The sequence below is a fragment of the Hyaena hyaena genome, unplaced genomic scaffold (genome assembly GCF_003009895.1).
Source record: "Hyaena hyaena isolate Hyena2069 unplaced genomic scaffold, ASM300989v1 scaffold_226, whole genome shotgun sequence".
In the NCBI taxonomy this organism is placed as follows: Eukaryota; Metazoa; Chordata; class Mammalia; order Carnivora; family Hyaenidae; genus Hyaena; species Hyaena hyaena.
The window spans coordinates 1,832,651-1,904,739 of NW_024080858.1; the positions used below are offsets into that span (position 1 = coordinate 1,832,651).

Here is a 72,089-nt window from a genome sequence, read left to right on the forward strand (position 1 = left end):
TGATTACTGTCAATATTAAAAGAAGTAGTTACTGAACCTTTTTGAAACTTACTGTGCTTCACAGTAAGATCTTATGTTGTGTACAATTATATATGCATGAGAAAACTGCTGTATTTTCTATTCATTTTCTTCTCTTTCATCATCTGCTCTCCAATGTGATACTCAGTTGTAAAAACACGGTTCTACATATATTATAAGAACCATAATAGTCTTTGCAAATTTGTCCAAGAGATTAAGATATAACTAACCCTTGTTCACTCTCTTCCTCTGTAGTGACTATCTACAGCATTTGTTAGCTCGACATGTTCACCCACCTTCTGGTCATGTTAGCAAATTGGAAATTACTCCTCTCCTTGTGCTCATCTATAGGGTTCAGGTCAGCTTCCTGCCCAGCTCTGCTGTCCCACCATCACTCTTTTTCTACCACCTCTGGGGGGAGGCATGTCATCTGGTTCTGGTCAGGTAGAACGATCATCTCTCTGCCCACAGGGGCTGTCTCAGTACTCAGTACATAACCTAAGCAAGGCCAATGAGCTCTGCTGTCAAAAACAAGTTCTTTTGCCAGACTGTAAACTGGTAAAAATCAGGCTACAGATCTTAAAGCCATCGGATGGACAGAGCTGCCTAGGAGGGACACTAACAAGAGGAATGAGTTGTGCCTGAGTGGCTCAGTTGGTTAAGTGTCTGACTCTTGATTTCCACTCACGTCATGATCTCATAGTCATGAGATCGAGCCCTGTGTCATCAAGTTCTGTGCTTGGTGTACAGCCTGCTTAAGATTCTCTCTCTCCTTCTGCCTGGCTCCCTCCTTCTCTATTTCAATAAAGATAAAAAAGGGGGCATCTGGGTGTCTCAGTCGGTTGGGCATCTGACTTCGGTTCAGGTCATAATCTCACGGTTCATGGGTCCAAGCCCCGCATCAGGCTCTGTGCTGATTTGCTTGCTCAGAGCCTGGAGCCTGCTTCAGATTCTGTATCTTCCTCTCTCTCTGCCCCTCCCTCACTCGCACTCTGTCTCACTCTCTCTTAAAAACAAGTGAACATTAACAAAAACTTTTTTAAAGGGAAAAAATAAGAGGTAAGGACTGATCCCACCATTTGTGACCCTGGAGCCAGTTACCTCTTCCCATGCACTGAGCACTAGTAAATTTGCCTCTTGAAATTCAAATATAAAAAGGAAGCTATCCTTCAAATGATATTTAGTATGCAAAATGACTTGAATTTTATTAAAAATGTACACCTTCAGACCTCTTCAATATCCCAAACTTATGAAGATAGGAGAAAAAGACAGAAATCATCACATAATCACTTGTATTTTAAGTGGCACAAGTAGCAAATTCTTTTGATATGGGAAAATTAAGTTTGTTGGACATTTCAATGCCATTATCAAGTCATTCTTTTTTCAGTGTCTACATACTTTTAGTTTTGCCCTTCTGGGAGCCCTACCCTATTTATTAAGGAAAATGTATTGGGAAAAAAAATACATATTATTTACATTAGGATTTTACTGAAAAAAATATAATTAAAGAAGCTAAGGCTTCCCCTCCCCCAAACTGAATATTTTTTCCCAATCAGTATACAGAGATATTATATAACATTATAGATTTATTTACAGCTATTAATAGCAGATACATTTTAATGTAAAATAAACTTTTAAAACATGTAACTCATTTTTTTCAGTTCTACTCAGTATTTGATTTCAAATGTCTGAAGAGTTCATTGATTTGAGAAAAAAATTCCAATTCAAAGCATAAAGTATACTGAAGGCTGCCAGTACAGAAAGTTATTCATAAATGAAAAGTTTTAGCTATAGCATTGAACATTACAGTAGGAAAAATATGTTAAGATAAGTGACACTCCACATGCCAATATTATTCACTGACTGGTAACCACCACAACATATCAACAAGTTTGTGCATTATTACAACTTTTTTCTATCAGACATTCACTGATGTTTATTTGTTGTTGTTTTTCAACTACATTATATGAACCGCTAGGTGAGTTATTCATATTCAAATTACTCCTTAAAAATGAAGGCAATAGTTCTCGATGGTAGAATTGAAACAGAACAAGATAGGACAATTCTCCAGTGTCTCTGGAAAATACTCATCAATCTCAAATGGATGGAATTTGCTCCAAGCTGGGAGCTTTGAGCTTAACAGGCAGAGTGAATCATTCATACAATAGTCTATGAAAAAAATGATTGATTTGGAAATCTTGTTCTTTCACTATTATTAACATTAATTATTGCTTGCGAATAATGTTACACAAAGCAGCTGCACTGACTGACTTTTTCTTAAACTACCTGACTGGAAAAATAGCAAAACATCATAGCTATCTTTACCACTTGTTAATATGAATTTGAACACACGAAAACATTTACAGTTGAGGCTATGACAAAATTGGCCTCTTCTCCTCAACAACTATACATAGAACACTGAGAAACTTCTGGAGAGTAGGGGGAAAAAGTTATTTTGAAAAGTAGGCACTTTTGAAATTGGTACAAATAAACAAAGAAGTTATCTGAAAAATATTACATTTGTATTTTTTTCTTAATGAGGCTATCTTAAGTAAAATATTTAAGGAGCATTAACCGTCCTTTTTGCTGTAACTGTACAAGTTTTATTCCTGAGATTTCTGGAGAAAATTAAATTTGTTTTTTGTTTTTACATTTTTTATATAATTTTTTAAAGCTTATTTATTTTGAGGGGGGAGGGACTGAGAGGCGGGGGGAGAGAGAGAATTGAAACAGGCTGACATGGGACTCAAACTCACGAACTGTGAGATCATGACCTGAGTTGAAATCAAGAGTCAGCTGCTCAACTGCCTGGAGCCACCCAGGTGCCCTCAAAATTAAATTTCTTAAAATTAGCAAACAGGAAAGAAATGGCTTTCCTATATGGGAGGCTGAACTATGGATCAACATCTCAACCAGTTACTTTCTGTCATTTTCTCATACATCAGATTTTTCATTTGGGGTATATTCACACTATAATTTATTTCTTAACTGGCCCCCAAATATGCCACAACTTTAAAGAGCTGAAATGTTCAGCTGAAAGGTGGCATATAAGTTATTGTTCCTAAAAATTTGCCATTGTAGGTAGCGTCTCTCTTGAGAACATAAAAACAAAATGAGATTTTTACATCTGGTTTGACTTAAATAACAATTCAAGTATCTCCTTTGAAATGATATTCCGAAAAACATTAATATTTATGTACCACAAATTTAAATATATTTTCTGAAAGGTAGAATATTCCTTGAATATCCTTTGTTTTAATCATGACTTAGACTATAAAGATCAAAAGTTAGCTTTGCTTCACATCATATTTTTGATAGCTCCTGATTTTTTTTAATCCAAATACTTAACTAATCATTTGGAAATAAAATGAATAGCAAATGCATGAAGGAAAGCTTCAGACAAAAACATTTCCTTTAAAAAGCTATATTCAAATGAAGATATGGTCTAATAGAAGTCATTAGTTCTTATTTTCAGGTATGGATGATACAGATGTTCACTGAGTTTTTGCGTGAAATGGAGTTGTTTCATAGTCTTGAAAATGAATTCCCTTAGAAGTTGTGATCTTCATAATAGCTCCATTTAAAGCATCATCTTCAATGAGCGTTATTAATCCATTGGCAATAACCGATGGGCTAGAAATAAAGGAAACACTGTTTTTTTAAATTTCAATATGAGGCATAATTATCACTACATTTCGAATTGTGTTTGGAGAATCTACTACCTTTAACAAGTATCAGGGAAATGTGTATCGTGAAGCTATCGCTACCTCCGTATTTTATTCAATTTGATTATTAACTAAATTATATGATAAACTTAGTCATAGATTTCCATGCCTAGCCTGTCATTTTGACAGGAAGAACTTATGAATTTATCGTTTACATTGAGAAAATGATTATTTTCTCCTCTTGATCTTATAGGTCTCAGACTTCTCAGATAAAAATGGTATTAAAGTAGAATCGTGAAAAATTAGAGAGAACGTTTATTGAAACCAGAAAAAAAAATTTCTTTTGAGAGTTGCCGAACCAACACGTCAAAGCTGGCGTTAGTTTCTCAAATTTAAAAGGTTATTTCCTCCCTCTTTATTGCTTGAGACTAGATAGTACTTGCAGCATGATATAAAGGAAGCTGCTTTACTTACTCCAAAATTCCATAGAACTTCATCATATCCTTGATGTGATCTTTGTATTCTATATATTGTCCCATGTTTTCTTCTTTCTCAATGGATTCAAGGATGGGTGTGTTAACAAAGCCTGGACAAATGGCATTCAGTCTAACGCCGCTGTTCATGAGATTAGCTGCCATCTGTCAATTAGAAGGAGAAGGTTGCAGTTTTCGAGCTCTCTAAATGTATAACATGGGGCACGCTGATAATTAAAACCAGTTCAGTTCAAAGACTCAGGAGTGAAAAATGCTACTCAGATATCCTTCCAGCTACATGACAATGACAGTGTTAAGGTTGATGGGGAGCAGAAAGCAAAAGAATACATACCTAAAATGCTGAATGAATTCCTGAAAGCCTCAGCTAACTAATTCTTGAAAAATTAGTTTTACTGGAAACTCCTGAAAATACTTGATTATTTAAGCTGCTCTTATCTACTGCACTCTGCAGGAACCGAAATGTAAAAAGCTGACCCACAGAACTAGTATCTCAGGTTTGCTCTTGGAAGACAATGATTGTATAACAGGGAATATTCCCTTAAAAAAGTACTGTTGGTGGAAAGTTTGGGACTTTGATAGATTTTTAAAAAAATTTTTAATGTTTTATTTATTTCTGAGAGAGGGAGAGACAGTGTGAGCAGGGGAGGGTCAGAGAGAGAGAGAGACACAGAATCTGAAAAAGGCTCCAGGCTCTGAGCTAGCTGTTAGCACAGAGCCCGACGTGGGGCTTGAACCCATGAACCGGGAGATCATGACCTGAAGAGGCCAAGTTGGACACTTAACTGACTGAGCCACCCAGGCACCCCGTGACTTTGGTGGATTCTAAAGATGCTCTTGATAATATGTACTATCTGGAAGGCAATTTAAGTATTTTCAGACAAGCATTCTTTGGCTTAATTTTCCACCTATTGATTTTAAAGTATCTATAGAACGAAATGCAGTCAATTCTTTTTAGATTCTATTTGCTTACTTGTGACCCCCAAAATCAACAGTCATAGAGCTTTTGGGGTCATTTATGGACAAGCACAGAGCAGTGGGAAAATTGAGTTGCTATACACAAATGTTTCAGCTAAGATAAAAAATGATGATCTTTCCTTTTCAGCTCTTATAAACAAGTGTCCTTTTTTTGATATATTTAGTCCATGTTTTTCTCATTTTTGTGCCTTTTGTTGGTGACTTGGTTATTTAAAATGATTCCCAAGCATAGCAGTGAAGTGCTATTCAGTGTTTCTAACTGTAGGAAGTCTGGCACGTGCCTTCTCTAGAGAGAAACTACATGTGTTAAATAAGCTTCACGCAGGCAGGAGGCATAAATGCGGTTGGTCATGTTAATACAATACATATTGAACATAATACATATTAAATAAGATGTGTTTAGATACAAATATATTTAATCCAGGCTATGGATGGTTGATCAAAAATGCTGGGACCAGAGGCTCAAAGGGACGTAACCCTGTATTTCTCCTACGAGCAACAACAGTTCAGTATTCTTTAATTCAGTGTTTGCGAGTAAACTGACTGTACAGGTTTCCATTCTAGTCCATTCTTGTCATTGTAAAAAGGACGTTTCCGGTATTTCAGATTTACTTTGTTTTGTAATAGCTTTGTGTGTTCATTGAAAGTTGAATTACAGATTAGGTCTTGGCAAAGTAAATAAAAGTCTCCAATCAATTTGAATTAAGAGGATGAGAGCTGCTTGTCTTCCCTTTTGACTGAACATCTACTTTTTGCGCATCTATTTTCTCTGTCCCCATCTTTTCTATGTGTATCTCTGTCTGCCTCCTCTCTTTGTCTCACCTAGTCTGACCACTGCAGAGACTTCCCCAACTGTGTGACTCTTGTCCTAATTCTCTTCTACACCTGCCCTAATACTTTCTCTAAATTGTAGCCAGAATGGTCTTCTAAAAATGGAACCCGATCTTATCACTCCTCTGCATAAAAGACCCCCGATGGCTGCACTTAGAATAGATCTGAGCTCAGGACTGTGGCCCACAAGCTGCTTTTCAGCTGGCTCCTGCTTCCCACTTTTCCCTTCCTCCTCAGGTTCCATTCAAACTGGCTTTCTTCAGTTATTATAAAAAGGCAAGCAATCTCACTTCATGCCATCAATGCATGTGGTCAGTTAGGCCTAAAATATTCTTAGCTCTGCACACCTCTCCCCCTAGGCCCCCATGGAGGTGTTACCCTTGTCTACTCTCTCTGGTAAATGCCTGTTCCCCCTGCCAGTCCCCCCCACCCCCCGCCCCGCGTGCTCTTTCTGTCATATTTCCAGTGATAAGTCATATCAGGAGCACACTACATATTCTACTCAAGGAGGACTAAAGTTAATACTTTTTAAATTTGGAGCCAATTTTAAAAATAAAGAATATCTTCCCATTTCTCGCCCTTAGGATATTTTTTCAATAACACATCTGTGTTTAGGACCAACTTCATTTCAAAAGGATCTAGTCTTCATTTGCTTCTTGATGTGACCTGAAAACCATTTTTTTTATAATAGAGATTAAAGGATAGTTTATTTTTCCATCTTTAATCCAGATGTGTTGAATTCTGATTTTATGCCCCTCAGTGTTCTAGAACTCATGTTTCATATAAGCACAGAAAGAGAAAAGGAGATACTGCAGTTGTATCCTCACCGCTGCTGAGCGTGTGAATCCAATGATGCCATGCTTTGAAGCACAATAAACAGGCTGTTGTGCAACGGGCATGAGTCCTGAAACAAACAAAAAATTTCAGCAACTGAACCAAAAAATAAGCAGACAGAAACCAATAAATAGTTGCTATGCAAACGGATAAGCTGTGCCTGTTCCGTTTTAAGCTTATTCTAAAAAATACACTAAAGTAATTATTAGACAACTTTCCTTCCATGAGCTCTACTATGCTGTCCAGAATTATTGGTATGTGAGTGACAGCCTAGGAATGAAGCCAAGAGTGATATGTAAGCCCTTCTTTCTCCCTGACCTTCTGTCATGAGAAATCAGTGTTATCTGAACCACAAACAGGGGCACCTGGGTGGCTTAGCCAGTTAAGCGTCTGACTTCGGCTCACTCAGGTCATGATCTCGTGGCTCATGAGTTAGGGCCCCATGCCAGGCTCCGTGCTGACAGCTCAGAGCCTGAAGCCTGCTTCAGATTCTGTGTCTCCCTCTCTCTCTGCCCCTCCCCTGCTCACAATCTCTCTCTCTCTCATAAATCAATCACAAACAGAACCATCTTTATTTTATTTTATTTTTTTTATTTATTTCTAGGAGAGAGAGAGAGACAGCGTGAGCAGGGGAGGGTCAGAGAGAGAGGGAGTCACAGACTGAAACAGGCTCCAGGCTCTGAGCTGGCAGTCAGCACAGAGCCCAACGCGGGGCTCGAACCCACGAACGGCGAGATCATGACCCAAGCGAAAGTCGGACGCTTAACCGACTAAGCCACCCAGGCGCCCCAAACAGAACCATCTTTAAATCCAGTAAGTTACCATCAATTTTCAGATTTTTAAGGCTGGATTTTAAAAAGTATATATTATACATTTGTAATACTTCCAAATGGCTGAGGAAGTTCAAATTTCTTAAGCGAGATTTGGAGATTATTTGTCTTTGCTATAAATTAGTATGAATGACGCCTTGAAGTGTTTAAGAAAACTCAAAATGACTTCTTTTGATTTCAATCTGTAGTAGGTGCCTAGATCTTCTTGCCCATGATTTAGGAAAAGCAAATCAGAAAAAAAGGAAAGAAAACCACAACTAAAATGGATGGTTCTATTTTATTTCATTTCATAATTATGCACTCTACCAGAATTCAAGCAATTGTAGAATTGGCTTAATTTTCCACATATGCACAACAGTTACTATTTGTAATGCAGTTGAATGCATGATTAAATTCAAAGCCTGCAGAAATAGCAGTACTGTGGCATGCACAGCATCTTTTCTCCCTTACCTCTTGGCACAACCCCCCAAAAGAAACAAAACGCAAGGGAAAACCTTTTCCTGAATGAGCAAGTTCTATTTCTAGTTCCATTACTATCCAGTTTACTTCTCAGAATTGTCAATTCCCTAATCAATAGGGATACTTCAAACTAGAGCCATCCGTATATTTCAGGTTTTAACCCATTTCTTCCATTAAACTCATTTTAATGTTTTTAAAATTTGTGCTTTCTCTGAGTCAAGGAACAGTGATCCCTGATTACTATAATGTTATTAATATCAAATATCATGCTAATAATACTAAATTATTCTGCTGAGACGTGTTCATCTCCACCCAGTTAACTAGTCCCAGAGCACCACCAATCAGTTGAGCGTGTGGTGCCAAAGTTCAGCAATAAACGCAGACCTTAACCAGACCTTAACCACTCCCTGGGTGCCTGCCAGGTCTCAATTTATAAAGTATGTTTGCTCAAGAGCAGTTTAAATCCCTGAGGATGGTAGATCACACGGAGTGCATCCACCCAGTGATCTCAAAGTATTATAACATGTGGCTCTCTTCTTGGTTGTTTTTTTTTTTTTTTTTTTAGGTTCAGTAAAATGTGTAAGTTAATTAAGTTCATTGAGGTCAGCCAGCAAGAATTTATGATGGCTTCCCAGGGTACACAGGTGTATCAGGACTCTGGGATAAAGGGAACAAATGGGTGCAGCCAGGCACTGCTGCTTCTGGCTCTTCGGAGTTATTCATGGTTTCGCCCCTCCTTAAATGTTTAAGAGATAAAGGCAGCTGGTGGTAGGATGGTGTCCACCGGGCAGCAGGAAATGCAGAGTGAGCCTTAAGCAGAGATAAGCTGGCACAGCCACAGAGACAAAAAGCACAAGGACACTGTTCATAAACGTTGTCAAAGATGAACTTAGAATGGATTTTTGTTACTTCTGCGAAGGTACTGAACTTCTGAACCCAAGCTGGTTCAAAGTGTCACAGAAGTGAAATAAATCAAGTACTGTGTGGTTGGTTCCATTTAAAGAGGCAAGCACAAAACATATACTTCCCTTTAAAGGCACAACTGTAAATGCAACCAGAATGGGAGAAATTTGCTTGTGTTTTTAAAGCGCCACTTGGTTTTATGAATCTTATAACATTATAATGACATTTTCACTGCTAGCCTGCAAGATGTTGACTTGTGCATTGCTTTTGCTTTTTGATATTAGATCAAAGGCTGTATAAATCAACAGCAGACATTCAGAAATCGTGTTCTTTTTTCCTTTATTTTTTTCATAGCTTTATTGAGGCATAACTGACACACAATAAACTACATAGACTTCAAGTGTACAGTTCAGTAGGTTCTGACATATGTAAACACGCAGGAAACCACAACCACAATCAAGATACTGAACATATCCATCAATTAAAATTCTCCTCGTGCCCTTTCGTCATCTCTTCCTTCTGCTTCCTGTCCTCACTCCCTGCTCTAGGCAACTGCTGATCTGCTTTGTGTCATTACAGTCCGCTTTTTCTAGAAGTTTATATAAATGTAATCACATATTGTAAACTCTTTCTTCGTCTGACTTCTTTCACTCAGGATAATTATGAGCTTTATCCACACCATAGTGTAAATCAATAGCTCATTTCATTTCTTTTTCTTTTCTGAATAGTACTCCACTGTAAGAATAGACCCATCAATTGCATATATATTCACCTGTTGATAGATAGCTGGATTGTTTCCAGTTTGGGGGTATTACAAACTAAGAGCATCCTTTTTTCAGTTACTTAGGCATGCCCCAGTTAATTTAATTAAATAGAGTTTTTTATTTTTAAAAATCTTCCCAGCACATATAGATCTTAACTGTTACTTCTTATGTTTCAAAAAGGTAGAGTGGGTTAGAGATCTGCATCTGCATGCTTTTCCCCCAGTTTGCTATTTGACTGTTCAAGCAGAAATTTATTATCTATACCTCAGTTTGCTGCTGTGAAAAGAAGGCTGAAAAGGGGGGGATAAAGGCTTTTTAAAAAAGTTTTCATTATTCTTTTTGACAGTGATTTTATTCTGAAAGATTTCAGAAGTCCAACATTTCCTACTGGATCTCAAGACCCACTTTTCTTTTAGCAATAATGTTATTGCTACCATGGTTAGCTTCAGTCCTGGTTAACTGTACTTGTTACTTATCTCAGACCCCCAGCACCAACATATGTTATTTCTATGTGCTTCACATAAAAATGTGCTCTGAGGCTGGCAATCAGGGTCAGCACATAGAACTGTGCAGGGCGATTATGGTAGGCCTCTGGAAATACCATGAACATGGGAGTGTGTGTAAATTGTGCCCCACGATGCCAAATTCTATAGTTTATAACCTGCACAACTATACATGCCAGCCATGTCTGGTAGAGGAGGATGACCAAGCAAAAGAGACTGAGAAGAAGGAACCCAATGGAGGCAGGAAGAGAGCAAGCCAAGCACTGTGTCCGAGAAGTTAAAGATGGTATTCTTGGAAGCCCTACCCGGTCAGCATTATCAAGTGCGGAATCAAATGATGAGATGAGAATGTGACTCTGTATCACTTGTCTAAAAATCGCACCTTGCTTGGTCTCGCATTCTCCTCCAGCTACAATTCCATTTCTCTTGACAATGAAAAGTACTGAAAAGAGTCACTCTCCTTGCCATGCAGGTGCTGCACGACTCACTCTGCTCGGGCTTTCATTGCACCCCTCCGATCAAACAAAGCTCATGGAGGCTGCCTGTGACCAACCCTTTCCTACGCTATTTACCACTCACAAATGTCCTGTTCACCAAATGTATCAGGGGGTGGGTAGCACAGTGGTTTGCCCTCTGGGTGCCAGGCTGGCTGAGTTCAAATTTTGAATCCCCCATGATGAGCCATGTTACTCCTTTAAAGAAAGGAGTAAGTGCTGGTTACTGTGATGTTTTCCTTCTGAGAACTTAGAGCAGTAATAGTAGCCGCAGAGTCTTGAATGAGCTAATTGACATCAACCACTTTAAGCAGTGCCTGGCACATAATAAGCACCACTGTTGCTGTTGTTCTACATAAACATTTTTCCTTAAGATGAAACATCCTCAAATCTCGTTTCACAGACTTATTTATCCACATTATGTCTTTTTATGAAAATGTGCATTTTGAGCCACAATGACACAAATCTGGTACCGTGTCCTAATTTGGTTGGGCTTCTGAACCCTGGTGGACCATAGGCTGCTGCTAATCCTAATTCAAGAGGATTTATAGAAGTACATTCATTTCATATCTATGTGTTTAGCTCCTTTCAAGTACAAAGTATAGGGAAGCAGTAACTAAAATACACTCTACCAAAATGTGTTAAACTAATGGGAGACCCCTTGGTGCAGGGGGGAGTGGAAATTCGCTGGTTGAATGGCCAGACCACTGCCAGGCATCCAAGTTTAAGGGAAGTATTGCCAAGTGTTGTAACTACAAGCCCAGCTGCTGGAATCAATGTGGGTTTTTAACATCTTGCAAATTAATACCAATATGTACAGGGTATTCATGTTAAAGGATTTAAGAACAAAAAGAAAACAAAGGATTGTGGCAATGAGACAGCCATCTCTAAAGAAATGACATTTTGTTTAATGTTTCGAGAGAGAAATCTTTGTGCTTAAAAATGGGTTCCTTATACCTGGGCACTTGGGTGGCTCAGTCGGTTAAATGTCCAACTTGTGATTTCAGCTCAAGTCATGATCTCACGGTTGGCAAGTTCCAGCCCTACACTGGGCTCTGCACTCACAGCGTGGAGCCTGCTTGGGATTCTCTCTCTCCCTCTCTTTGCCCCTCCCACTCTCTCTCCTCTCTCAGAATAAATAAATAAACTTTATTTTAAAAGAATATATATTTTTAAATCCTTAGTCTAGACCCAGCATGGTGCAAGCTGACTTACAGAATTGCATAAGGAGTCTCTCCAAAATATAATAGGTCTAATTAGTTACAGGTTTATGTCCACCCTGAGTATACAGTCATTTAGGAAAAAGAATCAATAGGGACGCCTGGGTGGCTTAGCGCTTAAGCATCTGACTTCGGCTCAGCTCATGATCTCACAGTTCATGACTTTGAGCCCTGCGTCGGGTTCTGTGCTGACAGCTCAGAGCCTGGAGCCTGCTTCTGATTCCGTGTCTGCCTATCTCTCTGGCCCTCCCCTGTTAATACGCTGACTCTCTCTCTTTCTCAAAAATAAACAAACATTTAAAGAAATGTAAAAAAAAAAAAAGGAAAGAAAAAATCAATAGAAGGAGAAATTCTACCCACAAAATAAATGTTTTCTATAAACACTCAGGATAATAACACCAAATAGCACTGACTGATGAGATAATTACAAAAAAAAATTTAAATACCTGAAAATTACATATGTAATTACAGAACATAGAAGGAAGTCATTTAGAAAAATATAATTTCCATTTCCACATTAGTTCTTCTATCTTTAATATTCTTTCTGCCCATATTTACAACAGAAGCTTTAACCTCTACAGCTCATGGAAGGTAAAAAGCTCAAAAAGCTTTTGTGCAAAAAAACTGAAAATCTCCTCAGACAGGGCAATAGTATTGAATCGCCAAACACATTTTCTTTTAAATGGATGGAAGTCATGTAAAATAGATTACACAGAAGTGCTGAAGAAATTCCACTTAGGAAAATAACTTGAGAATCCAAGGACACCAATGAGTTTAGGTAGCTCAGCAGCTCAGCCAGGATGCAGGAATCTGAACCCCTTGCATTTTCTTTACAGTCAAAAAAGAAACTGGCTACCCATCTTTCTGTTTTAACCATCGCTCTTCTAAGAGGAGGGAGAAGGAAGAACTGGTGAGAATCTGTTTATCTATGTGCGTGCAGAAAGCTGACCCAAGTAATCGGTGCACTTCCTCATTATGTGGTTTCCACACAACAGAACACCTTATCTGGTGCTGGATTTTTCCATCAGTATCATGTGTGCCATTAGCAAATCATGCTTTAGAGTGTGACAGGACATCAAAAGTGGTGTAAGCATTCATAAAACTACTGCATCTTCTGTAATGGAAATCTTTCCAGAAAGGTAATTTTGCTTGTTAAGAATTAACTTTGTTAGTTCTGAGGTGCCTGGATGGCCTAGTTGGCTAAGCATCCGGTTCTTGGTTTCAGCTCAGGTCATGATCTCATGGTTTGTGGGTTTGAGCCCTGTGTCAAGCTCTGCACTGGATGCACAGAGCTTGCTTGGGATTCCCTCTCTCCCTGTCTCCCTCTGCCCCTCCTCCACTTGTGCTGCTTCTGTCTCCTGCAAAATAAATAAACCAAAAAAAAAAAAAATGGTGGGGTGGGCTGCCTGGGTGACTCAGTCAGTGAAGCATCCAACTCTTGATTTTGGCTCAGTTCATGATCTCACAGCTCATGGGATCGAGCCCCATATCAGGCTCTGTGTGGACAGCATGGAGCCTGCTTGGGATTCTCTCTCTCCCTCTCTCTCCCTCTCTCTGCCCCTACCCTGTTCACTCTCTATGCATATCTGTCTCTCAAAATATAGAAGTAAGCACTTATTTAAAAAAAAGAATATTTGCAGAGGGTGGTACCGCATGATTCTTTTTACTTTTGGCTTGGAGATGAAAGAAGGTGATCAGCATTTTAACTCACCCAATATTTCTGGTCTATTGCAGCATTCCTGTCCAACTACTGCTCTTCAGGCCATGGGATTCCCAGTGCCTTGCAATTCGGTATCATGTTTCTACTTAAACACTCTATGCCATTCTATTTGCTTCTGCCATGTTGGTTAGGGATACTGATATATGGCTCTTCAGGTAGAAATTTTGTGTCGTTACTTTCATACCCCTATTTTCCTTTCTGCACATGCTCACTAATGTATGTATGATGAAGTTGAATTTGTTACTTAAAGTGATCACTTCAGCACACCCACCTTAACATAAATGGCAAGCTGATTGCATTAGCTTAGATGAAACTTTTGGCTCAGGTAAGTATGTTACTGGGCTGGTATTGAAGACATACTCAAGTATTTCCTTGAGACCCTAAATGTTTTCAGAAAATAAGTTTTCTTATTTATTGTTTTTAATCTTAGCAAAAGAAATACCCTAATGGGATCTCTCACAAAATGCTATTGAGTGACTGTCAGAGGCAGAGAAGGCCCCCATCGAAAGACCTTGGTGGCTGAGTACATGGGTGGGTGGAAGCAGGATTGGCAAGCAGAGTGCTTTTCCTGTGACAACTGCTTTGTCCTTCCCTCTGCGTGAAGCAACTAACCATGTAAGAAGCACAGTTGACACTTACAGGATGTAACCGGCTCAGAGCACAGCTGTTGAAGTACCTGCATTATACCAGACCTCACTCTGTTGTTCCTCTCACCCTTTTCTTTTTTTAAGGGAAGGATGAAGGTGGCAAAATGAGTGCAGCTTTATATGTTTATAGACAGAAACTTCTACCGAGGAGTCTACGTGTTTAACAGTGATCAGAACAACTTCTGGCATTTCCAGACGGAGCACACCCTTTCCTCAGTATTCTGAGGAGTTGCTCTCTGCTTTGCTCCTGTTTGTTACACTTATTAATTGCATTTGATACTTGGTCTGCATCAGTGGTCATTACTCATTAACTTCTCTGCCCAAACCAGTGTTTCAACTTAAGGTTTTACTGACAGTGAAGGGCTCCACCGCATCTGTGTTAAGTGACTGTGAGGAAAGACCAGTTGAGTTGCACAGGACCCAAAGCTGTTCCGTAACAGGGTGAGCAGTAAGGGGGAAAACAGGGAAAAATCTGGGAGGAATGAAAGTTTGGAAAGCACTTTTGGAAAACACAGAGGAAGCTAGCATTAGAAATACTTATTCTAAATTTTGTTAATTATACCTGGAAAAAAAAATCCTTTGACTCTGGTAACTCCTCAAAGACTCTTTTGGTCATATGGCCTCTCCCAACATGCTGTGACATCAAGGATATACAAATTTTGATTGCATTTTTGAGGAAAATGTGCCACCTTAGAGGTTCTCACTGATCTTTTCCTACCATTACGAAATCCTGAATGTTTATCAAACTAATCTTATTATGGGAAGAAGAGAAGCTCTTGGTGAGTGAATAAAATACAAGACAGTACATCTTAATACTGTTTGTCAGGTGAAAGCACCTTAACGACAAAACCCGAGTGGGAGGAGAGGTGGCTCGGCCTGTCCAGATTGGCCAATGACAATGAGGAAATAGCAGAAAGGCAACAGGTATGGTGGTCAGGCAGTATGAATGGAGGATACCTTTCTTCAGAAGGATGGAGGCACTGAGTCATACAGAATGGACACAGATAAGCTACTTCGCCATTACGAATAGAGTTGCCCTCATGACTGGGAGGAATATTAGGTGGAGATGTGGTTTGGAAGGCTAGGGAATTCATTAAATTGTAAGAGTGCCAGGAAGGCAATCTGACACCAAAATGATCTTATCACCGATTTTGTATCCAATCACTGTTTTATCTGCATGATTAGAGAAAGACCCACACAGGGTTCCAGACATTGACCCTGACATAGGGAAGGAGAGAATGAATACCCAGGGGCAGGTAGTGTGATAGACCAAGCTCTTAGCCAAGAGAGCAAAGTGGATGTCTAATTGTAATCCTTAAATTGCTCTTCACAGTGACGTGTTTTGACTTGTGACTTTGGGAAGCGCCTCGAATGTTTTCAGGGCTTTGCTACATGTGTCAAATGGGGCAAAAGCTTAAGATATCACTGGGGTGTAGTCATGTCGTCTTGAGATTAGAGCAGTGCCCAGAAGGCCTGAAGACATTTCCCTGGCTTAATCAAGGTATAGGAATTCAGCTTCTTTTACTTCGCAGTTAGGCCAAATGGTCACAGATAGAGAGACAAAGCAACAAACTCCCAGAAGAGATAGATAATCTTGTGGTTAGGAGAGAAGAGGTCTTGTAGCAGGCTGCTTGCATGTGAATTCCAGCATTCTTGCTTCCTTGCTATGGATGCTTGTGCAAGATCCTTAAATTCTCCTACCTTGATTTCCTCATATACTAAAGGGGGATTACGGACTCTACTTCACGGTTGTTGTATTCAATGAGGTAATGCCCACACAGTGGTTAAAACAGTATCGGGTACACAGCACGTGCTCAATGAATGTTAAGTGTTGTTACCACATTTAAATATCTTTATTGGATGAAAGGCAGTGCTACATTGCATTTTGCTATTCATACTTCCTTTGAGGCAAGTAAGCCTACCCTTATGGTACAGAATGTCCCCCACAGAGTCCTAGATTGATCTAACCCTGGGGCCTTGCAGGCTCCCAGGGAATGAACTAAGTACTTCTAGTGGCAGAAGGGCGAGAGGCTCTCTCTACAGTGCTTGTGGCTCAATAGGCTTTTCTAGCCTGTGAGCTTGAAGACACGATCCATGGAATTATCTCTTGAGCACCACCACAGGTGGTGGGGAAAAAAAAAATCCAAGTTTTTTCACATTTATATTTTTACGTAAAAACTTTTTTTAAATGTTTATTTAGTTTTGAGAGACAGAGAGACAGACAGACAGACAGAGGGCAAGTGGGGGAGGGGTAGAGAGAGAGAGAGAGCAGAATCCAAAGCAGGCTCCAGGCTCTGAGCTGTCAGCACGAACCATGAGATCATGACCTGAGCTGAGGTCAACATAAGAAGCTTAACCGACTGAGCTACCCAGAGGCCCCTAAATTTCTGTTTTTAATAAAATATTAAATACTTCTTATTAATCCTCCGATCCTCTGTGTATTTTTTCCTTATAATTTCATTTTAAAATAGTGCATATATGGCCTGGACAATTTGACTTTAGGGGATCGGCATCCCAGAATCTAAAAGGTGGTGCTCCCTTAGGCCAAATATCTCTGCTAAGTATTGCCCATGCTGTCACCTTCTACTGTATCCTCAGAACTGAAATGTTACTATCTATACAGAGATGTTGTATTAGGAAAAACAACTCTGAGAAAGTTACCTGAGAAGGTTACCCTGCAAAATGTATCACCTCAGTTCTCCAATAACTTCAGGGATGCCATTTTGTCCTTAGGCAACCCACAAAATGAGATGCTAGGCTGTTTTTGAGAACTTCTAGGGAAGGAGATTTATAGGTTTCCACTGGTGGCAGGACCACAGCAGCTTAAGGGCCCTTCTGACAATGATTCTCAGAGGACAGAGAAGATAAAAATGGAGAGAATCAGACTCTGGTGTGATCGAGCACCCCGAACCGGACTCCTGAAATATAACCGGAACTGGCAGATGGGGCAGAAGGGGGAGAGATGGGAAACACCTAAAATTACTGCACTCACTGAAACCAACCAGAGAACCTGACAGAGTCTCACTACATTTGGACACGAATAATTTAGACTTGCTCTCAATACCAGCCAGACTTCTCAAACTTCGTAACTTCATTTGAGCTACTGAAGAATCACTGATGATATCCCCCCTCCCCCCTAAAATTTTAAAAGTAAAGTTGTCTGGTTAAGCGGCTCGAAAACTCCTGCCAAATATCACAGCTACTGTTGAGTAATACGGTATCAGGTGGTATTAAAGCCTCCTGCCCTGAATGAAATGTAGTTTTGGATTGCACGTTGTGGCAAGGAAGATTAGCAGCCTACTGACATCCGTTCTTTCCTTAGGCATGTAGCTCAACCACATGCTCAGACTCTCTTGGCGTGAGGTGAGCCGGGAGATCAAATCCTGTACTGGGCCATGAACAGAAGTGAGGTGTGCCATTACGGGGCGGGGGGTTGTAGAAAAGCAGCTTTGCCTTCTTGGTGTTCTCTTTGTCTCTGTTGCAGAGACAGGAGTCACCCCCCACTTCAGCCCCCCACTGCCATCCTAATTGTGGACACTCCATGCCAAAGGGCTTCTGCCAGCCTCACTCTCCAAGTGACTGCATATAGAAGAAGCTCCTGGCAACAACGATCTTGCCCTGACCTGATATATAAGTGAGGAATAAGATCATACTATGTTTAAGCCATTACACGTGTGGGTCTATTTATTATAGCAGTTTAGCACTGATAGGTGGCAGAACAGGTCACTCCAAATGTGGAACTTTGGCATAAAGATTACTTTGACCTAAGGGCACTTGAAAAAACAGCAGGTACAACAAGGGTACTCTGACCTCTCGTTTTCCTCCTGAAAGCAGGTGATAAAGTCCCCATGTAAAATATGTCCTTCCTAGGCATAAGCAAGTAGGAAAGAAATACCAGAGATGAGGAGTTGAGGCCAACAGAAATCTGTACGGACCTTGTTAAAATAAGTCTTATCTTCCTTTAGGCGCTCCCCCCACCCCCACCATATGTTTTAGTCACTTTCCCACAGTTAGTCACTTTGTTCAACCTACAACCTTGTTTGTAAATGCTTAGGCCTAGCCGTTCTTGGGTCTTGGGTTTCCTATGAAGGTTCTCATGGACATATAAAAATCTACAAGCTTTTTTTCCTGTCAATCTGACTTATGTCAATTTAATTCTCAGGCCCAGCCAGAGACCCTGAGAAAGTACAGGTAAAGTCTGGCTTCCCCTACAACAGATCCCAATGACTATATATGCCATGTTTCTAAGTTCTGTACTCTTTCTAAGTCACATGGGAGTAGAGATACCTTAATGGTGTTTTAGGACTTTTTACCTTGTCAAAGACGCTTTCACGTGCATTATTGCTTAGAGCCACAGTAAAGGTACTTAAAAAGTCACAGTTTAAAATAATAGAGAGAAGGTGCCTCAGTGGCTCAGTCATTAAGCATCTGACTTTGGCTCAGGTTGTGAGCTCACAGTTTGTGAGTCTGAGTCCCACTTTGGGTGAGCAGAGCCCCTCTTCCGGTAAAACTCACCCTTGGGTTGGTTGAGTCCCACTTCTCTCTCTCTTCCCTTCTCGTGGGATTTTCTTTCCCTGTGTGTGTGTGTGTGTGTCCCTCACTCATTTGCACCCTCTAAATAAATAAATAAATAAATAATAGAAATAAATGCTGCACATACTGCAAATTTCTGATATTATGCAATAGAAAGTTCCATAGAGCCAGTAACAACAAAACAGAATAGGTAAACACATTTTCAATTCCAAACCTGAACTGATAATAAATATACTATGAAGATTTACTTTTGTGGCCCAAATTACCAGTAGGAAATTATCATTAATGAAGATTTACTTTTCGGTCCATAGGACTAATAGGAAATTATTATTAATGTAGTAACTGTCCTTACCTGCTAAAGATGACATGTTGATAATGATGCCGCCTTCACCTCCATTTTGCTTACTCATGTAATCCAAGCCAAGATAGGTTCCGCTGATAACAGAAACCTAATCCAGATGCATAAATGGGAGAAAACATTCATTGTACTTTATCATATAGTCACAGACCAAAGTTTTTATTGCTATTGCAGATTCCCAGGGAGATTTCTGCAAATACTATTCCCTGAAAGCTTTTCAAGTGACTGCTTGCCTTTTTTAAAAGCCAGTCATTGACTGCATTCTCTTTTGTTTGCCTCCTCTCACATCTCTGTAAATCTTCACTTAGTTGCCCAGCCTGAGATTTTTTGAATAATGTGTATACCCATAGTGTTTTGTCACTTGACCTCAATTCTCAGCACCGTCCATATATAGTAAATAGTATTCTTTTGTATATACAGTATCGTGTATATTACATTCTTTTTCTTTTCTAAACATTGGATTAAAAATTTATTTACCCTTCTCAGCATCTGGTTCTCGGATCCAGGTATTTTATATTCAGCTGCTGTGTTTAATTCTTTTGGGTTTTGGAAAATATAAGAGTGGAAACACTTGATTTCCTACACAGTTTTCTTTCTCTTTTTTTTCTTCTCATACAAAGTCTATTTCGCATTTGTATCTACTTCTTCCCCATGTAATGCAGAGGAAGGTGATCTCCCCAGGTTTCGTGGAGGTGCTGATTCATTCAGTCACAGAAATCCCATTCTCCATGGCAGGACCAGCTTAGTAGCCTGTATGTGACCCACTTTAAGATGAAACCAACATGAAGGAAGGCAGACTGGAGAGATGAAGAGAAACTGGGTTCTGATATCACTGCCGCGGTATCAAGCAGTCCTGAAGTCTGTGTTGTGTGAGATCACATATCTCTTTTACCCACTTTCAGTGCCCCGGCTTTTCCATTAGTTGGACATAAGAGTCTTCTGTGATGTCTGTCACTTGAGTTCGTTCCTCACTCTCCCACTGTCTTTCTGAGAGTTTACTTCAACTTGTTACCCACCTCCATGCATAGGCAACTCTTCCACTGTAAGCGTCTGACATTTAAGAATTCACCTCTACCCAGGTGTTATGCTAAGTGAAATAAGTCAGGCAGAGAAGAACAGATACCATATGTTTTCATTCATATGTGGAACAGGAGAAACTTAACAGAGGACCATAGGGAAGGGGAAGGGGAAAAATAGTTCAGAAGAGGGAGGGAGACAAACCACAAGACACTCTTACATACTGAGAACAAACTGAGGGTTGATGTGGGTGGGGGGGAGGGGAAATTGGGTGATAGGCATGGAGGAGGGCACTTGTTCGGATGAGCACTGGGTTCTATATGGAAACCAACATGACAATAAACCATATTTAAAAAAAAAGAATTCACCTCTCCCCGAAGCAACCTGTGACACAGAACTTATTTTTGAAACCTTATTTTCCCTTTTAGATTTCAGAACCACTCTCCTTTCTGGCTCAGACTTTTAGAAGGTGAACATTTTCTTTTGACATCGTTATTCCTTTTTTCATTCTTTACCAGATTGTAAAGATCATGACAAACTAGGTAACGAGCCTGGAACCGAGGGCATCTATTGGTGTTTGCCTTTTGTTTTTAAAAGTCCTTTTAGAGTTTTCTTGACAAGCTTTCAGTGCTGCCTCTCTACCTAACAGTAGTTCTGGAACAAAAGAGCAAATTGAAGATTCTATTCACTTAAGCCATGTGTCAGTTTCATATTAAGTAGGCTTAGGGAGAATGAGTAAAAATCTCCCCATGATTCCCTTTAAAAAGAAAAAAAAAACCCAAAAACACTGATGGTTTATATAAGAAGTAAAAAAATTATATGGCTGAAATTACTGAAGTCAGTTAGATTCTGGTAGTTTCTGCCTAAGTCTCTAGCATGTCTGGACAGAATTTCTGTTTATGCATATTGGCGCTATGCTTTTATTCTCAGGTATTTACAGCTTTGCTGACACCCTGCTTTTGTGTTTTCAACATCGACAAGGTGCAGCCAGTTAGACAGTTTGGGAATATTTAAGCTTTAATTTTTTTAAGAAGGAAGATTTATTCCCAGGTCTTTGGTGGAGGAGGACAGAGGATTATTTTCTCATTCATTATCAGGTCAAGTACCAAGTAACTCTTCAAATGAAAATGTTCTCAGAGTAAATCTACAAAACAGGGTCTAATATGCTCTGGCTAGGCCAGAGATGATATTTCACCTCTTTTCCTATAACAGTCTCAGCCTTATGCAGACAATATATTAAATGAAATGTTAGGAAACCACAGAATAAAATGTTTTTTTGTTAATATTCTAAATATATTTCTTGTCCGTTGGCAATGTTTATGTATCACATAGATCTCGTCATTATAATAGCAAGCATCTAGGGGAGAAAAAGAAAATGAAAATTACATGCATGCTCTATCTACAAACACAAGATAGCTGGAATTTATAGTATTATTTTATTTTGGTCCATTATATGAAGGTACTCTCAATCTTTTTAAAAATGTTTTAATTTTTTAATGTTTTATTTATTTTTGAGAGAGAGAGAGGCAGCATGAGCAGGGGAGGGTCAGAGAGAGAGGGAGACACAGAATCCAAAACAGTCTCCAGGCTCTGAACTAGCTGTCAGCACAGAGGCCGACACGGGGCTCGAACCCACAAACTGTGAAGTGATGACCTGAGCTGAAGTCAGACGCATAACTGACTAAGCCACCCAGGCGGCCCTAAAATATGTTTTTAACATTTATTCATTTCTGAGAGACAGAGCACAAGCAGGATAGGAGGCAGAGAGAGAGGGAGACATAGAATCCAAAGCAGGCTCCAGGCACTGAGTTGTCAGCACAGAGCCTGTGACGGGGCTCGAACCCACAAAATGTGAGATCATGACTTGGGCCAAGTCGGACACATAACCAACTGAGCGCATCCAGGTGCCCTAAGGTAACTCTCAATTTTTATACTTGACCTTCAAAATATTTTGTATTTGTCTCTAAAAGAGAAAGAAAGAAAGAACAAAAGAAAGAATGAAAGAAAGAACGAAAGAAAGAAAGAAAGAAAGAAAGAAAGAAAGAAAGAAAGAAAGAAAGAAAGAATATCCGATGTCAAATTTCACATAGTTTGAATAAAAATTCAATTACTGACCAAATTAACACATGCTTATTCAATAGTTTTGGTTACGAACGATTTTTATATGTAAAACCAAAATTATAATCGCACTGTATTCCAAATCTTAAATTAACTTTCTCCACAGATTAAAGCATTCTATAAGTAAAACCACTTGTAAGTTCCCCTGGAACAAAGATAAATGGATAAATGGTAGTAGCTTATTTGTTTAATTCTTCTTATCAGATATCATGTCTTCTTAGTTTATAGATACATAATGTAATATATATAATATACGCCATCTATTATACACCTATTTCTTTGACATATATATAATACATGTGGGCCTGTGTATTTGCCACTGAAATTTCCTAATCTATCATTTCCCATATCTTCCTCCGATCTAGGGTCCTTTGTGCTACATTCTACTTATAATTTTAAAAATTCTGTCATCTAAAACATGAATCATTGCCTTTCAAGTTTCTTGTCTTTCACCAGCCCAATTCTCAAGAAATACTAACACAGTTGACCATTTTTTTCCTGAAATCTTTTTTCATCATTCGTTTCTCTGTGCCCAGTCTTTTCCCATTTTTGTTCATTTAGGCAGTAAATATTGTATTTCCCCTTGTAGAACTACTTAAAATTTAGCAAATTTTGTCTAACTATTAGAGCCTAATGAGATATTTAGGTATTATTGAGTAGCAATAACAGAAAGAAGTTACTAATTTAATTTGTAATCAACATCCTTGGGAGCTAAGACAAGGGAGTACATTTGACACCATTTATATCCACCTCCTCAATTTTTCTTTAGAGGTAGAGTAGCACAGGGAAATCTACCTCATATAGAAACCAGATTGTGCCAATGAAGAGAATATAAGCTTTTACAATCTGGAGGAGAGATATGATTTATTGAATGAATATTATATTGAAGCACTGTGCTGGATACTTCATGTAAGTTCTGGTTTATTTAAGTTTAACCATTCTTAGTGGCAAAGAGATTATCCCCATCCTCTTATAACCAGGAAACTCAAGACCACAGAAATGAAATAAAAATTCATGAATTCGAAATTCAGGGCTGGATTCTAGTTTTGGCTGATTCTGAACATATACCCTTTCCAGTGCAAATCTTTAGTCAACACTTGTACTTCTGAACAAAATAATGAACAGCAATAAGCTATTTAGTTTGTTAATTTTTGTCTAAGTACATTAAGGGATTCAATATATGTTAGTTGTATGTCCAAATTAGATTATAAATCCCACCTGAATGGGAAGGAATTAGTTAGGCATATTAAAGGATAAAAAAGTAAAAGAAATACAGAATGGCCTTATCAATTTTCAAAGTTAAGTCTACCTCCATTCAATTCCCAGAGTAACCTTTGATAGTTATTCAAAGATTCCTTCCTTCCTGAACATTCTTAGTGAGCTCTGAGCAGCTAGAAATAAAGTGGAAGGACAGATGATACAGTCTGGCAACACCGATATATTAGGAAATAATCCAAATATTGTATTAAAACATAAAAGTGAATACTCATGTATGCCAAATATCATAGGATGGCATTTATTTATCCAATAAGTATTCATTGAACATCTACCCTGTTCACAAAACAAAAATTTTGTGGCTTGAAAGAGTTCAGAGTATACTGGCATATACTGCATGGGTATAAAAATAATTCTATTTAAAATTTGTAAGTCCTATAAGAATGGTATAATAATGTTGTACAAGATTCCAGAAGAGGAAGGGTATGTGGTAAGGTCCTTTAACTAAGTGGCTCCTCTCTGACAGGGACAGGAGCACAGAAAAACTATGCAAAAGCATGTACATGGTCTTGTAAAAGGAGGCAAATTATATTCAGAGTCTAAAAAATATATATGTTATTTTTTTTTATATTTGCAAATATTTGCATTATACTGACAGAGATAATCAAGTTGGAAGGATAATGACTGGTCAGAGTCTAATCTACTCTTGAAATGGGTGTTGAAGGTAGGAGGGGAAATAACTTGTTTTCAAGCTATATATAGGTAACAAAGGTTATATCTTGCTCTCTAGATGTAAAATTAAGCAAATATCATTAGTTCCTGGAGTTAAGCTAAGGAGTGGCCTATGTCAGCAGAGGCCAAAGAGAAGTAAAAGCCAGATAGTTTCAATGAGGAAGGATCCGGGAGAGTGAGTTGTAGTCAAAGGGACCAAATAAAAATCTCCTGGTTTTCCAGAAATTCCTATTTGCAGTTAATGTGAGAGCATGCGGCAAGTTGTGTATTCACCCAGGCTACATTAAAGCAAACACACCATCCCAGACAGATGAAGATACATAATTCAAATCCTATTACTTTAAGATAATCTCTTCACTATTTTCATGTTCTTTATATTGACTCTAATCACTGCACACTGCTTTCTGACAGCTGGTTTCTCAGAGAAGAGACAGCAGGTGTCCATTATGAATGCAACAAATATGGAGCTTTATACCCTAGTGAACTTTAGCTATAAAATGTCTGTAGATATCACAGATGAAACTATTAAAAATATCAGTAGTGATGCTTCAGGGAGAAAATGGCTGTGGGATTTGTGCTTTTTCACTAGCAGAACTAAGTTCAAAGAAATTCTTGCTACTTCATGTGGTTTTGGAAAGTGGCATTAAGTTTATAAAAAATATATTCTTAAATATTCCTGCAGTTCTCAACTGGTTGTACATTCATTCTTTTTTAAATCTGGCAAAGTATGTAATGACTTCATAATAGGTCAGGGGCAACGACCAAAGATTAATAAAATACTCTTAACAGCAGAAAAAAAAATTAGAGGTATCCAGTGGAATTTAAGAAAGGAATGGAAAAATCAAAAACAAAAAGAAAACTTGGTAACTTTAAAATATGAACTAAAGTGTAAGAAGTAAGTTCCAAAAGAAGGGTAAAAAAATAAAAGTGGCTTAAATTCACAAATATAAAATGCAGATATGCTCAGATATGGCTTAAAAAAATAAGAGCTCACACTATAGTGTCAGCAAGAGATAAATATAAAAGTTGACAGGTCAGGTCTCTAAACATATACATATATCCCAGAAAGATTTGGGGGAAACTTGACAAATAAGTTTTAAAGTTCTTTTGAAATCTAATGATATCTAGGAACACCTGAGACAAATTTTAAAAAGAATTAGGAGAGTGTTTTTACGTTAGTTTTCTTTTGAGAGAGAAAGAGGGCGCACGTGCGCACGGGAGGGGCACAGAGAGAGAATCTTAAGTAGGCTCCACACCCAGCGTGAGGTCGCAGGGCTTGATCTCGGGACCATGAGATGATGACCCACGCTGAAATCAAGAGTCTGATGCTCAACCGACTGAGCCACCTGGGCACCCCTGTTTATGATCAGTTAAAGGATTCAGACATCTGTCAAGTTTGGTGAGCAACTTGTATCCTTATCAAAGTGGTGCTTACACGTTCCTCTCTTTTGTGAGGTAGTATAATTCTCAGTACACCCACCAAGTTATTACAGTTAAGCAATCACTTGTGGGAATGTAGATTCAAGTCAAATATTTATTGACTAAGCACTATCTTCAAGATATTTTGTTGATTACAGCAAAAGAAAGAAGGAAAGAAAGAGAGAAAGCAAAAACATAACTCAGTTCCTGTATTTAAGGAGTTTATCATGTACCAGGAGGCTATCATGAAGCAGGGGGCCACTCCTTGTATGTTTATACACATATAGTGGCCCCTCTGTACTTTACACATACCTGCTTTGCAAGACTAGAATGACCTTATCAAGGACAGGATGACCCCATGCACAGCCTAGCCTCGACAACTTGTTTGGCTAAGGTTTAAGTTTTACTAAACCCCAATATCTTATGTCAAGTGTGTTTATAATATGAGATAACCAACAAACTTGTAATACAGTGGATAAAGCACTGTAAGTTTCCTTATTCTACATTTTCGTAATTTAATTAAGAGCTAAATGATCATCAAGCATTGTAGAAATTACACACACACACACCAACTTTCAAGATAAAAATCTTAATAATTACGAAGTCCAACAGTCACATTAGCCTTATTTTCTGTTAAATCTCTGGAATTGAATTAAGATTAGTTTTTAGTGGGGCCTGGGTGGCTCAGTCAGTTGGGCTTCCAACTTCGGCTCAGGTCATGATCATTCAGTTCGTGGGTTTGAGCCCCGTGTCAGGCTCTGTGTTGACAGCTCAGGGCCTGGAGACTGCTTCAGATTCTATGTCTCCCTCTCTCTTTGCCCCTCACCCACTTGCACTTTGTCTGTCTGTCCCTCTTTCTCTCTCTCAAAAATAAACATAAAACAAATTTTTTAAAAAAGCTTTAGTTTTTACATAAATAAGTAAGCCAGGGTTAACAGATTTTTTCTGTAAAGGGCCAGAATAGGTAAATAGTTTAGCAATACACATCACAAGGTCATTGTTACACTATTCAACTCTGCTGTTGTAGCAAAAAGTAGCCACAGACAATAACCAGATGGATGACTATAACTGTGTTCAATAAAACTTTATAGATACTGATATTTGAATTTTGTATATTCATATACTTCATATTCTTCTTTTTACATGTTTTTCAACCTCAAAAAATGTAAGACTCATTTTTAGCTTGAGGACATACAAAAGCAGTGACAGGCTAGGTTAGCCTGTTATGCAATCAACTATGTCTTTTTATATTTCCTTTGAAGATTTTAAGACAGATTTATATGCATAATTAGAAGTCTCAAATGTCTTCCTATTTGTAAAAAGAAATGCTTTTTTTTCTAGCTTTCTGTAACTTCCCTCTTTCTCTAGGTTGTAGGTCATTGTATTGATTTCATGAATGTAAGAACCTTTTTTCCTGTAAAGGCATCATTTTATTAAACAAGTTCAGGCAACAAACATGGCTAAGAGAGCTTACCAAGTTAATCTGCACGGTTTTTTCCCAGTTTTTCTCATTATTCACTCCAGCGTTATTGACCAAAATGTCCAATCTTCCAAAGTGGTCTACAACTTTTCTAAAAGTATCTAATTAAAGAACAGAAGACGTTATATAGATATGTTTTTGTTTTCCACATCTACATTTCAATCCTACCCTGTGCCCCGAAATCGATTTTCATTTATCCACGCTTACAACGAAAATTACACCCTTAGACTGTGACTTAATTCCTTGCTTGTCAAAGAGTGGTTTGTGAGCCAGCAGCAACAATCAGCATTACATGGGAACTTGTTAGAAATGCCTGATCTGTGGCCACCATATACCTATTGACTCAGAATCTTAACTTCAATAAGGTCTGTAGATGACCTGTATGCACACTGAAGTTCTTAATTCAATGGAGTGAATTTTAGACAACAGAGCATCCCAAGCTATGAGCTCTTACAAATCCAAAGGGTGCTTACAAAGGATGCTATGACAAGCATCCTTTTCCAATAGGCTGCATTATCTTTCTAGAGTGAATTATTAAACACAGGTCTTCTTGTGTATTCAGGTCCATTATGGCCATTTCAGGGAGTTTTGATATCCCAGGAAGTAAAAGTGTACACTTCATTCAATTGATCTAGATACTGTAACTTCAATATTTACTATTTATTCTTTTCCCTTTCTCACTATTATTGCTACTTTGTATTACTAGTTTGTATAAAAGCTACATTCAACCAGGGTAAAGTCTACACAGATTCTGAGGCCTGAGAGTCATTCATGGCATTGTCCGACCACATATCCAGTCCTTGCAAACCCTCCTTAGCCAGGCTGCACTTGGCTTTATCATCTTTGTATTAAGACACACATTATTTCTCAAAGCAGTGTTTGGCATAGTTCTATAGATTTAAACTGTTTCCTTAGGCCCTTTACCAGGTTCTATTACTTGAGGCTATAGATAACAATTGTGGCTGTTCTTCCATATGACAGAAATGTATTTCTCATCCTGAGGTTAGTACATGAGTTCCTTGAAAAAAGTACACCCATACAAGCTTTATTTTGATTGAAATGAAATCTACAATTATTAACAACCACCAGACATCCTGGAGAGGGCATGGATTCACCAGTTCCCAAGTGGATAAATTACTATGCAAGCCAATTGCCAAAAATATCACAAAGGCCACTATACAGAGTACCTTACCATACTGGAATAGAACACAACAAAATAAAAGCAGTTTACTTTTTCGTGGAATTTTTAAACTGCTTAAAATCCCAAGCTGATTCTAGAAAAGGTCCTCCAGCAGAAAACATCTAAGGAATATCTGTCTCTCTTCTACTCTTCAAAACCTCACATTCATCCTATAGGAAATTAGGTGGTTAAGTATGTAAGTCTAATTGCTTCTTTAATTTTTCTTCCCTCACTCTGGTCTCTACTGGATCCCTTATAATCTGCCCTTATCAGGATATAACACGCCATCTTCTTTCTGATCTATCATTGAATTTGGGGCTCAAGTGCCTTATAATTAAGCTCTTCTTAACATTTATAAGCTGAGGCACTCTTTGTAATTTACCTTAACTCTCCATATTCTATTTTTTTCATTTGTAAAATGAATTACGTCTAGATCATCTCTAAGACACTTTTCACCTCTCTGTTTTTATGACTTTAATGAAGTCTCCCCTGTCCACAGCTTAAACAGTTTCAGAAGCGTAGACAGAATTAAATCCTGAAATTGGAAGAGTCGAGGCCATGTCTTCCTTAAATGTAAATAAATGCTGATGTCCAGACAACGTGTGGCTTTCTCAAGACCAACAGGCTTTCTCCTGGTCACTCCCGTATCTGAATGTCTTCCTCCACAATCACTTATCCTTAAGGAATGTGTTTACAGCCAAGATACTAATTTTAAATACTGGGAGGCAAAACAATTAAGGTTAAATGTCACATGTGAAATGACATAAATTCAGGCAGAAATAGCTTTCAGATGATCTATACTGTTTCCTATCTCATCAGCATGGATGTTGGGATTTGGCACGACTTTACCCTTGATCCAAAATCTCATGCACAATCAACAAAACTCTACCCTCTGGCAAAATATGTTCCAATAGCACTGTGTTCATGGATTGCTTCTACTCAAGCTTGTAAGTCATGTTATAGGTCTTTATTAGCATTTTCAGATTTAATTACATAATCTCCTAGAAAATAATTTCCTTTAACTATAGGGGAATACCCTCTAAGGTACCACTCCATCTTCACCCTTCTACAAAACAGCTCAACACTTTCAAAGAAATTCACATATCCAGTGTTCTTCAAGAACAGGAGTGCTAGCATGACTTTTATGGAAAATTTCTGGCCCCTTCATTATAGATGTGCCCAAACATTTACTCAGTCTTCCAATAAAACTTTGTGAAATACATATATTTTATTTTTCTGCTTTTTCCAGAAAAAAAAATGTATTTTTTCCATGCAAATCTACCAGATTTCCATATGACCAAATCTGTTTATTGTCCATGCAATACTGTCCTTGGTCTCTCACAAGTAGATTGGTCTATTTTAAGGGAGCAGATCGGAAACAGGAAAGCATTGAGGAAAGTCTGATAGAAACTTCTTCTGTGATTCTAACACTGCGGTACAGCTATTATTATTTTTAAAGTACCATTTCATAGGGGAAAACCCAGAGAGAACATTTGGTTGAGTGCATGTAGCACGTCTGCGATGTTGATCCTTGATCCTGCCTTCTAGTAGGTTTAAAAGGAAACATTGCCACATTTGGTTGTCATTGAACTCTGCATCTTCCAGCATTCTGGAAGAAGTTGTTTGCCACAGTCCCTTAGTCTACTTCAGCTTTCCAAGCTCCATCTGCAATGTCAATCATTTAATAATTACTGTAGCAGCACCGTCTTTGAATACACAAAGGGACTTTGATTACATTATGTGCTGCCAAAAATAGAAAATAAAATAAAAGATGTCTCAAACAGTCTTGGTTTTCCCCCTCTTAGTTGTTATGGCTGTTGAGATGTCAGCAGGAAAGCTAACAGTCCAAGCTATCTTTCGGGGCTTATTAAATAGCTGCTCTCCAGGAGGTAGCCTTGGATCTGGCTGCACCCAAGCTGGCTCTCCGGCCTGGGGCGCTGCCTTCAGGTCGTTGCTTGTTCAAGGCACGCTCCGGGTTTGATGGATTGACTCCCCAGCCTCTTACCTCTCAGTTGATCCTGGTCAGCCACATCGCACTGGATGAATAGAGTCTTCTGCGGTTCAAACTGCTCATCCAAGGCAGCTTTACACTTTACACCTGCTTCAAGATTCCAGTCGACCAGCGCTACCTATAAAGAGCAGAGGAACCGAGGTTCTGCGCAGCTCGTGAAACAGACAGACAGACGGAACAGTAAATAAACACCAGGACGCTCCCCTTCTTGGACTTAGACTCTGCAGTTAAAATTCGGGGTCTCTCGCAACCGCTTGCGAGGTCTGATCTAGACCGTCAGCCCCCGCAGCGTTGGAAAGTGGCAAGGTGGGCAGCCTGGGGCGCAGCACCCCCACCCCCCACCCCCGAGCTCGCCGAGAGTCCTCCGACCGGTGGGCGAGTCTCGGGGAGGGAAGACAAGTTTCCCGGGGCCCGGCGCCAACGCTTACCTTGGCGCCCTTGTGCAGGAGCGCCTCCGCAAAGGCTCTGCCGATGCCCTGCGCCGCGCCGGTCACCAGCGCCACTTTGCCGTTCACGTGCATGATGCGGCCGCTGCTCCGGGCGGTGGGCGAGCTCGGCGTCTCCGCGCGGCCGCAGCTTTTAAGGCCCCCTGCGCGCGCGCGTGCAGCCCGGGGAGCGTTCTCCTGCGAGTGGGCGGGGATGAAACTGTCAAGCCCGCGCCGGGGAGCCCACGGCTGTGTCACCTGGCGCTGAGCGCTCCGGGGCGCCAAGCTTCGCGATCTTTGCCTTGCTGACTCGCCGCCCAGGTCACAGCCTCCCCTCGGCCTCTGGCTGGGCGGCTGGCAGGGCGCCGTCAGAAAAACCAGAGAAGTTATTTCTAGAACAGATAGAAATAACTATCTGCGCTAAAGACCACCCGGATAAACGGAGAGAGGAGGAGGGGCTTGGGAGCCTGGTGTCCTCCTCCAACCCTCGGGTCCTCCAGTCTCTGCGCCACCCACCCCCCAATCAAAAACAAAAGCAAGCAAACAAAAGCGAAATTTTAGGGGTGTTGCTCTTTGTCTCAAGCCAAGTTTATGCCTGAATTCGCATCTCATGGCTATTGGGGAGAGGATGGGGGAGGGGTGCAGAGGTAACTAGCACCATTGTTTGTTTTTTTTTTTAAACTTCGTGGTGTGTTTGAGTCTTGTATGAATATTAGAGATACTTGAACTGTGTTCTGACCGAAACCCCTGAATCATATCACTTCAAGGCTGGGACGTTAAGATTTGGCACTTCTGTTTCAGATCACTGTCAACTGTGTGTTATCTGTGGAGAGGGCTCCACATGAATGGTAATCATTTATTTGCCCAGGACTTCCAGAGTCGCTCTTAGCCTGGTGAACTTCGGTTCAATGGAATGCTTACTCGTTGAATCATACTAGCTGTGGAGGTTCTGAGTTGCAAGTATGGGACAGCAAAGTTTTTCTGTCTTCCAGGAGCTGAGTACAAGCTGTGTATCCAAGATGGATTCAGCCATGGCTAATCTTCTGACCTATCCCCTTCCCCCCTCCACCCCCGCATCACCTGCAGTCTTCAATTTTATTTACAATTTTTTAATGCTTATTTTTGAGAGAGAAAGAGCATAAGTGGGGGAGGGGCAGGGAGAAAGGGGGACACAGAATACAAAGCAGGCTCCAGGCTCTGAGCTGTCAGCACAGACCCCACCGCAGGCTCAAACTCACAAACTGGGAGATCATGACCTGAGCTGAAGTTGGACACTTAATGACTGGGCCACCCAGACGTCCCTTCAATTTTAATTCTGTGAGCATAATACCTGTTTGGCATTTATTTTTATGAACAAAGAAATCTAAGTGCTTGGGGAGATGAAGGTCAGGCAAAAGATTTAAACTAAGAGCAGAATGAATCCTTGGTGTACTTTGCTGTAACAGGAGATATGGGGGAAGGTGACTGGGTCAGCAGTGAAGGTGTTTAGGGAGGCTGGAGAGGCTGTGTGAAATACATGTCAGTAAGCCATGGAAGAAAGACTTCCGAGTTGATTTGAAATTGGACCTCCAAGGGGTGCCCGGGTGGCTCAGTCGGTTAAGCGACTGACTTCAGCTCAGGTCATGATCTTGCGTCGGTGGATTCAAGCCCCACATCGTGCTCTGTGCTGACAGCTCAGAGCCTGGAGCCTGTTTCAGATTTTGTGTCTCTGGCTCTCTCTGCCTCTCCCCAGCTCATGCTCTGTCTCTCTCTGTCTCAAAAATAAACGTTAAAAATTTGTTTTTAAATTGAAATTGGACCTTCAAAACATATTGAGAAATTAAAACAGAGAGAGATTTATATTCCATCACGATAATTAAAATAGTCATAATGTGAAGAATAAGTTGAGGGATCATATTGAAAGAGAACAACAGAGGACAAAAAGAAAAGGAAATAAATAAAAACCTCTAGTGGCATGCACAGAGCATAGAAGAAGAAAAAGAACAAGTTCTTCAACAGGAAAGAACTAACAAAAGAAATAGAGAAGGAAACACGACAGTGACATTTCACCCTGTTGGGAGGGTCACGTGTTGCAACACATTTGGGGGAAAATAGCTTCAAGAAGAAAGGAGCAGTTAATTATACGAAGTACCCTAAGAGCACAAGGAAAAGAAGAATGGAGAGATACTTTGAATTTTTCAAGACAATAATTAGCCTGAGTAAATTTACAAGGCACAGACACCAAACGGCTGAGATTTAAGGAGAGAACGACTGGCAAGAAGATAAGTATTGCAGGGGTTCAAGGCATTGCATGGAAAGAAAGAGATTGGACAGTAGTTGGAAAGATTAGAGGGAAAATAAGTTTGTCCTTTAAGGAAGGACAGGAGGACTGATCCAGCTTATGAGGCCACTCGTCCATGAGAGTGAGAGGAACCGGAAGCAGTCTGGAGGTGGGTGGGTGAGGTATGAGAGCGTCAGCTTTGGATTCAGACAAAATGGGTTTGGATCTTGCCTCTGCTTCTGACCAGTGGGGTGACCTCGGTCAAGTTCCTTCAATTCTCTATGCCTCAGACTTTTTCTTAGTAAAGTAGCAGTTCCTATAAGACTTTGGTGAAAATGAAATTAGGTAATACATATAAAGCACTATTCCAATGCCTGGTACAAAGTGATACAATTTACTTCTGGATTATTAATGAATAATACATGAGAGATAGAAAAATGCTAGAAACCATTTTTTGTTTGTTTGAGTTATTTGTTGTTTGTTTGTAGTACATAGGAAGGTCTGGGATCTAGGGCAAAGTTAGCACCTGTAAATTCCTTTCTTCTCAGTTTCCATTGTCATTGTCTTTGTTCAGTGATGACAGACTTTCTTTTACTTTCTCCTGTGCTCACAATAGCCATTAACATCCTGAATTACTTTGCCCACAAATTTCTTAAATCCAATTCAGTTTCCACACTCTTCCCAATATAAATTCTAAAATATAGATCTAGTCATGTTTATACATTCTCACTTTTAAAATCCTTAAAATGTACAAACTCTAGGACACTGCATAGGAGGTGGGCATTCCATGCCCCGTATCTTTCTTGGAGCCCCTCTTTGCAGTCTAGGAAGCAAAATCAGTTCAAACCTACACCACTCTCCAAGCCCCAGGCCTTTCCCATCCTCTGTCTGCTCCCCTGAGGATACTTCCCACTCACTTTCTTTACTCATCTTCCAATTAATCTATGAACACTCTACAGTGGAAACACTGATCATATCATTCTAATGATCTTACTATGTGTGTCCAGCTCAGGGCCCTTTTCTCTGGATGTTTCCAGCATACAGCACAGAGCCACTCAAAGTGTGTGCTTGTACATATTGAATGAAGAAAAGTACTGATAAATATGACAGATGTATTTGAGAGAAGATGGAAAATTTGAACTAGATGGTGAGATTTCCTGCATATAATGATTATGCCTTTATATAACATAAAAGTAAGAATGGAAAAAAGTATGCTGGTATGGTATTTTTTTGAAGTAGAATGTTTTGAAATCTTATATTTTATATTAAATGTATATTTTGACTTAAAACTATCTACAGGAGCGGTGCCCAGGTGGCTCAGTTGGTTAAGTGTTTAACTCTTGATTTCAGCTCAGTTCATGATCTCATGGTTTGTGAGTTCAAGCCCTGCATCGGACTCTGCACTGACATGCGGAGCCTGCTTGGGATTCTTTCTCTCTACCTTTCTCTCTGGCCTTCTCTCTCTCTCTTTCTCAAAATAAACAAATAAACTTTTAAAAATGTATCTACAGGACATTATATATAGTATATCCTCAAACCAAAAAAGGGTTCTTTTTACCCAGTAAGCACATCCCCTGTGGTTTCTGATATATATTTCTCAGCTTCTGTGTCGATAGCATTATTTAGTTTCATGTACATTAGCTATACAATTTTATCATCAATGTAGTTCATATAATTAAAAAAATAATTCCTAGGTAAAACTAAGTTAAATCTGAAACAAACCATCACATAATCTTGTGAAGCATTCTGATTGATAGGTTATATTTTGGTTAGTAATTTTGAACAAAGTTCTATTTAAATGAAAATAGATAAAATGCAAAGTTCAAAAACAGTCCAATTGAAAGGGACAACTTTTCTCACTGCTACCTACTAGCTTTATGACCTTGAACAAGTTACTTTGCTCTCTGAATCTCAACTTCTTCATCAGTTAAATGAGGATGAAATAATATCTATTTCATAAAGTTGTTGTAAAGACTAAATTGAGTTAAATAAACTCAGGTAAAGTGCTCAGACCAGTGACTGCCACATAGAAAATGCTGTGAAAATGTCTTTTTCTCTAAGTTTCTTCATATATGATGAAACGGTGAGGTAGTTATTATTGTGGCCATTTTACAGATGAGAAAAACGGAATTAAGGACATTAGGAAATTTGGCCAACAGCATTTACCTAAAAAATTGAATGAGGTGGTTTTGAGTCAAGGTATGGGACTGAGTGGTACCTTTTTGTTTCTTAATTAAACTTTTTATTTCGAGATGATCGTAGCAGAGCAGTACTTTCACCGTGATTGAATAGTGATTTCTTTAAGAAGCACAAGTTAAAAATAGATTTAAATTCAAATCAGAATTCCTAATCAAATATATATTTTCATACACACACTGATCTTTGTTGGCTCAGTTCTGACCTGTTACAAGAAGCTAGTCTTAATGTGGTTTTCCTACATCCCGTGCCCGGGGTGAACCCTGGCATCCCGAGATACAACTAGTCACAGCCCCAGCTTAAAGATGGAGGAAGTCAGTCACCTGATACGTATCATTTATTTAATTTTTAAATGATCACATATAAATCAGTATAGAAGTAGATTTTTTTCTTTATTAAAACCAAAAAGCGCTGCTGAAATAAGGCAGTTTCTGCCAAGATTGTGGGCAAGGATTCTCGTTTGGGCCTCACCTGCATGAGCCAGAAGAGAGGAGCTGATCTTTGAATATATACTATGTTCTTGTTCTTTTGTGTGTCCTCTCATTTCACCCTTTTGCCAAACCTACGAGATAAGTGTTATTTACATCATTTTATAGATGAAGAGATTGGGATTTGTGGAGGATGAGTGACCTGTCCCAAAGTCAGACTCTGACATTTAGCAGCAAACCTGGGTTCACACCCAGGCCATGTAGCTCCAAAGCCTTTGTTCTTTCTACGACTCTGCTGTCTTAGACAGGTGTACATTCCAATGTGGTCTTTGTCTCTGCTAATCGTACAATCTAGGGCTGATTGCACAACCTCTATAGTCCTGTTTCCTGAGCTGTGCAGTGGACAATAGGTTCACCCACTGTGGAGTGCCTAGTATGGTGCCTGGCACATACTTGGTGACCCATGAGTTATTAGTATTAGGTTCCTCCTTAATGTTCATATTTCTTTCTGGGTTTAGATATGAAGACTTAGTTAAAAATAGAAAAACTGTGATGAGAAGGCTCGATCTTCAGCTCCAGATTATAGGTGAGAAATTTCAAACTTTCATAGTGTATTCGTCTGCTAGGGCCACCATAACAAAATACCACATACGCTGTGTTTTGAACAACAGAAACTTTTTGTTCACGGTTCTGGAGTCCAGGAGTCCAAGATCAAGCTGTTGGAAGGTTTGGTTTCCTCTGAGCCCTCTCTCCCTGGCTCGCAGATGGCTGCCTTCTCCCTGTGTCCTCGCCTGGTCTTTCCTCTGTGCCCAAGGCTGTGCTGTCTCCCTGTCCAAATTTCCTCTTAGAAGGATACCAGTCAGATTGGATTAGGGACAACCCTAAAGGCCTTCTTTAGTATAATCACCTTTTTAAAGACCCTATCTCCAAATACAGTCACATTCTGAGGTACCAAGGGCTTTAACCGATGAATTTGCAGAGATGAGGGGGGACACAGTTCAGACCACAACAGATAGGTTTTCTAGTTTGGACATGGAAGTCTGCTTATTGAGTAAACTGCATTGGGAAACCCTTTATATGCATTAAGGATTGAGCCAGTTTTGTGACGTGTAATTGTCACATCCTGTGAATGGTAAGAACTAGGAGACAAGAAAAATGGGAGAAGAAGGGCCAAGGTTATACCTGCCAAATGCTCATGTGGTGGAAATCTGTGACAAGGAGGGAGAGAAAAAGAAATGCCTTTTTGCAGGTGATCTGAAGATTGAGGGGAAAGATTCTGAATAATTGCTGTACCTGATACTGGCCAGCATCAGTTGTAAACAACTGCTCTCAAGTAACTTCTACGTAATGTGTTATGCGTATGTGACTTGTATGATTTATTCGACAAATGTTTCTTAGGCACCAAAGATATGTCCCACATTAAGATATGAGGACATACATTAAAATAAACACAGGGCCCAACCCCCATGGAGCTCATCACCTAACTCGGCTGGGGAGGTAGACAATAATTGGGACACAGGCAGGTGTGTGGGAGCACATGTGTCAGAGGGAGGTATCATAGTAAGGTGTGATTGGGGAGAGGTAAGTCTCCTGTAGAAAGTGCTAGTTCTCCTGAAACCTGACAGGTGTCTCTCTTCCAGAGAAGGGGAGAGAGGGTTGTGTAAATAAGGAAATTTGAAGATTCTAGGGTCTAGCAGGAAGGGAGAGTGCTATGTATTCAAACAGTCAAAAGAAAGATGAGAGCTTGGGGGTGGTGGTGGGGATGCAGAAGATGAGCCTGGAGCAAGAGATGAGAACCAGACCACAAAGAACCCTTTAATCCATGAAATGGGTTTCAGATTTCACTCTCACATGATAGGAAGTCACTGGATGGTTTTAAAAAAACCAGAGATCTCTCAGATTTGTGTGTTTGAAAGATCAGCGTAGTTGTGCTTAGAGAATGAGCTGAAGTCAGGGGCAAGGGCAGCAGACCAACTATGTTTATCCTGTTGTACTGTTGCGGAATTTAGGGACTTGGAAGGGCAAAGGGAGTAGAAGACTTCATCGGGATGCCAACCACAAGTACAGAACCAAGTGGAAGAACATCAGTGAAATCTCTGGTGACAGTCACCCATTCACATTTGCATTGGTTTGTTTTCTCTTTACAGTTGGTAGCACCCTTTATAAAAGTGAAAAAAAATGTATGTAATTCTGGACATGAGGACTTTGCACATTTGGTTTTAAATTTGGGGAAAGGAATTTTTGCGTACTGAGCTGAGCTGTTCATCTGTGGGAAGTTATTTATTCTTGCTGAAGTTTTGGGTAACGTCCGAGAAAATCTTTTAGGACTGGACTGTTTGTCTCTTTGGCAATTTAACCATCCTGGACAGAGAAGGGCAATCAGATGTGTTTTTTCGCATTTCCCAGTATGGGGAGTAGAAGGAAATGCAAATTTCCTGCAAGTAAGGGGATTCCTTGTCATTTTTTGACCCTCCTAGGCATCGGCGAGAGAACTACTTCATTCATTTTCGTGGATAGGCGGCCTTATCAGACAGGAAGACTTCCAGAAAGTATCAGCACAACTGATCTTAGGCTCAATGCACTCAAATGTACAACCAAAATCCCCTGTAGAGGGAAGATTTAGAGTCTAGAATGTGTGAACATTGCTGATATGCCATTGGTGATGAGAAAGTTTTGAGCTGATGTCAATACAGGTCCTGGTCTTTAGTACCTGGTAAAAATGACTTAACTTTGAAGAGCCTCTTTCAATATGTGATTTTCCGTGCTTCATAAATTCTTAGGGTTTTGAAAGTAATAAATTTAATAGACTTCGTAAATGAGGGCAAGAACCTCCAATCAGTGAATCTATACTAAGAATTAGAATATACAATAGAAATCCAGACTTGGAAATTTTTAGGATTTGTAACTTGGAAGTCCAGAGAATTTGCCCTAGTATAGACTGATGTGAATCTGCTATGTGGGCATTTGCAGACCAAATGCTTGGGTTTCTGAGCTGTAACATTACGGCGTGGGTAAAGTGGAGAGCTCCTTTAAGGATGCTGTTTGTCCTCACTTCCCTAATTCCCTGCCCCCCTCCATTTTTCTGTCTCTCTCCTCCTCCTTCTCCCCTATACACTTTCTAAGTCGGGCTTAGACATTTTTGCCAACAGGAGCAAAGAATGGGAATAGGACAGGGAAGAAGTGATTGTCGTGGGTGATTCTCACAGGACCCGACTCTCAGAGCTTCTTGAACTCTGGGTAAAGTGGGAAAAGAGAGAAGGCAACGTGGAGAGGAGGACAGGGTAGATAGGGCTCAGACCAGAGGCTGCCACAGTTCACATCCATTCATTCCACTTACCACATGCTCTCTGAAGATCAGTGTCGCTTTATAACAACATAATTAAAGTCATTAGAATGAAAACAATGTGAAGTCTAGATATAACATTTGCTGATACTATGACATTTACAATGTAGGTCTCTGCTATGCTGGATTTAATAACACAAACTGCAACGAATAATATATGTTACACTATAGAATTTGAACTGGCCATCTTCACGTCGCAAGCTTATGAATAGACACATTTATTTCACATGTGGACAACTAGGTCAACTTTTGGACTGAAACAAATTATACTCAAGTTATTGTCATTGATCCATAACTGTCTTATATTTATGAACTGACTTCTTCAAGATCATCTAAAAATAACAAGTAGCAATAGCTAAGTGCGTTACAATTTATTGGGTGCATTTCATGAACATTCTCTCATTGATTAGGGAACATGCTAGAACTTCTGGAGCTATAGCTGATCAAAGCAACCTTTCACCCTTTCATTTTCTCAATGATGCACAAAAGACCACAAATAATCAAATCAGTTAGGACAAGTGTATTTTTCCAGATACTCCTTTCAGTTTTTAAAAAACATTTTTAGAATTTATTTATTTATTTTGAGAGAGAGAAAGTGCAAGTCAAGGAGGGTCAGAGAATGAAAATCCCAGGCAGGCTCCACACTGTCAATGCAGAGCCCGATGCAGGGCTCGAACCCACAAACCATGAGATCATGACCTGAACCGAAGTTGGATGCTCACCCAACTGAGCCACCCAGGAGCCCCCAGATACTCCTTTTAAAAAATGTTATAGTTTGTTTCATTTTGATTTAAAATACATTTGGACATATCTGGATAACTCAAACTATCAGGCTTTTTTAAATTGAATCCTGACACCGAAGTCTTTCAAGATTTTTACTTTTGAATACATATGCTAGCTTGCTTTCACTCTGCTTTGGAATTTAGTTTTCCTAATTGCTGTCAACCTTTTGAACCTACAAGGCGAGATCTTTTATTACACTGTGCAAGTAACAGTACAAGCAACTGTAGAAAAATCCACCACTGATAGGCCCTTTGTGTTTAATTGTAACTATTGCAAGTAGCCGAAGTATCCTGTAAAATTAGAGGAATAGTCTGGTTTAGAAAGAAGAATATGAGAGAGAGGACAGAGACAGAGATAGAGACAAAGACTAAGTAAGAGAGGAAAGACAGAAGGAAGGAAGGAAGGGAGGGAGGGAGGGAGGGAGGGAGGGAGGAAGGAAGGAAGGAAGGAAGGAAGGAAGGAAGGAAGGAAGGAAGGAAGGAAGGAAGGAAGGAAGGAAGGAAGGAAGGAAGGAAGGAAGAAAGGAAGAAGGAAGGGAGGGAGGGAGGGAGGAAGGAAGATGGGGAGGAATGTAGGAAAGAAGGAAGGAGAGAGGGAGGGTAAGAAAGCTAGGGAGGGAAACATTAGCACTGGGTTGCCTGAATGTGTGTCTCAGTTCCCCTTGATTGGGAATCAAGGTCTCTCTACTGTGAAACACAGTGACTGATCAGGAAGGGCAGCTCTCAATAACGGTAGCAATACACATGACTAGCTTAATACTCAGATAAGATCAGTTGTCTTCCCAGTGACTCACTGTAAAGAAAAATACAGTTTTTGCACAGTTCCATTGTATGGAGAGAAGAGCACTATTAGTAAACTTCTTTTAGAAGATTGAACACTTTGGACATCTGCCTGATCTGGGTTTTGGAGGCAGTCCAGACTAAAATAAAGGAAGGAAAATGATCTCTCCTCTCCCTATATTTCTCATCTGTCTATTTCATGTTGTCTCATTTCCTTGGGTACCCTGGAATGGAAGCTCACAAATACAGATTCTTCTTCCAGATTTCCCCTCAATGTTATGGGAAAATTTGGCAAAATATGCAAATTCCTCATTTTATGTACAGATTTTTTTCTCCTAAAACAAAAATGTTTCTGTAACATACTGCTTAAGTGATTTGTAGAGAATTTGTAAGAGCGAATGAGGTAATAGGTCATAGCAGGTGACTATACTTATTCCAAAGAGTGTACTAGTGTGTCTATTTGGCATTGCGTTGATTTCGGAGGGGGCATAAATACTTTATTAATCTCTACTAGAGAGAAGTGCCTTTTTGTGTTGTTATTTCTGGAATTAAAATGATGTAATAATTCTCTCCAAGAGCTAGAAATCAACTTAGTGAATTGGAACTGGAGAGCAATTTATCCTTTGCTACTCCAGATGTTAATTATTTATCATATGATGAAGCTGGTCAACAAATAATCTCAGAACTTTGAACCAGAAGGAGTCTTTGCTATTTATTACTTGTTCCAATTCCATTATGTTATATACAGGTAGAATAAAGCAATGAGGTGTCTTTTCTTCAGTCACATGGTTCTTATTGGTTGGTTTCTACCTATCTGAAAGTGAGATCAATTGTTTCAGTGAGTCCATTTTGTGCTCCATAACTATCCTCCTGAAGAAAACAACAATAGGATTTATAAGTACTGAATATCACCCAGAACCTCACATTACACCAAGACGAGTTGTTTTGGTGTTTTGGATTACAGTGGCCAGTTTTGGTTAAATTAAGTGTGCATTCTTTTCCTGGTGCATGTTTCCAAAATAGTGATGATGATGATGATGATGATGATGACAGTGAATATGATGATGGTAGTTAACATTCATTAAGTTAATAAATTAACGTTTCTCAGTAATGGCATTTAACCTAGAAATTTACACACATTATTTCATTTATTCCCTGAAATGGTGTTGTGAGGTTGGAACAATTATTTCTTTAGATTTACAAAAGAAGGGCATGAGATTCAGAGATATTTAGTAAATTGTATGACTTCACACCATTAGAAATATTAGAAATGACATAGCTGACCAATGTGATGCAGCCTATGCCTTGTCACTCTATTATAATTATAATTTTTATATTTTTATATAAATAATTAAATTTTATAAATTTTTAAAATAATTTTAATTTTTAATGTTTATTTATTTTGAGAAAGAGCAGAGGAGGGGCAGAAGGAGAGAGAGAAAGAGAGAGAGAGAGAGAGAGAATCCCAATCAGGTTCATCTGAAAATCTGCCAAATTTCATGAGGCTCATTGCATGCTACCTTTTTTTTTCTGACTTGTATTGAAATGAATGATATTTATAGAAGACACTGTTGTTATATTTAGGCAAATTTTAGAACAGTATAGTAGTAAGAACAAGATACTGGGCATCAAGGAACTGTCTGGTTAGGTAGTGCTGTATACCAAGATCTTTCTGGACTGAGTTTTAGAAAGAGTGGGAAGGGAAATTATCCAAAGTGGAAAGAACAGTAGACATGGACCCTCACTTACCACCTACCAGTTGTGGAACCAGAAGCAAGTTCGTTAACCTTTCTCAGGTTAGTTATATAAAATTTGAGATGAGGATAATAATTTTTATAATGATATCAACAGGAAGGTCAAGTGATAAGATGTATATGAAATCATCCAGTGAAGTACTAGGAAGATCATTAGGTATTAATTTATCCTGGGAAGTTCCTGGCAAAGTTGGAATACATTTCAAGGGACTGGATTTTAGCAAAACATTCTGAGGAAGGGGGAAATAATTAGATAAATAATTAGATAAAATTATTATTATAAATAATTAGATAAAATTAGATAAAATGGTTTCCTGCTGCTTCTTGAGTGGGAACACCAGGAAAAAGAATTGGGAAATGTGAATGATTGTGAGTAATGAATAAAATGAAATTTAAGTTTAACCATAAATAGATGGACATGATCTTAATTGTTACTGCGAACCAGTGAGATGTCAGAAATAGATCTGAGAGCAAGGACAGGGGAGTAGAAAGCATATGTACCATTACAATTCCATGACTCTAAAAGGGAAATTATTTGGGCTAAGAAAGAAAGAAAAAGAGAAGTGTGAAATTATTAATTTTATATAGCACTTACTGAAATCCAGCTTGGATAAATCAGAAGGTATATTCAACCCAATTTAACTTAAAGTTACTGCTCCCACTTATATTGGGTGTTGGATTTTAAAGACATTTTAAAAAATGAAGAGAGGAGTCTTTACTTTAAACAATTTATTACCTGGTGGATGTGAGTAGAACAGGTGGGCAGCACTGGATACAGAGTGAAGACTCAATCTTGAAAGAGCCTAGTGTATTTTGTCTACTTTCAACTGAATGAAAAAGCATGTAGAAAATACCTGACCTACTTTATTGTCAGTTTTGGGTTTCTGAAGATAGATGAGACGAAAAGAGGAAAAAACAACGGTGCTGAATTTGAATCCAAAAAGAAGAACTGATTTGTATACTGAGACTTTATAATAAATTTGCCATCTCTGTGTTAATATTGGCCAAAGGAAGAAATGCTGGAATTAGAATTAGTCTTTTCAAAAGCTAGATAATGGAAAAATGAGAAAATACAAGGGGGATCTCATGACCAGGGTTTCATTATAAAACATTATTGGAAATATTTGTGAGGCTTGCAATAATAAAGTTCTGCTTTACAATTAAGAGAGATAAAGGCACTGTTATAGGTACAAATGTGGAAAGCGTTCTAAGGAAGGCAAGAGGGAAAAGAGTAGTAAGTTCCCAGACAGTAGGCAGATGATCTAAGCTTAGATTCACTTCCTCATTTCCCTAAGGCTAACAGTCAGTCTGTACACTCGAGCAAGGTGGCTCCAGTTGTTCACATCTGGCACCTGTTCTGATTGTTGTGTCTGTTCTGTGCCAGTTAATGCTTTGTATATTAGCACTGTGTTGCAATAGCTTATTGGATATATACTATGTGCTTGGGTCGGTAATAAGCCCCAGGGTGACAGCAGTATTCCTGCCTCCATGGAGCTTACATTTTAGATAAAGGAGACAGAAAAAATTATTACAGGTAGTGATGAGTGATACAAAAAACAACAGGACTGGGATAGAGTTATGTGGGTGGGGGAGGAGGAGGATTCCAGGAGATCCAGTGGGGGAAGGGAGGCCTCTGAAGGAATGACATTGGGGGAGTCTGGGTGGCTCAGTCGGTTGAGCGTCCGACTTGGGCTCAGGTCATGATCTCACGGTTTGTGGGTTCAAGCCCCGCATCGGGCTCTGCACTGACAGCCCAGAGCCTGGAGCCTGCTTCAGATTCTGTCTCTCTCTCTCTGCCCCTCCCCTGCTCGTTCTCTGTCCTTCTCTGTCTCTTAAAAATTAAAATAAAACATTAAAAAAGAATTTAAAAAACAATGACGAGACAACATTGGAGCTGAGAAGCGAGCAAGAAAGGTGAGCTATGTGGAGATTGGTGTAAGAATGAAAAGAAAGTCACAAGATTTAAAGAAGAGAATTAAGATCAAAGCCTTCTAATAAACAGATTTCTGAATCATGGGACAGTTATAAGAATGCTTTTTAAAATATGTGAAACAGGGCCACTTGGGTGGCTCTGTTGGTTAAAGGTCCGACTTCAGCTCTGGTCAAGGTCTCATGGTTTGTTAGTTCAAGCCCCACATCGACCTCTCTGCTGTCAGCATGGAGCCTGCTTTGGATCCTTTGTCCTCCTCTCTCTCTGCACCTCCCCCCCTTGTGCACTCTCTCTCTAAAAATAAACATTTAAAAAAGAAAGAAAAAATATAAAATATGTGAAGCAAAACAACAGCAAATATATAGATTTGCTGAATCAAATATAAAATTATCTATACATATTAAGATAATATACTGTATATACTATATATGATATATTCTATATACTACATGTAGAAGAATTTATGTTCATATAATAAAATAAAAAAATAAAATATGTTCATATAATAAAATAAAAATATATAAGTATATACATAAAGGTGGAGAGGAGCTAGAGTGCTGATGTAACCAATGATAGTGAAGACCTGCATAACCATAGCTTCTATGATGTTATTTTGTTTGTATTCTTTATTTAGGAGAACATTATTTGAATTAGGAAGAACAAAGAAAACATGGTCTGAAGATCACAAGAGGCTTAGAAGATTGAAAGACTTCACCTGAACACTTTTAACATGAGTTAATTATTAACCCAAATGCTGGCGTTCTTCAGTGTCTGAGCATTTTCTTTTGTGATTGAAAAGACACCGTGAGCAAACATAGAGGAGCATGTGACAGGTGCCAGAAGACCGGAAATGCACAATGATTATGTTTTCACAAGCCAAGCCAAGATGAGGGTTGGGGGAGTGCACTTGAGGAAGAGGTTAGCACAGATAAATTCCAGAAGATGTAGTGGGATCGCTCTGACATCCATCTTCAGCATAGTTTTATACTTGAATATTGAACCAATTATTTTTGGGCTCTTAGTAAGGCAAGATGGTTACTACTAGGAGCCAGCCCGGTTCAATAAAAAATGTCTTATGCCAAATGAACCTAATACATGTTCCAGACCAACAAGGCAAATAGCAAAATAATTCTAGATCTGAAAAAGGCATATGAGGAAAAAAGTGTGGAGTAATAATTCACTTTTCCTTTTTACAAATTCCATTCCATTTGAGCTATCAGCACAGAGCCTGAAGCAGGGCTCAAACTCACAAATCTTGAGATCATGACCTAGGCCGAAGTTGGATGCTTAACTGACTGAGCCACCCAGACACCCCAATCTCTCTCACTTATTTTTTAAGAAATTTACATTCCAAGTAAAATGCATAAAATAAATGACAAACATAAAGTGTTTTTAGTAAATAAAATATACATTTTTAAAAATAAACTAACAAAACTAACAAAATTTGCCTTTGGCGAGTATAAGATAGAATTAATCTATTCAAAATGAATATATAGTTGTATTTACATCTGGTAAAACAGTATGTGACCCCACGAAATACTAGTTTACTCATTCTTTGAAAGTGAAAACATAATGACAAGATGTGGAGTTAAATAACATACTTCAATCTGTAATAAATAAAGCTATGTACAAAGGTGTAATCTGTCAATTGTTCTAGTGAGCTGGGATGTTACTCAGGTGATTTATGAATGGGTTCACTTGGTAAGATCTCAAAATTACTTTTTATTTTGAAACAGTTTCAAACTTAGAGAAATGTCCAAAAAGTAGTACAAGCATATTTTTCCCTAGAATCATTTGTGAGACATCCACGTGATGCCCCCATCATCCCATATTTGGAGCCAGCAAGTAAAGACATTCTCCTACATGAGTACAGTACAACCATTGTAGTTAAAACTTTCAAGGCTAAAGTATAATGATCAGTTGCAGAATAATGCCAGAAAATTATTTCCTGTTGCTCCATGTTACAAATACTATATTGTCTTCATTGTTGTTGTTATTATGTTTATCAATACGGTTGTATATATGTTTTGGTGCATACGAATTTGTAACTTATTTTTCTAAACATATATTCTATTTACAATGCCCTTCTGTTCTATTAAGTTCACGTGGTCCACAAAAAGGATACTGAATGTTGATTGTTTGAATCATGCTGCTGTTGACTAAATATTGCCTACAGGTGCAGGACTTTGCTAATAATAGAAGATAAGCTGTTCACAATTAAACATTTAAATATCAGTCTCAATTTACTTACATAATGATGTGACCCATAATCAAATGTACATATTTTACTCATTTTATCATTTTTGTTTATAGCAAGTAATTTAGAGGATTTGTGAACTTGGCCGCATGAATTGGAATGCATTTGCTATCTTATTAACAGTATTTTTTTTCATTGTTTTTTTTTTTTTGTTTTTTTTTTTTTTGAGGGAGAGAGATACAGAGCATGAGCAGAGGAGGGACAGAGAAAGAGGGAGAGGGAGACACAGAATCCCAAGTAGGCTGTAGGGTCTGTCAGCACAGAGGCCGACATGGGGCTCGAACTCATTAGCTGGGAGATCATGACATGAGCCAAAGTTGGACACTTAGCCAACTGAGCCACCCAGGTGCCCCTAATTTTTAAAATGTTTGCTTTTTTGTTTGTTTGTTTAGAGACAGAGAGAGAGATTAAGAGAGACAGAGGGAGAGAGAGAATGAGCAGGGGAGCAGCAAAGAGAGAGGGAAACAGAGATTCTGAAGCCAGCTCTGTGCTGTCAGCACAAAGCCTGACATGGCCCCGAATGCAGGAGCCATGAGGTCATGGCCTAAGCTGAAGATAGATGCCCAAATGACTGAGCCACCCAGGCGCCCCAACAGCATCATTTTAAATGACAAAATATTCTTCTATGGAAGAAATATGGCAAAATTTATTTTAATTTTCTAATATCTTATTAATTGTTAACATTATTTGCATTTTTACTTTGTTTTTGCTTTTTAAGTTGTTTCCATAAGCTAAATTCCTAAGAGTAAAATTTCTAGATTAAAAGGCTGTGCCAGATAAACCTTAAAGCTGTGATACCAGTGTCTACTTCCACCAACCACTATGAGTAACTATTTCCCTGCTATTACATTTTCAAATCTTTGCCAGATGTGGGCAGACAAAATTCAAGAGTTGCTTTTATTTGAATTTGTAATATTTGTAATATTTATTATTAGTGAGATTGGATATTTTTTGATATATGTTTGGATCATTTTTAGGCTTTTAAAAGGGCTGGTAAGGACAGGGAGAGATTACAAAGAAGTACAAGGTAAATATAGGAGGGATGGGTAGGTTCATTAACATGATAAAGGTGGTTTTATGGGTCTGTACATTTGTCAAAAATGTCTAATTACACACTTTAAAATATGTGAGGTTATGACATATCAGTTATATTTCAATAAAACCTAAAAAATTTTTTCATAAATATTTAGATCTCTTCTTTTTCAGAAACCAGAAGGTTTGGCAACTTTATATTTATGTGACCATCTCTCTCTCCATGCCTTGGGAGGGACTGCTCTCTTTTCAGTGGCAGGTACTATTGGTAAGCAATAAAGATCATTTCTATGATCTAGCTGCACGACAGAAGTCACATCACCGGACCATGGGATTTCTCTTTTCTCTATTTTCACTTTCTTGACTGTACGACGATGGCCTTGAGGTGGACCATCCAGAGGCTACAGGAGCAAACAAACCCGTATTTGCTCTGACAATGACCTCAACGTCAGGTAAAACCTCCGTCTGAGGCGTACATACTCATCTCATACAGCCATAGTCCCTTGAACATCTTGCAGAAGAGGCACATTCTCTCTAGAGTGGTCCAGTCTTCCCCAGACTCTACTAACCACACACAGGGTTTCAGTCTGGCCCCTGCAGTCTTACCCCAAGTGACACCGGCAAACCAAATTCTGGACATCAGGGTGCATGGTTGCTTTGCGGTTCCTGGGGAACGGCCTCCCCTCAGTAGTGCTGGCCATTATGTGACATGCCCTGGGTACAGTGGAACTGATTTTTCTTTTTCCCTGAAGTACTGATGCTTGTCACAACAATTTTCCTTTCCCCAAGGTAACCTCTGGATCTAAAACATATACACACACATAAAAACCCTGAGATCCAGGCCACAAAATAGGACCACAAACTGTTGTAGTCTTTCCTCGGTGGCCTTTGTCAGCTATGCAGATTAAATAAAAGCTGAAAGAAAGATTTTTTTGTACGTTGCCAGTCTTAAGGGGCACCTGGGTGGCTCAGTCGGTTAAGCAAGTTGCCAGTCTTTCCCAGACTGGGTCTTCTCAGCCAAAACTGTGAAGACTATGCCTTAATTAGTCAGAGAGTAGAGAATGAAGCCTCCTAAGGGCTCACACTATGCATGGTTTCCTCCAAGACATGGGAGAGAGATAAGAAATACGTCTTCCCTTATTACACTGGGGTGACTATATCCACATCAGAGACCTGCTAGGTCTCAGAGATGGAATGGCTTTTGCCACAGAAAATGGCCGTAACATAAATCTGGCAAGTGCCCTGGCCTGATTTGCTGGAGGGGCACCTGGGTGGTTCAGCTTGTTAAGCATCCAACTTCAGCTCAGGTCATGATCTGACCGTTTATGGGGATGCGCCCCACCTCAGGCTCTGTGCTGACAGAATCTGCTTCAGATTCTGTGTCTCCCTCCCTCTCTCTCTCTGCCCTTCCCACACTCACACTCTGTCTCTCTCTTTCAAAAATAACTATTTAGAGAGAAAAAAGGTACAATGCGCTCATTAAAGCTTCCCATATTCTTATAATTTATGGAGAACTTTCCATTGTGTATGTTGAGAGATACAGAGTTCAATTCAGGTGGATGGCTCTCACAAAGGCTCTCCTCCAGTGTTCTTACACTGAATAAGAATCTTTCCTCCAATGTGAACTCTGCTGTTGAATGAATCAAATTTGAGGTGAAGGGATTTCCATAACCATTGCATGTATGAGGGCTTTCTCGAATATGAACTCAGCAGTGTCCAATGAGGCCAGGATTTGTATAAAGAATTTCCCACTTCTGGCACATTCCTAAGGCCTTGCTCCATAGAACTCTCTGGTGATTGCTCAAGATGGATCTGAGGCTGAAAGATTCCCCACATTCGTCACAGTAGTAAGCCCTCCAGGGGGAGGCATAACACTGGGGCTTTGGCTAAGGAATTTCCCACACTCATGAGGCCTTTTCTCTATTGCGAGTTCACTGATGCCACACAAATTATGCATTTGTAGCTAAAATCTTTAGGTATTTAGCTGCATGTGTCATGACTTCTTCACTGTGAAAGGCCTCCCCACACTCAGTGCCGGCCAGCTAGGAATGGGCAGCACTAAGGAAAGCTGGTGTTGCTCAGGAAGCCTGTCCCACAGGTGAAGGGCAGCCTTTCTCAAAGGAGCAGCTGCCCACGTCCCATCTTTACTGTCCTCCTTCTGGTGCTCGTGAAGATTTGTGCTGAATCACAATTGTTTTCCACATGCCTAACAAGTACTCAGCCGTGGCACAAAACGCGTGTTACCACCTGGGTACACATCTCACAAAGATGAGCCTTCTGGAAGGATGGACCTGGCTGTGTCATTCCACCCACTGACATTTTTCTTCTGAAACACTCTCTGCAGAAGGGCTACATAGTCCACATCAACCATCTAGAGAGGTGATAGCTGCAAAATTCTCCAATATCACATGGTAATGCCATCTGAGACCCTCATCAAGGAAACCTTATTCCCCTTAGGAGATGTCACTGATGGTCAGCCACACTCTTAAAAATCACACTGAGGCAGCTTCTGGGGTCCTGTGGCTTCAGCGGGCTGGTAGCAGTGTTAACCAGGGAGGGGTCCCATGGAACCAGAACTGTTGTCCCCAGCTGGCCTGGGAGTAGACTCACCACAAAGGGGAGAAGGCAAAAGCCTCAGAACAGCCAACACATTGAAGAAGAACAAAGTTGGAGGACTGACATTACATGATGTCAAAATTTACTACAAAGCTACAGTAATCAAGACAGTGCAGCATTAGAGGGGAAAAAAAATAGACAAATCAATGGAACAGAAGAGAGAGACCTGAAATAGATCCACATAAATAGAGTCAACCGATATTTGACAAAGGTGCAAAGGCAAGATAATACAGCAAAGAAAATAACTTTAACAAATGGGGCTGGAACAGCTACACAGCCACATGCCAAAAAAAGAACAACAACAAAAAAAAGAATCTCAACTAGGACCTTCTCAGTACTTTTCACAAAAACTTAACTCAAAATGTGTCACAGACCTAAATGTGAAGTGCAAAATTGTAAAATTCCTAGAAGATAACATAGGAACAAATCTAGATGAACTTGTGTTTGGCAACAACTTTGTAGATCCATTTTATCTGATATTTATTTGGGTATTTTGTAATGCATATTCACTATCTCAAATTCATCATTCATATTCATTCTTCAATCCATTACAATTTGGCTTCCCCTTCACTTACTTTTTATTGTCTGTTTTCCCTACTTCTGGAATGGATGCACCACAAAGGCAGAGGTTTCTGTGTGTTTTGTTTTGTCTTGATTTTTTAATGTATCCCAAGCACCCCAAAGAGTTCCCCTTGTGTTCCTGAAGAATTCCATTTTCCTGGGACATAATAGGCCTTCAAAAATTATTTTTTGAATGTGTCAATGGATGTTGGGTACTAAGCAAGGCGCTGAGAGTAGGGGGAGGAAGCAGAGCCACTTTTTAAAAAAATGTTTATTTATTTATTTTGAGAGAGAGAGAGAGAGAGCAGGAGAAGTGCAGAGAGAGGGAATCCCAAGCAGGGGCCACACTGTCAGCACAAAACCCCATATAGTGTTCAAACCCACAAACCACGAGATCATGCCCCAAGCCAAAACCAAGAGTCGGATGCTTAACTCACTGAGCCACCCAGGTGCCCTGGAAGCAGAGGATCTTAATTTTCCTCTTAAGATGATGACAATATTCATCCTGCAATGTCCAAGACACATTTTGGTCTTCATCATCTTTTACTTCTTTTCCCCACCTGACCCTTTTTGTCTCTTACTTCTTACTTTGAGTTGCATGACCTTGCACTCTGTCTTTTGACCTCTAATTTTTTAGTCTTTCTGGAATTCCTTGGATGGTCTTCTTCTTCTTCTGTTAACTTGTTGGTGTTGGCTACTGCTAATGCCTTCTCTTGTTTTCACACATGATACAGAGCCCTGAATATGCACATTCATTCTCATGGCATCAATTTTATCTAAATGCAGAACAATCTCAAATCTAAAGCCCAGTGCTTGTACTTTACGTTCCATCCATACTTATCAATCTCCCCTTTTCTCTACCAACTGTCCCCAGAATCACGTCCTTGTCCTGTGCTCTGCATCTCTGTGACTTGGGACACTATCCCATTACTTTCCCAAGTCAGAGATCATGGTGCTATCCTTATTCCTCCTTCACTTTGTCTTTCCTTTTCTAATCATTTTTCCTCCCCAGTCTTTTAACTCTGCAATATCTTCAGACTGACAATAAAAGCAATAGATTTGTGAACAATTCTACTCAACTCAACCAATAGTCTTAGACTTAATTATTGCTGTGGAAATAATTGTACTGTATTATAATTATCTGTTTCCTTTGTCTCTTTCACTCAAGAGTGTAAATCCCTTAGCAGTAGGAATATACTGTTCTATTCCCAGCTCCTCACACATGGCCTGGTGGTCAATGTGTAATAAAAAAGCATTTTCCGGGCACCTGGGGGGCTCAGTCAGTTAAATGTCTGACTTCAGCTCAGGTCATGATCTCACAGTCTGTGAGTTCAATCCCTGCATAGGGCTCTGTGCCAACAGCTCAGACCCTGAAGCCTACTTCAGATTCTGTGTCTCCCTTTCCCTTTGCCCCTTCATTGCTTGCCCTCAGTCTCTCACCCTCTCTCAAAAATAATAAACATAAAAAAATTTTTTTAAAAAAAGCATTTGCTGGAAGGATAAGAGGTTCTAGATAAACAATAATGTTTAATGATTTAATTGTTTCAGTATCTCTGAGTTTCATAGTGTTGAGTGCATAATGGCTACAAGTATCTATTGGAACAATATTTTAAAATTTTATTTTGATAGAGGAAATAGACTAGGTGTTACATATATGAGTTTAAAGTATACTATTTGAATACAGTAAGAAATTAATGTAATAAAAAACCCACATAGAATTCTCAAATGACTACTACAACTATTACTAAACATGAAACCTTCCCTTTGTATGCACATATACTCTAAACATGAGCACATAGAGGTATATGGCTGCTGACAAATAGAAGAGTATGTTTAGATCTCGGGAAGATTCCCTAAGGAGATCCTGGCCTTGCCAAGCAACGATTATTGGCAGTGTGTCAGAAATGTAAAGAATCTGAGAAATTCAAACTACAGCTTGGCCAAATTAATCTTACTATGCTGATGTCAGAGTTTTAAAATACTTTAATGGCAGTTGAGAAAATAATTAACCTTGAGACAAAATCATGACCCCTACACATTTTCTTTTTCAATATGTTTTTGGGCAAATAGATGTTAATTTTAGAGCTTTTTTAGGTTCATACATAAACCAAGCACAAAGTAGCGATCCCATGTACCCTCCCCTCTCCCTACATTTGCACCATCTTCCATCTAGCCTGCACTTTTCCCTTTTCATTTTCTTGCATAGTGTGGTATATGTATTACAGTTGATGATCTGGTATTGATACATTATTATTAACTAAAGGTCAGAGTTTCCACTGTGGTCATTCTGTGTGTTGAATAATTCTATGTGTTTTAACAAATGTATGGCATATACCCAGTCTACAATATTGTAGGGAATAGTCTCACTATTGTAAAAATCTCCTGTGCCCCACTAATTAATTCCTCCCCTGCCTCCGGCCAACCGGGCAACCACTAATCTTTTTATTGTCTTGAAAGTTTTGCCTTTTACAGGATGCCATATATTTGGGATCATACAGTAAGTAGCCTTATGAAACTGGCTTCTTTCACTTAGCAATATGCATTAACACACTTTCAATGAACACCTTCAATGCACAAAGCATAAAACTAGAAGCTGGAGTATTAAGAATTCACCCATACAATGACCTCATGATCTAATAGGACAGGCTTGTATGTAAATAAATAAAATACAATAGATGGGGATAAGCACAGGAGTCTTATTAAAAATACATAGAGGTAGCAAGTAGAAAAAAAACAACAACCCAAATTATCTATAGTTGGGGTCAAATGGAAGGCAATTTAGTTAAGCTTACCAGAGGAAATTATTTCTTAGCTGTGTTCTGAGAGATGGGTAAGTTTTTGCCAAAACAAAGGAGTCGTCTTCTCGAGTTTCTTTGTTTTTCTAATTGCAGAAGCCGTTTACATTAAATACAATTCATATATAACCACCTGCAACCCTTGCACCATCATCTTTATATCTCTTAATATGATACAGGATTATATTGGTAATATAATCTAGGAGGGGGACAAATAGAAGTGGGCACAATTTAAAAGAGCTGCTTCTCATATGAGGAAACATAATGTTATTGGCCCAATCAATAACATTGTACTCGTACTTGACTTGTTTTTCTGTCAGTGATAATAAACTTGTGACCAATATGGCTGGAATTAAGGGTGTTGTCAGGGACTGTAAAAGAAAGTCATCTGTCACACAGTGAGACTAAACATATGACCTTTAGTTCTCTGCCAGAATAAACTATCAAAATGGCTTAATGGCTCTTCAAACATAAATATATGCACACATACATACAATATATGATCAAAAATATTGCTGAGTTTTCCCTCAGGTAAATTTCTGCTCTGATAAAATAAGTACATTAAGATGATTCTAGATTATTCAGGGTTTTTTAAAAAATTTCCCTGCCCCCTTAGTATTAAAAGTTATTTTTTAATGTTTATTTATGCTTGAGAAAGAGAGAGAGATTGAAAGAGAGAGAGAGAAAACAAGCACTGGAGGGGCAGAGAGAGAGGGAGACACAGAATTGGAAGCAGGCTCCAGGCTCTCAGCTGTCAGCACAGAGCCCGATATGGGGCTCGAACCCACAAAATGTGAGATCACGACCTAAGCCAAAGTCAAACACTTAACCAACTAAGCCATCCAGGCTGCCCTTCCCTCTTAATATTTTTAGGTGTCTGTAATTATAAATGTAAGTTGGATAAAAACACTCAATAAATATTTGTTACATGGAAGAATAAATACGAAGTTTGTAATCCAAAGAATGAAAGATGTGAAAGTAAATATCATATTGAAGTATTTTCTTTTAAAAATAACTTTTGATATTTTCTCTAATTCCTAATTCATACTCTAGAAGTAAGACCATATAGTCTGGATCACTGCAAACAACTCTGCAAACATGAAGGGGTCTTATCATCAACCTATTGCCTTAGGTGATTGAAGTAATAACTCTTTGGGTTATTGGGCATGATAATCTCAGAGAGAAGTTTGCAGATGATGGGCAGAGCTTTAATTGGCTATTTGCCTCAGTTCTTCTGACAGACTCAACCTTTAGTCATGCCTTAAATAAAGAGAAATACAGACTGGCTCAAGTCATTTCCTGTACTTAAAACATTTGGCAAAAATGAGTTCCAGGGTTGTTAAAACTGATGTGTTCAATTTTGGCAGCAACTTTTGTCCTCAGGGTACATTGTAACATCTGCTATTCCATAGTACGTATGCTAATCCTGAGACGCCTTGTTTTATTATTGTTTTTTTCAATCGTTAAGTACATATGAAAAAGAAAACTCATACAAGCCTCCTCGGGTGAATGATATTGTAACATTATTTTTGTGGCCAAGTTTGGGGATGAAAACCGCATTTCTCTCTTCATTTAAATTCAAAACACATGAATTGAACACCTCCAGAATAACATTTCTTTCTTTAATCCATGCAAAGACCTTCATAAAATGAAGAAATACATTGACTTAAATGCAATGCTGAAGAAAGCTGGTGGTGGTCTTGAAGAGGAGCAGAATATGTCACCCCAAAGTTTGCCCCATTTGTGACAGGATTATTTTGAGCTGAAGGCAACTGAGAACAAGAAGATAGAAGAAAAACTCTGAGCCCTTTATTTGCCTAAAAGCAGGACATAAACTTGTTAAAGTGTCCCCTCTTCCCTGTCTACCAGGAAGAACAGAAGTTAATCACCTAAGACAACTCTAGACCCTTATCTGCTAGGAGGCAGCACCAGAGAAATACACATAACAAACTATGCTAAAGCTAGCTCTTATTACTTTTCCATATATTTGCTTTTCCACAATTTTCTACCCCTAGAAGTTCAGTCTTTTTCTTCTGTCTTGCCACTTCTCTACAAAATGATTCTTCTTTTGTTAAGATGCTATATAAAACCGTGCTAACCGCCCCTTTAAGTGGCTCATCCCTGGGTGCTCCCAAGTGAATGTACAATACACATGTTTATCAACTTCTTGTTGTCCTCTCGTTAAATTGCCCTTGTCAGTTCAACTGACAGGGCCCTAGACAATAAACCTTAAATGGGCAAGGGAAAAGAAAAAAATTTTCCCCTACTCTTCTCAATTCCCACTGACATGCCTAGAGTAATAGTTCCTGTTAAACTTCTTCCTCGGTCTGGGCATTTCCTGGTATCTCTTGTTTGGAAAGACAAGTCTCACAAAGCACAGGTAGAATGAGCCCTTGTACCACTCTCTGTAACTATAAAACTATAGTTCTTCTAGTTTCCACGAGCTATATGTTGAAGAGAAATTACAAACCATTCACTTGCTAAGAAAAAGTCCTAGGGTTTAAAAAGCAACTTCTCTCACACCCTAGGAAACAAGTAAGCATTCTATAACCTGAACATTCCACAGAACTGGAATATGCACACATATATGCATGTGTGTGTGTGTTATGTGAATTGAACTTCATAGAAGTAAGATTTTGGATGCTTAGTTTGCTATAGTATCATATATGCACATATATATTTGGAATATATATTCCAATATATATATTCCAAATATATATATTTATTATACATATATTAATTCCATATATTAAATGGTTGCACAATTTTTTAATAAATTTCATTTTTTTAGTTTTAGATTTATAGAAAGATGGGATAGTAGAGTTTCCCTATTCATTGCACTCAGTTTTCCCTATTATTAGCATCTTACATTAGTATGGTACATTTGTTATAGCCAATGTGCTAATATTGTCCCCAGTTCTTAATAAAGTTTCTATGTTATGCAGATTGTTTTAGATTTTAACGAATACTCTTTTACTGTCCCAGGATCCTGTCCAAGATATTACATTTAATTGTCACATCTGTTTAGGCTTCTCATGGCTATGATAGTTCCTCAGAATTTCCTTGTTTTTGATGACTATGAGAGTTTTGAGGAGTACTGGACAGGTGTTTTGCATTTTACTCCCCATTGATCACTCTCTGAAAAAATTACTTTGGCCACAATGGACAGGAAAATTTCCCTTTATCTATGTTTAAGGAAGCAAAACAGTGGTATGAATTTCCTAAAGGTGAACTCAGTGTCTCCATTGCCAGATCTGATCAGCAAAAACTTCCTTGGTATAAAACACTAGATATTTTCCCAGGATTCCTGCTGTGTGAAACAATATCCTCACAGTTGAGGGGGCTCTCTTTTTAAAACATTTGTGTGCAAATGTATTTGTAAACTGTGAAAGTACTTCCCTGATGATCTAAATGACTATTGAGACAATAATGAGCATTTCAGTTAGAAATATTCAGGTATTATCAGGTGCTATGTTGAAACCCAAGCAAGGATGTTCTGGGGTACTCTCATCTGATTGAAACACTGCATTATAACCAGAACCAGGAAACATAGTCTGGATCTATGTGTGTGCGTAATTGTGGTGTGTGTGTGTGTGTGTGTGTGTGTGTGTATTTCCAGTAGAGTACTTATAGTTATTCAACAAATAGTTATTGAACTCTAATTCTGTATCAGGCACAGGGCTATTAACCAGATTCTCAGCTCTCTATTCTGTGACTAAATCTCCCCATGAAATTTTGAAGATCATATGTTTACTTATTTTTGAGAGAGAGACAGAATGCAAGCCAGGAAGGAAGAGAGAGAGAGGGAGACAAAGAATCCGAAACAGGCTCCAGGCTCTGAGCTGTCAGCACAGAGCACCACACAGGGCTTGAACTCATGAACCACAAGATCATGACCCAAGCCAAAGCTGAATACTCAACTGACTGAGCTACCCAGGTGCCCCGAAGATCACATCTTAAAGAAACAAAGTTAAATTGACTTTACATTATGAACCAGCTAGAGCAGAAGTAAATATTTTAAAACTGTAAGTGAAAGAAGCAAATCCTATATATAGAAAGCTAGCTTTGTACACAGCTTATGGCTTATCATATATGAATGAAGTACCTTGTGATCATGAATGTAAATCATTAAATCAGGAACAAAGACCACATATTACGTAGGGTTACTCTTTTTTTTTTCTTATTTCCAAGTTGTGTGCTTTTCAAGTATTTTATTAGGCAAGATTTTTAAAATTTCTTAAGTCAGCCCATATTTTTAATTCCATCGTTTTGGTAAGTAGATCGCCCTGATACTGATAGCCCATATAATCAAGAAACCCTGTATACTAACAAAAAAGGATGAAATTGAAGAATTCATTTCTGCATACAAGATTTTTCTTAAAAAATAGTATTCTCACTATGCCATTTAGTTTCAATTATTTTGTAAATTCCAAAAATTAATTTATTCACTTTTTATTATGCTTTTGATAGATCTAAAAGTCAGTTATGGTAGTACAGCATTAGAACTTTCATACTCCATATGAGATGATAGCCATCATGAGTGCATGGAAAGTAAACAGGAAACTTTGCTGTCTTCTTGGATGTCCTTTTTTCTTGTGTTTAAAAAGCATCATGCACTGCTCCAAGGCCAATTATTTGCACGTGTCTTAGAAAGAATATAATTTAAATATACAATGTCAACTTAAAATAAAGAAAACATTAGCTTTTGGTTTTGGAAATATTTTAAAATTAAGATAAAGTCATTTCTGCAGAGGTCCAACAGTTTTGTTTTGTATTTTTTCTAAATTAGAAATATTGCGGCATTTTGTGTAGCATGAATCTTCAGTTAGATACTGTTTATTTGGAAGTGTGTTTGTAAAGATACAAGATCATCATTAATAGGTCAGAAACTTAAATAGAAGATTATAAATTAAGAGTGGAATTGTGTGTATGGAAAGGGAAAGCTCCAAGCCTTCTCTGCTTACCATTCATGTGATATTTTTTTCTTCTCGTGGGAAAAGGGAATTTTTAAAAAATTATATATAGAGATATATATGTATGTGTACATATATATATGTATTTACATATATGTATCTGATGAGAGACCCATAAGGCAAACTGAGGGCCAAGCACAAGCTAGCATTACCATCCTCCCCCAACCCTGCCTAGCCCATCAAGTGGAATATGTGTGATATCTCTCAGGTACTCCTGGGTGCCTAAGGACAAAGGAAAGGAAAGAAAACAAATGATAACTGAGAGAGATCACAATCCTGGAGGGCATGAGTCTCCATAAGTTTACAAATATTTTAATAAACTACAAGAAAAAGTCAGTCTTATCAATAGCCTAATCTTCAGAAACCTATAGGCTCAGGTTCCTGGAGCTCCATAGTGCTGTGGAGAACAAAGGCAAGGAGATGGCAGGTAGACATAAATGTCCTTATAACCTGCAGCCCATTGACAAATACTTGAGGCAAATGCAGCGTATAACATTTCTCCAGCGACTCCCGACCGATGCCTTACTAGGGGAAAAACAAGGCCTCAGGTATCTCTGGAGTCTTCTTCAGCATATGAAAGTCCTTCTGGAGGCCCGTCTTTTGTCTTTACTTTCCCCAATTCCACAGAAATATACCAATCACTCTTCTCAACCCCAGCCCAGTACTTTCTGCCCTAGGGTAACCTTTTTGCACCAAAGAAATCTTCCAGAATTCTTTCTTGGTATTGGCTCCAAACCCCACAAACCCATGATTGCCCCCAAACCTCATCATATTTATACAAAAGTGACACACAATGTTACATTAGTTTCAGGTATACAACATAGTGATTCACAACTCTATTACGTTCTATTATGCTCACCACAAGTGCAGCTACCATCTGTCACAATACAACATTGTTACAAATACCATTGACTATAGTATTCCCTATGTTGTACCTTTCATACCTGGGCAGAAGGAATACTGCTACATTTATGCGCTCAGTGTTTAAGTGAACTGTGCCAAACCTCTCCTCAACTTTTATCATAAGATATATGCATATATGTGTTAAGGTAGGATACATATATTTGTCAATTCCTGTGGTTAAAGTTTTTTTGTTCAGAGACTATGCCAGTTCATTCTAAATCTCTCTGACATACCCAGGAAGAAATTTCTACCACTTTTTAATGATTCACCTAAGACTTTTCCCCATACAAGAGCAGATTGGATTAAGCCTTAAAGAGACTATGAGCAATTTCCTTCTCATGAAGTATACATTTATCCCTCTGCCTCCTAAAAAGGTAGAAAAAGTTCAGAACTTTTTTCCAGAGTAGAGAGTCTAGAAATCCTCCAAAGTCATTTCACTGCAGGATGTCCCACCAAAGCCCTCAATATTATCCAATCTTCAACCTGAGCTAGAAATGCCAGTTTAGGATATAGGATACTTCGGATACTTAAATTCTACATTTCAAACAAGACTGAAAGTGTTGTGGATAAAATGTAACTATCCATAGGGCCCTGCATGTATAAATGTGTAATAAGAAGTCAACAAACATATGAAACCCATTGATCAGTTTCTTTCTTTCCATATCATGAAAACACGATCTCATTGAGATTATAAGAATGAAAGTATTGTCTAACTCAGATATGGGAACTTCCCCTAATATTGTGCAGTTCCCAGTAAGTAGTAGCTATGTTTCTTGAGCTCAGAACCACAGAACGAAAGGAAAGGAAGAAGGAACGAAGGAAGAAAAGAAGGAAGGAAGGGAAGGAGGGAGGAAGTAAGATAGGAAGATGGCCCAATTGATTTCTTCCTTTATTGTGGCTCTAGTAAATCAATAAAATTATGGAAATTTTGACTTTGGTCCTAACTTATCAGGCAATGTTCAATAATAAAAGCTTATTATATAGTTTGCTAGGGTTGCCATAGCAAACTATGTGGCTTAAAACACCAAACGTTTATTGTCTTCTAGTTCTGGAGGTTAGAAGTCAGAAATTGAGTGCTCAGCAGGCCATGCTCCTTCTGAAACCTGAAGGTGAATCTTTCCTTGCCTCTTCCTAGCTTCTGGCAATTTGATGGCAATCTTTGGCGTTCCTCGATTTATAGCTGCCTAACTCCAGAATGCTCTGGTGACCACATGGCATTTTCCCTTGTGCCTCTGTCTTCTCATGTCATCTTCTTATAAGAACATCAATCACAAGGGATTAGGAGCCCACTCTGCTCTAATATGACTTCATGTGAACTTAACTAATTATATGTGCAGTGAGCCTATTACCAAATAAAATCACATTTGGAGGTCTAGATAGAACCTCGGCATATCTTTTCTTTCTTTCTTTCTGTTTGGTGGAGGGGGGGTGGAGACACAATATAAACCATAAAACTTAATCACTTATTTTTTGGTCAATTGTACCTTACATGGCCACGGCTTGTTCTGAAAAGTGGAGTTGCATGTACACTGGTAACATTCATTCAGAAAATCTGAGCAGGCAATGTCTGGAGATGCCAACAAGAGAGACTTCCTATCCTTAAGAAGATTAGAATCTAGTCAAGGAAACAGACCATTTACAGCTGTTGTATGGGAAGTGATCATTTCTATCATAGCAAAGTGCTGTGAGAGCCGCTGAGGAAGGGACACATTTTTCTTGGCTTGAAATGCTGTTTATGTTTTTTATGTTTTAATGTTTTCTAAATTTTTTACAATGAGCATTTATAAGTTCAAGAAGACAGTACAGCCAAGGGGATAGATACAAGGAATATGGTTCGGGGCATGTAAGATATATGCCAAAACCAAGCTATGCACTACTGTGGAGGGAGATTGATGGGGACTCAGTTCTGTATAAGAATTATCCATCCATCCATCCATCCATCCATCCATCCATCCATCCAGTCAACAAATACCTAATTAGTAGAGTAGTCCCCCCTTATTCTTGGGAATATATTCTAAGACCACCAGTGGATGTCCAGAACCACCAGAGGATGATACCAAACTCTACATATACTATGTTTTTTATTATACGCACATGTCTATTATAAAGTTTAATTTATAAATGAGGCAGAGTAAGAGATTAACAATGATAACTAATAGTAAAATAGAACCATCACAGCAATATGCATAATATAAGTTACTGTAGATCATAGCAGCCTTAGCATACCATCTTTTTATTTCCTTATTAAGACTTTTCACCTTTTCACTTTAAAAAAAAAAAGACTTTAGAGGCACCTGGGTGGCTCAGTCGGTTGGGCATCCGATTTTGGCTCAGATCATGATCTCACAGCTCAGAGCCTGGAACCTGTTTCAGATTCTATCTCTCCCTCTCTCTCTGACCCTCCTCTACTCACACTGTCTCTCAGAAATAAATAAAACATTAAAAAAAAGATTTAAAAAAACTCTTTATAGCTTTTCTTTGACATATGTGAAAAGTCAGCATCTTTACTCTTGTGCTTTGAGGCCATTTTTCACTACAATAAGGGCTACTTGAACACAAGCCCTTCAATACCATGACACTCAGTCTCATAACTGAGATGGCAACTGAGGGACTAACGGGCAGGTAACATATATATATATTGTGAGTTCTGGACAAAGGGATGATTCACATCATGGTCTGAACGGAGCCAGTGGGTGTGAGATCTCAGAATGACATGCAATTCAAAATTCATGAACTGTTTATTTCTGGAATTTTCCATTTAATATTTTCAGACCACAATTGATCACAGATAAGTGAAAAGGTGAAAAGTGAGCCAGAGGATGAGGACCTTGTGGGGGGACTATTGCACCTGCCAGCCACTATTCCAGGTCCCAAAGATACAATGTTGAACAAGATAGATTACATTCTTGCTTTCAAGAAGTATATGGTTTAGTGGGAAGTAGACAAAAAAAAAAAAAAAAAAAAAAAGTGAAATACAAATATATTAAATCATTATTCTTTTTTTAATGTTTTATTTTTTTCTGAGAGAGAAAGAGAGACAGCATGAACAGGGGAGTGTCAGAGAGAGAGGAAGATACAGAATCTGAAGCAGGCTCCAGGCTCTGAGCTAGCTGTCAGCACAGAGCCCGACACGGGGCTCAAACCCATGAACCTTGAGATCATGAACTGAGCCGAAGTCGGACGCCTGACTGAGCCACCCAGATGTCCCTAAATCATTATTCTTTCTAAGGAAGAAAGCAAACTGGTGGTGGGAAGGTAGGAAAAATCTCCATTAGGAGGAGATATTTAAGCTCTGAATCCCAAAGGATGAGAAGGTGCTAACCATGCAAAGAGCTGAAGTTTTGAATGGGACATTTGTTGGAGAGATTTAGTAGAAAATTGGGAGACAGGCTAGGTGCTTGAACAAGTTTCAGGTAAGTGATCTCCATTTATAAATTACCTAGACAAAGGTAAAATGAAATGGATAGTATAGGTCAAGTACGACAACTTGTGAAATCCTTTAAGCAAGTGTCAGGTATAGGCAGAGGAGATGAAAAGGAAATGTTAGAGAAGCAAAAAGTGAAAGAGATGGAGGAAAGATGAAGAGAAAGGACAGAGAGTTTTCCATAATGCTGAATCACAGAGAATTCTTGAAAGGGTGCAGACAATGGTGCGAGGAAAATACCAAATTATTTGTCTCTGCTTACATATAAATGTGTATAAACTTGTGTGTATATACATACTTGTGTGTGCTTCAGCAATTCTACTGCTATGCATTTATCTTAAGAAATAATCAGAAATATGTGCACAGGTGTCTGTCTTAAGAACTAATTTTTAGTGAGGTTTATAATAAAAAAACAGAAGCAATCTGAATATTTAATGATAGGGGCACCCAGATGGCTCACTCGGTTAAGCATCTGACTTTGGCTCAGGTCATGATCTCACGGTTCGTGAGTTCGAGCCCTGCGTTGGGCTCTGGGCTGACAGCTAGCTCAGAGCCTGGACCCTGTTTTGGATTTTGTGTCTCCCTCTCTCTCTTCCCCTCCCCTGCTCGCACTGTCTCTCTCTCTCATAAATAAATAAAACATTTTAAAAAATTAAAAAATGAATATCTAATGATAGAAAGTTGGTTTAACAAATTGCCCTATATCTGTATTGTGGAATAGTATACAGCTGTTAAAAAGTATATTATAAAGGAGTGAGTGTCAAGTTTTGGTCTCAAGACTCTTTTACCTTCTTAATAATTATGGAGCACTTCAAGGAGCTTTTGTTTTTGTGGCTTATGCATATCTATTTAATCAATCTTTCTATGCTAATGGTATATAGTTCAACTCTGGTTCCTCCCAAATATGCCCTGGATCCAAGGCCATCAAACACAATGTAATGTCTTCTTACACATGTAGACAAGCACAGAAACATATCAACACATGCTTTCTTTTTTTTTTATTTTTTTAATGTTTTTATTTATTTCTAGGAGAGGGAGAGACAGCGTGAGCAGGGGAGGGTCAGAGAGAGAGGGAGTCACAGACTCTGAAACAACCTCCAGTCTCTGAGCTGGCAGTCAGCACAGAGCCCAACGCAGGGCTCGAACCCACGCACCGCCAGATCATGACCTAAGCGAAAGTCGGACGCTTAACCGACTAAGCCACCCAGGCGCCCCTCAACATGTGCTTTCTATGAGGAGAAGGAAAAACCTGAACATAAAGGTTATAAACATTTCCTGTATGTTTTTATATATACTTACCACCAAAACTTGCCTCTTGAGAATCCCAAGCCAACTGTATGACTTCACCTGCCTCTAAACTTCAGAATCGACTCGAAAACAACATTTCTCCTAGAATCTACCAAGATGGTTCTGAGGAATTTATAAGTAAATGTCTATGGGAGAACCTATGTCTGAATAAGGACAAATTGTCATGATCCTCATGTGTTTGCCACTTTGTTATGGTATCCTTGTTTCTTGTTTAGCAACGGCTTAAACAGGCTCCGCAGGATGCTCAGAAAATGGTTTCATGGGTGTAGCTACAGGCCAAACAGGATTGCGGAGAAAAGAGCTAACAGGCCCCGCTGGTTTCTCAGTAGCAGCCTGTGTATTGCAAGAGGCCATCATGATGAGAGGTGCACCTCCAAGCCAATCAAGTAGCTGTAGTGTCAAACCTGTTTCCAGCTCACCCCTCTACTTGTTAAGATTTAATCAAATAGTCTTAGTGCTGTAAGGAGTCTCAGTTCAATAAACTATCTCGTCCTAATGCAATCATCTTGTAAGACTCCTCATTCAGTGCTGGATCCTTGTGCAGCATCCCTCATTATTATTGACCAGGCTTCCTTTAACATCTTCAGTGTAAAACTATCTACCCTAGGCAATCTGTCATTTTATTGGACAGCTCAAAATGTTATAAAGTTGCTGTGTTGGGTAGCGAATGTGTTTCAGTAGAAAAAGATCTATTGTTCTAATTATATCCCCTGAGAATGCATAGAACAACCGTGCTCCCTCTTCTTCATGTTATTCTTTCAAAGACTTGGAAGCAGCCGTAACATTTTGCCCGAATATTCTTGTTCTCATCACACTTCTTTTGTTTGTTCATCACAAGGTTTCAAGGCCCTTTGCAATCCTAGCCATTCTTCTCAGATTCCAACTGAACATTTTAACAATATGTGCATTTCCCAGGCATTTACAGCTCAATGAAAGTTTCAAGTGCCTTTCAGATACATTTGCATGTTACCCCTTTCTCTGTATTGTACACTTGAAAAAAATACTTTTTAATTCAATATTTGAATTTTATTTCTAGCCCCGTGAAATCTAACACTTGATGCAATGAACAGCCCAAGGATCCTTTTCCATCTCAAAATTTCAGGCAAAAATGTGTCTTTCAGCTTAGAGGAAATGTGTTTTTCTTTTGTACTTGAAAATGACGGCACTGAAGGAATGCTACATCCATTCTGAACAGGCAAGTCTATGGTTTAGCCAAAGAGTTGGTACTGGCTCTGATTTCTTTGTTCCCCATGCCATACCCGTTCCAAAACATATATTTTTAATGTTTATTTATTTTTGAGAGAGAAAGGGCATGAGCAGGGGAGGGGCAGAGAGAGAGGGAGACACAGAATCCAAAGCAGAATCTGATGTGGGGCTCAAACTCATGAACTGTGTGTGAGATCATGACTGGAGCAGAAGTCAGAGGCTTAACCGACTGAGCCACTCAGGCACCCCAGTTCCTAAATATTTTGAATGTCACTCACTCCTGCTTTTAGGTATGTGTCAAAGACATCAAACATAGATTAAGGGATGGATTTAATAAAAAACATCAGAATGATACCCATATGTGCTTTCCTCTAAAATGATGAAGAAATAAAGTTAAAAATGCTATATTTGCAGGAAAATTCTCTTAGTTATCCAATTTCTCTGTTTTTGCAATATTGATAGTTACAAGAGTTAGTTTTCTAACCTTCAGGGGTACATCTACTCGATGTTTTATTTTTACGTTCATTTCTTTTAAGCAAAATGCATTATCTGTAATGTTTAGTTCTTCCCGTGTGGCTTGGTCCAAATGTAAAGCACTGCATTGTTCTCAGCTAAAATTGTTCTCCGTGACTATCTTCTTTCAATCTTTGTCCTTCATGCAGTTTTGAATCCGGATACATAATTTTCCTGCCAGGAGTTAGTGCTTACTTCTCATTGGTTTTCATTTCCTGTTGCCTTCAGAGCTCACAGGGAGAAGGTGCTCTATCTGTAATCTCTAAGACATGTGGCTTTCCTGGGCAGATTGTTTATTTAATGAAAAGATAGAAGAGAGGTCCTCTCTTTTTGCTTGGAGTTATATAAATATTTTTAAAAGGGACGATTTCCTCATTTATTCCACTTCAGCCTTCCTGTTCAGGGAGAATTTTAACTGCACATTTAGTCACTGTATGATGAAAACTTGAGGCACAATTTTGTAATTGTACCAAATACATATGAGACATTAGAAATAAGGAAGGTAAAATGGAATAGTAATTCTGAATTTCTCTCCACATATATTGTAAATGTAAGGATTTTATATATTCAAAACCAGTTAATCATTATCAACCCAATGATAAAAAAAAACAGCAGAATATAGTGCTATAATAATTGCTGCATTTAGATGAAAGTTATCAAAGAAAAGACTGATAAATAATTGTTTTATGTATTGAGTCTTATTGTTTTATTTCACTTTATTTTAATTTTTCTTGTATGGAGTTTGCTCACTAAGTGGTATTTGAGGGGGGAAAATTCTTTAAAAGGTACCATAATAGAAGAATATTTTTAATCAGAAATAACTCATTTTATACTCCACTTGACATTATCTTGTGATTTGAGTTTTAGAATAAATATAAAACTCACATAACACGACTAATAAACCTTACAATGTTTTATATGATTGAGAACACAATTAGTCCTTGACATTAGGATAGGACACGTGGTACACCAGGGGAAGAGAAACAACAGTCATTTAAAAAAACATTGAGAGACATGTGGGTGGCTCAATTGGTTGAGCAACAGACTCTTGATTTTGACTCAGGTCATGATCCCAGGGTCATGGGATCGAGCCCCCCAATTCTAGCTCTATGCTGAGTGTTAGAGCCTGTTTAAGATTCTCTATTTCTCTCCCTCTGCCCCTGTCCCTTGCTTTCTCTCTTGTCTCTCAAAATCAAAAAGTAAACATAAATAAAAATTTTAAACAATTGAGAAAACACATTTCTACAAACATATTGCTTACTACAACAGCATATTATATAATACATGCAATGTTCATAATATATGTGTTATGATAATTATATTTTACATTTTAATATATAATTTTTATAATGACTAATATATAATATTTTAACACATATATATTTAATATAATAAAATCACATGATAGTATTTTTGGGTTTGATATACTTCAGGACCCATGTTGGAAGCTTTATATGTTATCTTTTTAATACATGTGCCTCTCAGTGAGGTAGGTCCTATTTTATTTCCATTTCATACATGAGGAGACAAGAGAAACGATGTGGCTCACAGCAACAGAGGTAATAAATGGCATAAATGGAAGAGAACCCTACTTTTATTGGGCCATCTTTGTGTATAACTGCATTATATTGAAAAAGCAGGCGATTTAGAGAAGTATGATCCTGACTTTGCAATTTGCCACATGATTTTGATTTTTGTGTTAGATTTACCTTAAAAATTATATTTCGCCTAGTACAATAGTGAAATGATTTTGTCATTCCAGAGCTCAGAATTTGCTGGGTGACCAGCACAACTGGGCTGGGATTTTTTATTTGCTGGGACCAACCTATAAAGTAAATAACTATGTAGATACAAGTAGAGACTCACATTAAAAACTGGGACAGAGGATATTCTGAAAGGTTGTTTTGACAGGATTTCCTTAGTTCCTCTTAAAAAGTTAATATATGATTTTACTAGAAACAACTTAACAGGGGTGCCTGAGTGGCTCAGTGGGTTAAGCCACTGACTCTTGGTTTCGGCTCAGGTCATTGTCTCACAGGTTGTGAGTTTGAGCCCCACTTCAGGCTCTGCGCTGATTCTCTCTCCCCTGTCTCTCTGCCCCTACCCTACTTGTGCTTTCTCTCTCTCTCTTTCAAAATAAGCTTTAAAAAGTGTTTTTAAATAATAAAAAAGAAGACATGACTTAACAGTAACAAAAACTGGTTATAAGAGTAAATTGTATTTATTTATTTTTAAGTGTTTATTTATCTTTGAGAGAAAGACTGAGCACAAGCACAGAAAGGGCAGAGAGAGATGAAGACAGAGGATGGGAAGTGGGCTCTGCAGTGACAGCAGAGAGCCGAATGTCGGGCTCAAACTCATGAACAGAGAGATCATGACCTGAGCTGCAGTCTGACTCTTAACTGACTGAGCCACCCAGACACCTTGAGTAAATTATATTTATTATAATGGCTATTATTATACTAGCCACAAGAGGAAAAACATCTAGAAGAAACTAAAAGTGATAATCAAGCAGAAGTTATAAAATGAGATCAGTTAGGACAATAGATATCAATGGACACTCTGTCTTCTTTATTGAAAAATCTCTATAAACACTGATGGAAAAATCCTTTGATAAGAAACTTGTATGAAATTAATAGATATTAAACCATTATGCAAAATCTCCAAGAGTTAATTACCAAACTATGTTTGCTTTACAAAACCAGCATACAAGTAACTTTGAGGCCCCACTGTGTAAGAAATGTGAACATGGAGACTGAATCAGGAGATGTCACTCAGTCCTCACAAAATTAAATCTAGTGACTAAGTCATCTAATAATATGGTTATTAATCTAGAATCCCAAATGATACTAATAGTATACACAATCTAGACAATATTTTTATCACCTGCCCTTTAACTTATACTTTTTCATTATTGAGGAATTACATATAATTTAATTTTTTACTCACATTGAATAACTACACTAAACATTTGAATTTTTAAGAGAATACAGACATATCTCCTTTTACACCAGTTTTGTCTTTTGAGTGTAAAATGTTGGTAATAGCCTACATTTGTGTCTGTTGGGCAATTTTATACTCATGAGGTCAGAGTTACATACATGCTTTTTCATTTTATAGGCTGAATACTTATATAGGCTTATATAGGCTGATCACTTACTGATATTTTTTCTCTGACCATTTTTATAGTATGTTAAATATACTAGAATAAAAAGAGTAAAGTAAAACCACCAAATGACTGTACTTGATCAATATAATTACTTAAAGAAGGCAAAATTAGTATATTATTCTTATTTAAGTCCTGATATCCATAAATATATGTGACTTTAAGGAGAAAAGAAACATTCAAATCACAGCCAAACGGCAGAGAAAAAGAAACAACACAGGTGTGATGTTACATTCAGGACACATCATTATAATCAGAGGTTGTCAGGTGTTTTACCACAGCATCTTGACATTGACACATGACCTTTAGATTTGTCAGGCATGGCACATGATGTTATTGTTTGGAGTTGACTGGTTTTGTTCTGCAATGAATACATTCGTTATTCAGTTACAATTTTACTTAGAGTTTTGGATATTATTTCTAGAAGAGTCACACAGTCTTTGAAGTACTTAAAAATCTTTGAACTCAGAAAGGTAAAAGAAGTTATTCTAACTTAATTAAAATGCAAGAGACAATTAGGATAGGCACTGGCAGTTCACGGTTAAATAAATAGAACTATAGTGAAATGATTTCATCTGATTTTCAATGCTTTAATTCTTATGCTATGTTTCTTTAATAAGAAGAATCAAACTCTTTGGAGTGCTGGGTGGCTCAGTCGGTTGAGCATCTGACTTCGGCTCAGGTCGTGATTTTGCAGTTAATTAGTTTGAGCCCCATGTCGGGCTCTGTGCTGACATCTCAGAGCCTAGAGCCTGCTTCCGATTCTGTGTCTCCCTCTCTTTCTGCCCCTCCTCCACTCATTCTTCATCTCTCTCTGTCTCATAAATAAATAAACATTAAAAAAATTTTTTTAAAGAATCAAACTCATAGATTTTAAAGGAGCCTAAAATGTCATTAAAATTGAGAACTATGTATATTTTACCACTGTTTGAATGTTTCTCTTCCTCTTCCCAAGGTTGGTTGTCTTGGTACAGATATTAGCTATAATACTTAACTATGAAGGGTTGCAATTGATTCTAAACCATAGAATCTGTTTTTCTACTTGCTTTAATCTTATCAGGGAATTCAATCAGCTAGGAGCACGACTAGAAAGCTGAGTACATGGTTATTGTCAATGGTGAGGGGTCATTTTCATATATAAGATTATATATATGTACATATATATAAATATATGTGAATAGACTTCCACTTTATTTCTTGCAATTGGTTTAAAAATAAAATCAAATGCATTTAGTAGAGGTTTTGCTTGTTTTAAAATTAGTTTCAAACTTTAGTTGCCTGAATCTAGCTACTTTCCAATCTTCCCTCTAAGGCAGTATTCAGTTGGAATTTAAGTCAAATCCATCACAGACATACAGCAATTGTGTGCAATCAAACAAATCCATTAAGTATAACTTATTAACATTAATCATTTTAATAACAATGGTTCAGAAGACCTGGTTTTACACAGAACTTGATTTATATCAGAGAAAATAAAGTCAATTAAATGAACTAAAATAAACTCAACCTCTCTACGGTATTTTCTTTCATAAAATATTTATATATCAAGAATAAACATTGGTGGGGAAACCGTTGAAGTAAGATAACGAACCTGAGGATCTAGTGATTATAAAGGAATGCAACTAACTGTAAAGGGAATCTGTTTATGGATCTTTAAGACTGTCACCACACTTTTAAAATAGACCTGATTCTTTTTTTGGTGATTATGTTCCATCAAAAAACAATACAGCTCTATTTTGCTCTATAATTTAACTTTGGAACACAAAGCCCCAAATAAGTGACTAAGTTTGCTTTGATTCTAATTAAAAATTAAACTTAGAAAGTCAAGCGTAGGGGCTCCTGGGTGGCTTAGTCGATTGAGTATCTGACCTCAGCTCAGGTCATGATCTCCTGGTTCATAGGTTTGAGCCCTGCATCGGGCTCTGTGCTAACAGCTCAGAGGCTGAAGCCTGCTTCAAATTCTGTGGCTCCCTTTTTCTCTGCCCCTCCCCTGCTCGCACTCTGTTTCTCTCTTTCTCTCTCAAAAATAAAGACAAAAAAATTTTTTTAAGTATTAAAAAATCAAACTTAAAAAAGTCAAACTTTAGTGGGGAGATACTAAAAACAAAAATCTTCTCCAACATAGAAAACTTCTGTTTTGTAGGGAAGGTAATAGAGAAACACACCAGTTTTATTACTGAATACGTTTTAAACCAGAATGTGATGTGCATCATAGGCAATCTGCAAAAAGATTGCAAACACTGGAAGGGACCTCACTCCTATGCAGCCAAGCAGATACAACCCCATTACATACGTGTTTTCAGTATAAACAATCATTAGTCCTTAAGTAAAAGTACTTGATTGAAACATTTGCCACACACAGTTCATCAGAACTTTGCCTTGGTAACTGGGGAAACCGCATGTGTTGGATTTATCCAGAGGAGAAACAAATTCCCGTAAATCTGAGCGAGCCTCCAAAGAAGTTATACTTTTACACTACGCAGGTCGAGGACATAAGGGCGCTATCTCCCTCCATATTTGCATTGCAAAAAATACAATGGCTCAGAAGCCCTTGTCAAAGATTTATATATTTTCTTTGTCTTCTGAAGAAGTCAGAGAAAGAAATTCTGAAACAAAAAGAAGGTGGAGGAGAAGTGTCTTCTTTTTTCTCAACAGGAAGAATTAAGCTTTTTATTTTTAATGTGCATTTGCTCTTATGCCATTCACAGGGGCATAGAAATAGATTTATTTCATTATGATTTCCTCTCCCCCTTCCCTTTTTAATCATCTGGGAACCTTTCCATAGGTGTTACCTATTTTTAAAACATCTTTATTGAGGTATAATTGCCATACAATCACTGTGTATATTCAAAGCATGCAATTTGATATTTTGATATACGTACACACCTGTGAAATCATAACCACAATCAAAATGGTGACCTTTTCCATCATCTGCACACGTGTTCTCCTGTCTCTTTGTAATTCTTTCCTTCTGCCACTTCTGCCTCTCCCCTCTCCAGACACACACTGTTGTACTT

At 38.5% G+C, this 72,089-nt stretch overlaps 1 protein-coding gene across 1 annotated transcript; it reads right to left on the minus strand.

Annotated features, from left to right (window-relative positions):
* Window positions 1–2,810: 2,810 nt before the first annotated feature.
* On the minus strand, window positions 2,811–31,180 carry HPGD (15-hydroxyprostaglandin dehydrogenase). The gene is made up of 7 exons (XM_039243221.1): window positions 30,849–31,180; window positions 30,415–30,538; window positions 27,224–27,330; window positions 19,243–19,339; window positions 6,811–6,887; window positions 4,158–4,321; window positions 2,811–3,651 (listed from the first exon to the last, which is right to left on the minus strand). Exons 1-7 carry the CDS (start codon window positions 30,939–30,941, stop codon window positions 3,513–3,515), a joined length of 801 nt encoding a protein of 266 aa, XP_039099152.1. The 5' UTR covers window positions 30,942–31,180; the 3' UTR covers window positions 2,811–3,512.
* Window positions 31,181–72,089: the final 40,909 nt, after the last annotated feature.

Bases quoted from the DNA above. Each gene is read 5' to 3' on its own strand.
- HPGD (XM_039243221.1), bottom strand. From the start codon at position 30,941: ATGCACGTGAACGGCAAAGTGGCGCTGGTGACCGGCGCGGCGCAGGGC. The intron at 30,539-30,848 runs GTAAGCGTTGGC...TGCTCTTTATAG, and splicing joins TCCTGCACAAGGGCGCCAAG to GTAGCGCTGGTCGACTGGAA. The intron at 27,331-30,414 runs GTAAGAGGCTGG...TTCTTTAATTAG, and splicing joins TGACCAGGATCAACTGAGAG to ATACTTTTAGAAAAGTTGTA.